This window comes from Struthio camelus, chromosome 1 (assembly GCF_040807025.1).
Source record: "Struthio camelus isolate bStrCam1 chromosome 1, bStrCam1.hap1, whole genome shotgun sequence".
Taxonomy (NCBI): Eukaryota; Metazoa; Chordata; class Aves; order Struthioniformes; family Struthionidae; genus Struthio; species Struthio camelus.
The window spans coordinates 97,702,826-97,755,049 of NC_090942.1; the positions used below are offsets into that span (position 1 = coordinate 97,702,826).

The 52,224-nt window shown below is 42.4% G+C and overlaps 1 protein-coding gene across 23 annotated transcripts; it reads left to right on the forward strand.

Moving 5' to 3' along the window:
• Positions 1 to 5,816: 5,816 nt before the first annotated feature.
• ST3GAL6 (ST3 beta-galactoside alpha-2,3-sialyltransferase 6) lies at positions 5,817 to 50,816 on the forward strand. 23 transcript variants are annotated; one of them, XR_011144003.1, is made up of 14 exons: positions 6,492 to 6,534; positions 6,660 to 6,710; positions 23,971 to 24,070; positions 24,834 to 24,902; positions 26,196 to 26,273; positions 29,149 to 29,252; positions 30,628 to 30,691; positions 37,253 to 37,348; positions 38,943 to 39,129; positions 40,170 to 40,307; positions 43,960 to 44,112; positions 46,006 to 46,808; positions 49,560 to 49,650; positions 49,997 to 50,816. XR_011144003.1 is itself a non-coding variant. In XM_068959958.1 (13 exons), the coding sequence occupies exons 4-13, from the start codon at positions 23,982 to 23,984 to the stop codon at positions 46,084 to 46,086; spliced, it is 1,059 nt and encodes a 352-aa protein (XP_068816059.1). In that variant the 5' UTR covers positions 5,866 to 6,100; positions 9,525 to 9,638; positions 9,776 to 9,940; positions 23,971 to 23,981; the 3' UTR covers positions 46,087 to 50,816. The 23 variants fall into 23 exon arrangements, 18 of the variants coding, with proteins under 18 accessions (XP_068816050.1, XP_068816159.1, XP_068816059.1 ...); XR_011144001.1 differs by lacking the exons at positions 6,492 to 6,534; positions 6,660 to 6,710 and adding an exon at positions 5,866 to 6,100; XM_068959958.1 differs by lacking the exons at positions 6,492 to 6,534; positions 6,660 to 6,710 and adding exons at positions 5,866 to 6,100; positions 9,525 to 9,638; positions 9,776 to 9,940 and having other exon boundaries at positions 46,006 to 50,816.
• The last annotated feature ends 1,408 nt before the right edge of the window (positions 50,817 to 52,224 follow it).

The window sequence follows — 52,224 nt, forward strand, 5'->3', positions numbered from 1 at the left end:
CTGGATGACGGAATGATAGGCTGTGCAATAGGAAATCTGAGGGAAAAGAGGGAGCTTTTTTTCATAAAACACACTGAAGAAGGAACTGGGCATTGAGCTATGCTTAAAATGGAAAAGGCTTCTCACATGCTATCTTCTCCTTAAAGCAGCCAAGAGTACACCAGCAGATAAGGAGCAGAGAGTGCTGGCAAGGTACTGTAGGAATTACAGAACTCTCTTAAAAAAGCATATATTTCATCTTCGCAAAAGCAGCTTATGTCAGCTAGCTGGGCACAAGAGGCCAAGTGGGTAGGGACCCAGAGCCACAGGCACAAGCACTTCTTGTTCCCTCTGAGCTCAGAGCCCTGCTGCATTTGGCACCAGGGCTGTGACGCAGCAATGGACTGTGAGCCAGGACCTTGCATAGCACTGCAACCGGGCAAATTATTCGCTCCTGCGCACCACCTCACCTCTTGCCTTCTCTCAGTCATCTGCTTGCCAGATGTCACAGCTGGCTTTCTGCGTGACCACCAGCCCACTCTGTGCCTCTGAATTACAGGGAAGGAAGGTGTCTGCCATGACCCCTGGTCACATGCACGGGACAGACAGATCTTGAGAGGCTGGTCTCCTGCCTCAGGCCAGGGGAGGAGGCTTCAGCGCTTGCCCTATTCTGACTGCTTTCAGTGCTGTGAAGCTTCAGTTTGGGTTAGCCTTGGAAAGACATAAAGGGAGAGTCATGTCAGTGTATTGGCAAGAAGGAAGAATGGGCGGTGAGGTGGGAAGCTTATCTTGAGCATCATATGACAACGGAGTTTAATGGAAACATGTAAACAAATTGAGACGAGAAACCTGCAGTTTAACATTGCTCTTGAGCTGGTGAAAACCACTAGCTGCCCAGAATGCATTTGCCGTAACTTTGCAAGGCATTTGCCTTTCTCCTTCTTGTTGTTTTCAGTGGGTGTATTTTGACCTACTTCTTCCTCTGCCTACACCTATTGAATCAGAAGGATGTTTACTGCCTATTGGATGGTACATTTCTTGAGGAGTTTTGCAGATGCTCTTCTGCATGGCTTGAGGGCTTCATTTTGCTTGGGAGATAGTGCGTCATAACATGCTCACTTCTTTAGATTGCATTGAATTGGCTGTCCCAGCCTACCGGGGTTACCTCCGTAACGCTTCTTGCCATCATATGTCTTGTTTGCTTGTATCCTATCTTGCAGATGCAGCACAGCAGTGCTGCAGAGCCCAGTGCAGCTACAGTGGGACAGGAGAAAGCACTCTGTGCCTTTCCAGATAAAAGCATTCACTACGTACCACAAGAGCAGTCATAGCCTAAGATAGTTCTTTGGTTGGCCAGGTCTTGAAAAAGTGACGTCGAACTAGGTGGGGGTCAAGTGTTGTGAACCCACGACTAATGCTCTGCATTCTGATAGTATGTCCTACAACAACTAATTGGATTTTTTTAAATTCCTGGGGCAGGCTTTAGCAAGCTGTCTCCTGGCAGACGGTCTCTGGCCGAAATACCATGCGACCACAAATCAGTGGCTGAACAAGTCACTTGAGGACTGGCACTTACTACAGCTCATGCCGTTGGGTGCAGTGGATAGCAGTCCCCTACCACTTGAGGCGAGGGGACTGACAGGAACTCTAAGGACCAGAATTGTGCTGAGATGGGTTTGGAGCATAGCTCCATAGCACAGATTTGGGCATGTTCTCTTGTTGTAGTGCAATGGAGATCGGAATCAGACTGATGGTAGGTAGTAAAGCTAGGAGAGGAATGGAGTATGGCTGTTGTGATAGCTGGTATTTCTATAAATGCATTAATCTCCTAAAATCACTGATAAAGGGGTCAGTTCTACTGTCATTTAATTGCAGGACCTGAAGTGTATAATAGACTGCATGGTACAATGCATACATAGAGCCAGATTAGCAAAGTCATCTTGCTTATCGGATTGCAGGGGAGGAAATCACTTTCATGATGCTGCAACTTTCCATTCTGTTTATTCCATGTTCTCCACAATTTTGCTTTTCCTGCATTCAACATTTTTTCCTTCCGTTTCCTGTAATTTTTCTCATTGTTTTTCTCCTCTTTCGCAAGTCAAGGTGGAGTCTGGATGTAACTTGTTCTCAGTTTAGTAGTGACTGGAAGTGACTCAGGGCTTCTGGAAAATAAATATGACTCCACTGTATTTGAATTTATTTTAGTTATTGCTTTGTATTTAAAGGTTTCTGTGGCATTTATGTTTGGTTTTGGGAGAGGTTCTTGACTCAGGAGAGTTGATTTTGAACTGAAATAGCAAAAAAAATCTGTTGACTTTATGGTCACATGCATTGTCTCTGCTTGCAGGAGCATTCATTTGACTTCCTGCTAGCCATCCTTTTCCAAAGCATTTCTAAGGCTGGTCATTGTTGTCAAATCGTTACTGATTCTGTTTGTGTACAGTAGAATATATTCCAGAGAAGTGACTACTTACACTTGCTGCCAAATAAAATCATCAGCGATGCAGGTTAGTTACTAACTTCTTGCTTGCAAGATCATTTTGAAAGAGGCTAGGAACGGAATTATATGCTTTTGCGCTACACTAGTTGTTCAAATTGCCGTTTGCTTTCTTGAACTTAGTCAGGCATGTTTAGATGACAACGAACACCCACTTCCTCCAGTGCTCATCACGGATCGTTACAGCTGCCAGAAGAAACTGAACTGAAAGAACTGTAGAGGAACTAGATTATTTTGTTATTTGACCAATATAGTTAGAATTGGGGATTTTGGAGTTTATTCCAGGTTGAGGTGGATTCAGGTGTCTTAGATCCAATTCTTTGTATTTATAGTAATACATACAGACATATCAAACCAGCAGCAACTGGTCATTTGTTCACAGCATTGTATCTCCCCAGGACAGTGGTTGCAAATATGTGCTCTGCTCTTCCTAGAGTTAGATGCCTTGTGCAAGACTCCCAGAAAATTGATAAGCACATAACTTACTGCCCCTGTGAAGTCAAATGACTTGCTTTAAGTAGTCACATAGTATCACATAGGAACTGGCTTCAGAGGTGCGTCAATAATTTAGGCTGGCCTCTCTGAGCTAGCGGTTTGGTAACAATAACGTGTATATGTTCTTTACCTCTTTGTTTTTGAGCTTGCCCGGAAGATCATGTGATCATGTTGTCAATAACCAAGTTAGCTAGTGTGAAGTTAATCCATGCTCATGAACTCATGCATGAAAGATGCAGCTGCAGCGTACACATCCTGTCTGAAACACAGACAGGAATAGAATCCATTTCCTCAGGGTTTCCTCCAATCCTCTGCAGTGAATAAAGCAGAGTCCCAGTGTCTTATACTACAAAAATCTGCTGCATCTCCAAAGTCCATCCTGTATCCTAAACAAAGGAGAAGCCTCTCAAATAAAGCAGGCCAAAACAAAATAATACTGGACTACATAATTTAAGACTGTCATGAAATGTATGTGCAAGGGGATTGAAGCAAAGTTGCGTAACGAATCTTCTGGTGTTTCCAAACTTCTGATTGTTTCATTGTGCAACCTTAACGATTTTTAGAACTGCTTTTGTGCATACACAGAAGAGATAGGAGGTAACAGGAAAGAGATATAGCAGCATTAAATAGACTAACTTTAGAAGGCAGGTATTTCAGTTGTATACTGAGAAGCAGCTTGGCTTTGTGAAGACCAGTGTGCAAAAGGTGAAGACCTGAGCAACCCCTTGGGAAAAGGGAGACTAAGGATGATGGTATTTTCTGGTCATAACAAGGCAAATTACAAAGGACTGAACTTTGGTTCCCTCCACTGAAAGCCTTCTAGGCTGGCTACAAAGTGGGATATTCCCTTAAGAACTGACAACACTTCCCTGCTTTTAATCTGTGATTTTATTACTCTTACATATAGGCCATACAAAACTGCTGCTGCTGAGAACAGACTCTACCTCTGGTCGCTCCCTGTACTTTTTGAGGCTGACTACAGTAGTGGCAGTGGTACCACCAAAGGGAGAAAAAAAAAAAAAACCCACAGGAGCTGCACTTGCAATAAAGGACCTTAGGAAAAGGGAGGAGAGATTCTTGCTGTAGTATAAGGTGAAAACCCTACTGTAAGCTCCCTGAAGCACTACATGGTAAAGTTTAGGATTATAAGTAGTTAGAATCGTAATGTTTGTAACAGGAAAAGCCCATTAAATTATTAACACCCCTCTGATTTCTTCTAGCATGAGATAGCCCGCTGGACAAAATATAACATTGATGCAGCACATGATTTTAGACAAATTGCTTTTTTGCATTATCAGTGGCAGAATTATTTAATAATTTTCTTGTCAAATGTGAATTCTCTGTGCCATGCAGTTAGGTGTTGTAGTGTGAGAGGAGGTTTTCCAGGAACCCCATGGATCTCTCCTGGGTTGTTAGTACAAGGTGGAGCTTCACTTTGCCCCTGGCAGCTGCTCTTCAAAGGGGTATTTCCTCACCTGATGGCTTGTTCACTCTCACTGAAGCTTGCTGCAGGGGAGGAGGGAAATCACCTTTGGAGGGATTCAGAAAAGGGAGAAACCTGCACCTGTAATTGCTGCAGTGGCTTTCAGCTGGCTAGGCTTTTTCCCACCTCCCTAATGGTGACAGTGAGGTTTTTTTCAACGGCTGGTTGCCAGAGTCTGAGGTTGCTGCAGGGTGTGTGGAAGTGGAGGAGAAGGGGTGGCTGCTGCGGTGGGATGTGGGGCTGGGCACCCTACAGCCTTGAGGAGGGGAAGGAGGGACAGTCCCTAGGGCTCAGCTGAAGTCAGGGAGAGCCGATCCGTTCGGTAGCTGGGTGCAGGGAGAGAGCAGCATTTTAGCTTTCTTCGCTTGAGTGAGAGCTAAAAGCTCTCCTCCCCCTGGGAAGTCTTTGATATAAATGAAGAAGGAATTGTGATCAACTAAGATCACATCTATATCTAAATACACAGCATGCTTCTTTATGTTTTTTCTTGCAGGTGGGGCACAGCTGAAACAAGCCCCTCTTTCTCAGCCCTGTCGTAAGCAAAACAGTACTGTAATAAGAGGCTTGAACTAACAAGAGCCCAGCTGTAACAGCCTGAACAGTTCTGGTATGAAGCGCTAGGTACCCTTATGCTCTCTTTTTTTTTTTTTTTTGTCTCTGCAGTTTTGTTTGTGAGATGATTTAAAGCTAAATATCTGTGCTATAGACAACTGGTAAGTGAATGCCTCTACTGTATAAAGCATAGCTAGCTCCTGTAAACTGTTGTGTAGACTGAAGGGGTCTTAAGGATGGTGCCAGAACCTATAGGAGTTGGTACACAGAAAATGCTTGTTCCGGAGTTTGCCAGTATTTCTGCTGTGAGACATCTTCTCACTGCCCTCTTGCATTATTTCAAATGGAGGGACTTCCAGCTAACTCCATGCAGGGCCTGTGTGCATTTCCAACTTTAAAACCTACTTTGGGTAAGTACTGAGGGGAGCAGTTGCTGACAGCATTGCTGTTCCATGTAAATGGCCATACATGCTCCAAGGTAGAGCTAGCTATTGCAATACATCAGCATGCTGTTCCCTGAAAGCATTCGAGGAGTTGATAAAACTTCCACAGGGTTGGAACCTGCCTCTACAAGCCTTCTTTAAGACGAATAAAATTATAATTGGTTTGAGCTGATGAGATGGGATGGCCCTGGGCTTTCTCAGAGGTCCTTATGAACTGCCTGGTAAAATTAACATTGCTGTGCAACATATATTTGATTACCACTGAAGATGCGTGGCAGCAATTAGTGCTCTCTCCCTTCTAGCTCTGTGTGGTGCTGAGCAGACGTGAGTGAAGTCGAAGCCGCTGCTGCTGACGTTTGGCCTATGTGTAGCATTTTAGTGCACTTCAAAAACACTGCCAATACTTAGAACTTCCTGTGCTGGAGGAAAGGAGAGATTAAGAGATTTGCCAGAGACTGCGGGCAGGCAATGCCAGGACGAGAGCCTGAATTCCGACAGGTCTCAGCACTGACTGCAGAGTAGCCTCCCTCTCCCGCCCCCCCGGTGGCGTTTCCTAGAAGGATGGAAATAGCAGCCTTGCAGCGCCTCCGGAGCACGGCCCGCTCGGCAGCGAGGCGCGCAGCCCCCCGCGGGCGGAGCGCAGCGGCCGCGGTGAGGGCGCGCCCGGGCCGCAGCGCCGCGCCGCGCCGTCGGGGACAGCGGGAGCGGGGCGGGGGGGGCCCGCGCCTGGCCCGGCCCGGCCCGGGGCCGCCGGCCGCCTGCTGCACACCGCTGCCCGGCAGAGCCGGCCCCGGGTCGGCGAGTGAGTTACCGGGGGAGGCGGCGGCGGCGGCGAGGTGGGTGCTAGCGGGGCGGGCGGGTAACGGGACGGGGCGGCGCGGCGGGGAGCCCGCTTCCTCGGCGGCGGCGGCGGCGGCGGGCCGCGCTGGCCCCCGGCCCCGGCTCGGTGGCGCGGGCGGGAGCCCCGGGGGCGGCGGGAGCCCCCGGAGCGGCCGCGAGGGCGAGCGGAGAGGCGGCCGCTGCCGGCAGCACAGCCCGCGCGGAGGGAGCCGCGCAGCCCCGCCGGCGGCTGCCGGGAGCGGTCCGTAAGTAAAATTTGAAGGAAGATCTGTTTTGTTTGTTTTTGGTTTTGTTTTTTTTTTTGTTTTTGTTTTTCTTCCTGCTAAACCGCTTCGATCTGACAATCTCGCGGTGTTTCTATGGTTACCAGTTAAACCGGCTCCGACAGAAGATCACTTTTAGTGGGACTATCAGAAGGAAGGTACTGTCTCTTTTGAAAAACCGAAGGCCTAGTGAAAGCAACAATGGCTTGGGGGGTGGACTGCCTCTGTGCAAATCCATTGTCCGTAGTTAGGGGCAAAAACAAACAAGCCCTGGGAGTTTCATGTTCTCTGCTTTTTGAAGATTATTATTTGGCAGTGGAGTTGGGGTTTCTGTTTCAGTTATTTAAAACTGTGAGCGCAATCCTGCCGTCCTTTTTCAAGTTGAAACTTCCAGTGAGGTGAACAGGAATTTTTCCCAATTCAGGGCTTGAGTCAGAGCTTAGTAAAGCCGAGAGTCGATCCATGTTTTTGTGGAAGTTACGTTACTGTTGCCCCGTTGAAACTTTCTGTCTAGGTTTCTTCATTTTTGTTTCCCTGTTTTTTGCCCACTCTGTGTCAAGCTATTTATACGTACAACATGAGTGCAAAGCAATTTAGAAAGGGTGAACTTTGCAATGGAATGGCATTATTTTCTGCAGTGTGACAATGCTGTTGTAGCTGAACAGCATAAAAGTTGCATTACTGTATTATGCTATACATAAAAAAATATATATAACTTTGAATGTGGAGAATGTCACTGTGCCAGACTGATCAAAAATTAAAAAAAAAAAAAACTTTAAGGAGAGATTAAAGGAAACAGGTGTGAGGCTTTTTGCCCTCCTTTTGCTTTCTAGCAGGAAATATTCCCATCTGATTTGGTCACAGATGTGGTATTTCTATAACTAAAGTACTTTTCCTTCTGTACATAAGATTGCAGCATCAATATTCTTGTTTTTCTTCTCACCTACGTGAAATAAGTCTATGAAACTTGCTTTCCGGCTTGATGCAAGTACCTGCTTCTTCAGCATATTTGTCTCTGCTCAGAACCTGAAGTAGAATCTGTGAAGTTACTGTTTAAGCCTAACATTAGGCTTACATTGCTCCTTAAAACAACACTGTTAAAGGCAGAGAAGTCCCCTGGCCTTCCTGAGGTTCTTCCTAGCTGCAGGAGACCTCTTTTGCCCGTGGGGTGTAGAAATCACCCCCTGAGACCCATGAAACCCCCAGTGTCCAAATTCCCCCAGTCCCCATCAAAAGCAGAAGGGAAACTTCTCTGTGGGATCGATTGCCTGCAAGCAGGTACCCAAGGGTGCAGGCAGGACAGCAAAACCTGAACGGTGGCTCAAAGCCCAGAAATATGTGAGTGTTATCAGTTTGTGGGGAAAGAGGTGAATTACAGTGTTAGGTAGAGGAGGTGTTTGGCAAGATGTTATTTTGATACATGTCATGTGTTCTGCTAAGATAATAGCTTTAGAAATTATGCAAGGGTGTTGCCTCGCTGAGGAGGGGAAGGCAGCAACTGAGATAGTGAGGGGTCTCGTTCACGGTGTGGCAAGTGCTTGAGGGGCTTCTCAGACTTTGAAAACTCATAAGCAGCGATAGTTTGGGAGGATTTTGGATGGTTGCTTGATTCTTTGGTCATTTTTGGATGGAAGAGCAGACAGATTCTTTCTTCTGATCTTGTTTTCTTTGTTAGTACCTGGGCACGGTATGATTAGTGTCCTTCAGTGAAGGTTTGATTTGTCCTCCTGAGACAGAACGGTGAGAGTTCTCATAACCTGCTCTGGCTGATTTCTGGTTTTCTGCTTCTTGTGCGTTGCTTTACGTGTTGCTATGGCTTTTGGTTTAAGTATTTCGGCCTGGAAGAGAACCAAGTCAGATGGGCAATCTAAAGATACAGCTTGAGGACCACCATGTGTCTGCATGGGGTAATTTGTATCATTGCCTCAAAGGGGGCCTGTAAGGAAAAGCTCTACCTTTTTCACATTTGTAGACTGAGCTGTAGCACAGGTTCTGTTTGTGCCTTAAGAATAAGGTTATTTTACTTATAAATGTTAAAGGTTGTTTTTACTGCATATGTATGTGTAGTAGGATACTGTGCTGTGGCTTCCTAGTCAAGTACATATTCGGAATGGTTTTGAGATACCCCTATTTATGGAAATCTATCCTTATAGATGCTTGGCAGTGTTTTAGCTAGATCAGCTAAAAAGTGCACTGTACATTTTAAAAGAGTTAAATTTATAAAGCTTGTAACCTCTTGCTTGTCACCCATTTGAAAAATTTGCTCATCAATCACACTAGCTTTCTGAAGAAGCTAGTAAAGAACATGGGGAAGTTAATTTATGAAGTAACTGACTGTAGAGGGTTTTTTTCTCTTTCTGAGTTTGGTTCCTACCATCAATTTACTCAGAAAAGCAAAAGCTTGGTAGCAAAATAAAATATTCCTCAACTTCCCCTTTAATCCTGTTTCTTCTATTTCCATGTTTGCAATGTTACACGTGACTAGTTCTGTACCCATTCATAATCTTCAGGGGAAATTGGAGTAGACCTTCTGATTTTGCTTATTTTTGCAGATTTCTTTGTGTGTTAAGTTTTTCTTTCATCCTGCTACAGAAGAACCTAAAAGCTCAGCTTTTCTTGATGTGCGTTGAGGTGGGGAGGAAAGTATGATGTGCAAGCTGTTTCCTTTGCAAGTCACTGTTCAGTACTGCATTGAAAGTAATCTGCTTTCACTTAGTGGTTAAGTGTTTTAATCGCTGATATCAGTAGCTGGTATTTGTGCAGAGAGCTTGAAAAGCTGAAAAGAGATGGGCAGCGTTGGTGGTGTGTACTGTGCAGTGAGAATAGGGGACAGGTAGCTTGAATGCAATATCACTACCATTTGAAAGTTGCTTTGAATGCACGCGGGCACAGAATGTGGTAGAATACATCTGCAGTAATGCTTCTTGCTCTGTTCTGTATCTATCATCTTAAATTATCACATTCTTTCAAAGGTCATTTCGCTAGGGTAGCTCTTCAGTGTTTAGAAGATGGTCATTCTTCTGTCTTGAAGGCAAGCTGAAGCCCTGGTATCTCAGCTAGAAGACCCTTTACACCATTGTAACAGAGTAAGTGAATTTTTAAGTGTCGCCTTGATAATACCCTATGTTTGCATGTGACTGTTCTGTGCTGCCTCTGCTCCCACGGCCTAGCAGCAGCAGTGTAACTGGAGTACATTGTACTGGAGCTATTCTTTATGTTCCAGCATCCACGGGGAGCCAGGAGGAACAAGGCAAAAGCTTGAATAGCCCCTACTCGCCATAGCTGGGGAGAGAAGGCTGAAAATTTTGAAAAGACACAAAACTGATTATCCCCTCCGTTACGAATGCAGGAACGGGATAACGAAGGAAGGAACTGGTTTTAAGAACAGGTAGCAACGAAATGAAGTTCGGACTTAATAAGTTAAGCTCTCTTTTGAATCTGTTGATTTACAGTGTAGGTTTCCATTCCCGTAACAACAAAGAAATTGCCTTCTTTTCAGCCGTTAGCCAACAGAAAACTTTGTAAGTAAAGTGGGTGGCTAGCAATCTTAGATTTCCACAGACTCTTCAACTTACTTTTGAAAGAACTGTTTCTAGCCCTCGTGAGTACAAGATGGAAACACTAAAAAGATCAGCTGCTGCAGAGTTCAGAAAACCTCTTTGTTAGCCCAGATCTGCAGGCTGACACTTTCCTAATACAGTAGTAACCAGGTGCTGCTTTCTTTACTGCTGCTTCTTAGAGTCTTGTGGCCAGCTGTGAGGGGAATGTCATCAGCTTAACTGGCAGTGGAGCGGGGCAGTGAACTATGCATACGATAATGGGAATACAGATACAAAATGCACGTGGGTTAGCGTAAAAACCTTGAGTGTGGAGCAGGGGAGGAAGAATTTCTTTCTCAGTGTGCTTCTGCTGCTATCTTTTTTTCTTTTTTTGTTTTTTCTGCTGTAAGTTTTGGCTTACGTAGTTCCTTCTTGGGCAGCTAATTATTGCTGCTCTGTGTGCTGAGCTGGTACAGTTTTTGTACCATGACATGACAGCCTGTGGGGGGCAACTGGTCTGTTAAAGGGAAGGAGGAAGGACAGGAGTGTACAAGCCCTCTTCTGACACAACAGGAAGGGAGAGGAGCTTAGGAGAGTTTTTTTCCTCGCGGTGAGGAGAGGGGAAGGTGCTTGGCTGCCTCTAAAGTGCTGTTGCTGGATGAAATCACAGCCTTATTCATCTTTTGGCAGCCAAAATAGGTATTTCCTGTTTCTTTGAAGTTCTTCAACCTCCCTGTCTACAACCTCCGCCAGTGTCATGTCTGAGCACCCTGGAAACACTATCACCCCAATCATCACAGCACTTCAAATAGCCTGAAGTTGATGTGCAGGATTGAGAATAGGAGCAGAGTTAGGGATGGAGATGGGAGAGACCCTGTAGGGCCTGTTTGAACAGAAAATTTGCACAAGATTAAGTGGAGGCATAATATTAAATCCACCTGATGAAGTGCCAAGGCAAGTTAGGATTTGTCCATATTGGTGAATGTGTCCAAGGCTTGCTAGCATGTGGTAGCTAGTCTTGATTGTGTCCCTCGTGTAGACAAGTTACTGTCTTTTCATTCAGTTAGCTGGGAAAAGCCTCTATTTCAAAGGAAACGGTTACGATGAGGGAAAGCTACTAACTCCGCTTGCCTAAAAGTTTTGCAATATTTAATGAAATAGGGTGACAGTTACTTGCCTCACTTGAGGATTTTGAATGCTATATAGGCCTCTCCTTCCCCACCCCCCCCCAACCTGCTTTTATAACCACCCATGACAGTTTCTGATTCTCAGAAAGTCAGGGGCCTCTGAGCTATGTTTGTAGTGGCGCACCCCATGGTTCAGCAGCACTGCTAAAACACTACCACTGGAGCAATTTACACGGAATAGCTGTTTTCCTTCCTTCGTTCTTCTGCGCTTGTGGTGTGCCGTAGTTTGTTTACAACTTGGGAATCCATCCTTAGATGGCTTAGCCCCAAACCTTAGTTTTTGTATTAGTTTGAAGATTTTTTTCAAATCTAAATGCGGAATGTCATTTTGAGTTTTGCTGGAAAGAATGATGAGGTGAAATAGAACGTGCATCTCAATTCTTCAGATTTCACAGAGATCATTTCCTATAGTAAACCCACTGCTTTGGATGATGTCAGAGTCTGATTTTCACAGTTGGGCAACTGAAGTCAGAAAGTGTTTTTTAGCTGTTAAGTGACTGAAAAGTATATTTAAAATGTTTAACTTAAGGCAACTCTGTTTTGGAAATGTGGAAACTTATATGTTTGTGCCAGGCTCTTCAAAGGGGTGTGTGTGTGGGGGGGGTGGGGTGGAGTGGGTATGTTTGTTTGTTTTCAATCCGGAATTTCTTATATCATCCCTGGAACACAGAATTATCTGACAAACAGAAATAATGAAACCCAGTTTCTGATGTCTTTCTTCCATGTAGATTTTCTGATGTTCAATGGAAGATGAGCTTATAGGGCTTCTTTGTTCTGCACAGCTGCCTATTTATTTTGACAGAACTTGTGGAGATCTCAAATATATTAAAATCCTAATCTCCTGGCAAATTTAACTGAAATTAGCCAAAGGGATTCAAGAGGTCTACAGGGAAGGAAGGGGCATGCCTATGCATGTACAGGATATGACTACCTAAATCTCGTTCCATGCAAAGCATATGCAGTGGAATAGAACAAAAAGCCTTTTACTTTACTGCATTTCATGCTTTAATGGAGTTCTATGACTTCTGCAGAATGAGTCGCCATCTGATAGGACCTGGTGTTTCTGGAGATAGAACTGCGTTTGGTGTGGACAGGGTAGCAAGGAAAAGACGTCGGTATCAGGATTTGTGGTTTTATCCCAAAGCAGTATCAAACCTCATGTGATATCCCTGTGGCCATTTTGGACAGTTTGGTTATAGGGGCAGCAGATCTGTGCTGCTAAGGAATTCGTCACCCTGTCATGACTCAGAGCAAGGTGGGCCCGGTGGTGTCCTGGGGCTTACCTGCTGCTCTGTTGTGAGTAATCCTCAATAAGAGAAGCAACATGCGCGTACAGCCCTGGGCAAAGGCTGGCACTTAGCAAAGCCTCAGTTAGGGGAGGACAGCTAATCTGTTTAGGAATACTACAGTCCTTCTGTAAAATCAGCGACCCTTGTTCACGTGTTGTAGCATGTAATGACTGTTGAGACTGAGAATCGAACAGCAGAAGCAGACACTGTGTTTCACCTGGAGCAAATCAAGCTTAGCTTGGAAAGTAACAAGTGAAGGTGATACCAGTAACTGCTGATTTGCGGCGCAAGTGGCTGTATGAAACCGTGACTGCATTGCTGAGTCCCTTGCCGGGAACACCGAAGTCCCTGACCTTGAGCTGTGCTCTCTCCTCGCTCTCAGCTGGGCCAGTAGGTATTTTAGTCAGTGCAGAACAACCTCAGCGGAAGGGCTGTCGGGACATTCGACTCCAGATTGCCTGGACAGGGTCAAATGTAGCTTTTGAGTCCCCTCAATCTTATGAGTGACTGTCCTCTTCAAAAACAACAACAAAAATGGTGACACATTCATTTTCCGTTTGAGAAGAACTGGATTGTGTTAACTTTCAGCGAGGGTTAAAAATAAAGAGGGCATCTCTGTGTAGCACTGTGAAAAGCACACAAGCTTTCCCAGCATTCCCCACTGACTTTAGGCAGCTTTCCTCTCAGACAGATGGCAATTGAAGATTACAATCAGAGATAATTAGCTTTCCTTGTGTATAGGTACGGAAACCGTGGTGCATAACTCAGGGCTGTGAATTCCTCTGTAGGAGGCATGCCTCTAAAAGTGAGCATGCCCATGTAGACTATCGTACCATCATTTTATAGTTCTAGATCTTTGCAGTTGTAACGCAGAAACGTGTAAGTGAATTTGTGCAGGCTTTTCCATAGGAAGGAGCACAGTTCTGAGTTCCCTTGTAACAACCAGAACAGTCGCATTGTAAAGATTTCTGGTTTGGTTTTATGTCTTTTAGCCAGTGCCTTTGTCCTGGGGTTTTATTGTTTATTTGATTTGAGGTTTTCATCTAAGGAAATACAATCAATGTTACTCCTCATGTCCAAATCAGATACGTTTATGTCTTTGTTCCCCTGAGGAAGTCCATTACTTTACAAATCCCTCAGTTTTTTGAAAACAGTAATGAATGTGGTTAAGGATGAATGGATTTTATTCTGAAAGGTGTAAACTGATTGGCACCCCTTCCTGTTCAGAAAAGAAGGTATCAATTAGGAGGACTTGGCATATTGCTTCAGATGTTCTTCAGAATTACATTTGCAACTATGCTGTGTTTCTAGTAGCTTCTGATATCTTCAGGATAAGTGCTGTTTTGAATACTGTGTGATAATTTTTCCTATATTCACATGTTAAAAATGAAACAAAGTACTAAAAGCCTTTGGAGGATCAGATACAGGCTCTACTGCTACCTGTACAACAGTTCTTTGTTAGCTCAGAAATACTTTGTGTGCACAGTGCGTTCTTGGTTACAAAGCTGCTCATTAGGGTTGTTCTTATGTATTTTTTGCTATAAATAGTTTGGATTTTTTTGAGCTTTAGCGCTAAGATAGTGAAGCTATAGATAAAGGTTTTTTGAAAACAGCTGTGATATTTACAATATCTGAGCTTTTCCAATTTGACACTGTCACTTTGAATTTAGCTTTCTACTGGTAGTTAGTAGTAAAGATATGTATTCTGGTTAATTTTCAAAATCCAGAAGCAATATGAATGTATTTGTTGCAATGCTGAGTTGAGAGCGCTGGAACCTGAAGGCATTAACGTTATCAGAGAAACTGCTCAAACTTCTGTTCGTGTCCTGCAATCTTGCTTCTGAGCTGGCAGCACCAGTACACTGGAAAACTTTCAAGACTTAGTAGTACTGTGGGGTAAGTGTTGCCACTTACCTCAGTTTTCTTTCCTTCCCCCCCCCCCTTTCTTCCCCTCCCTCAATTAATTTAGCTTTATGCTTTTCCTTGTCTTGTTTTGCTACGTTCCTGAGAATCTCAGAGCTCTCTACTGGCATGCACGCAGCACAGCAGACTGACTCGCAGAATCTGCTTTTGGGAGTAAATTCTATCTCAAGTAGCTTGTTTTTGTGGGTTTTTAGGGGAAAAAAAACCCAAAAAACTCCACAATGTCATTTATTGAGAAAAAAATAGGGGGCAACACAGCAAAAATTAGCATTTCACTGTATAGTGAGCATACACATGCAAAGCACGTCTGTAGTCAGAGCCCCAAACACTATTTAAATAAAAATCAAACTGTTCAGTGTTGCATGCTGGTAGGAGCATGTTCACAGCTACTTGCTGGCCCATTTATTCCACACAAATCTGCACAACATAACTTTTTTTTTTTTTAAACTATAGGGACTAAAATGTCAAGAATAGGATCTGTGGCATCAAATAACCACAGTCCCTTTGTATTTGGACCTAATCCTGACTGGGGCTTGCAGATGCTAGTGGGAGGGGGGAAGGACCTATATCTGTTTAGGGTCAAATTCTGGATTTGTGCTGTTATGACTGAGCAAGCGATTAGTCTGTCTGATTTATTTCAGACTTACTGCTGATGTAGATGAGGAGTGTTTCACTCTCCAGGTGCAGGTATTGAAGCAGGTAAATTAGTACTCTCAGCTGCCTCTTTAAAAAGAAAAAAAAATCCAGCAGGATTTTTGCCCCTCTGAGATTTTGCTCTTGTGCTTCTTTTTGTTCTTTTTTAATGTGGTTTATTTTAGCCTCGGACTTATTATGTGTACTACTTTACTTTTCCCTAAGATAACTAGCAGACTTAGTTGCATAATTCCCAGTCATTTTTGTGAGATCTGAGGTTAAATCAGCAGCTCCGAATCTGCCAGAGCTGAATGTTTTGATAGCCTAGGCATTATTAAAAGGCATGAAGTATGCCCTGTTTAAGGTGACCTTGTTAGGGCTATAGTGAATATTCAGATACAATTAATACAGATACAATTCTCTGGTTGATCTTTCTTAATTTATTTTGCTTGATCATAAGTTCTGCGAAAAATCCAGTGAGCTGATATGATTTATGACCGAACACAGTTGAATTCTGACTGATTTGGCTATTTCTAGCTTTTGTTTCCTTCCATCTTTTTCCATCTTTTCTCTTTGGGAGACCTTGGAGGGGTTGTTCGTTTAACCTTGAACTGTGAACAAAGAACAATAAATGATCCTGTAGTGGGATGTATATCTTTCTATATTAATCGCTTCCTGTTTTCTCGAGCACGGCGTAGCATGTCTCTCGGAAGAAGGGCGGAACAAATCAACTCAAACCCAGGTTGCTATATTCCTTCAGGAAAAGCAGCTGTCTGAGGTTGACAGAAACTTTTTCAGTTGTGCATGCCAATGCATGGAGAGCAAATGACTTGAACTCTGATTTCCAGAACATGTCGCATGGCCTGTTTATATTCCAGTCTTTCTGGAAGAAGAGCTGAAGGGAGAGGGGAAAACACGGGCTGAGAAGTTATACTGTTGACACCACACAGTGTGTGGGAGGAGACTAATCCTATGGATTTATCTATTCTCTGCTTATTTTGTCCTAGCGTGTATTCTCCTGGCACCTACGATGTGTAATATATAAATAGCAGTGTAGCTTAGGCTGGTTAAAGCTTTAAAGGTTAATCTAGGAGAGTACAACACGGCTGGAGGAAACCTTTCTGTTAAGGTTGCGTTACTGGTGGGTTTTTTTGTTCTTGTTTTGGGGATTTGGGAGTTAGCTTTTTTTTTTTTCTTTTTTTTTTTAGTTTGCCTTTGCTCTGACTGAAGCTTTACCAGCTGAGGAAGCAAAGCTATATACACTCAGCTCGTATGCGCTTTGGACTTTGCATGCACAGGTTAGCTTTTGACCAAAGCTGAAGTAGTTGCTTTTGTACCACACTGCAGTTGGGTTGCTTCGGGCACGGCAGTAACTGCTGGGCTGTGTTCAAGTGCGGGGCAGGGGGAAGGGGGGGAAGTGAAGCGTGTCTGCGGGAGGCCTGGGGAGGGACAGGACAGGGAAAGCATTTAAAACTGCCTGTTCCTGACTTCTGTGCTCCTTTGCGGAAATTGGTCACTTTCTGCTCCTCTCAAAGCATAAACACAGGCAAGAAGCTGAGACCGTGGACTCGCTCCTATTCTTGTTCCTAATTATAGGCAAGGTTTCTGCAGATCTGCCCCAGTTAGCTCTTATTTTTCCTTCTTCCTTCCAAGCCACTGGATTTGAATCTACAGAGGTCTGCCTTTTAAATTCAAGTTAGCAGTGTTTTAACTGTACTACAAAAAAAAAAAAAAGTGTCATTTGTTGGAAAGAGCCCCAAGCCTCTCTGGAATGTTAGGGAATAGTATTTCCTTTCTTGGAGAGGAAACAATAATTAAAAACAACGTTTGCTAGCTGGAAAATATCAAGCCAGCTATCTTTACTCTTGCAGTTGTAATTGTGTGTTTATACCATGCGACAGGGCCTGCTGTCACCTCGAGCTGGTGCCAGGGATCCGTGCTGTGCTGTGTTGCGCTGAGCCAAAATATTAGCTCAGATCTCAAGGGTGGCATAGCAATCCTACTGTAGCCCCCCCCCCCCCCCGATGGAGATAACATCTTCTGCCCCTCAGCAGGACTAATGAACTCAGCATCACACCATTGCACCCAATACTGTTTCTATTTGAGGGTTGTTTCAACGATACCTAAAGCCAATGCTCATTTTGCTCATCAGTGCTTTCAGGCAGGATACACTGACTAACACTTTGCACCGTTGTTTTTCATCCGTGTAACGAGTATTTGGTGTCAGTAAATGTGACATTGAATTTTTCGTTAGTAAATCCAGAAGTGAGATCTCTGTGAAACGGAGCACGTGGTTATTTCTGGTACCTCTGAGCACAGGATGGCAGCAGTTTTTGTGGCCAAAAGGAGGTTCTGTTTTAATAAATACAAGATACAAAAAGCTTGTAGTAGCTGACACAGGTTTGCATGCCTGTGTCGTCTTGCTATCCAAATAAGTCTGCAGAGCGCATACAAAGTTGTGTGTGGTTTTTTTTTTTCCCTTCTGGCCTGCTCCTTTTTATTGTTTCTGTTTCTGCCCCCACTACGGGGCACATGTAAAAGCTGCTGGGTGCCCAGACCGAGGGAAGAGAAGTAAAAAAGGCATTACATCACTGGACAGGTTGCATTGGACTAGATAAATAGGAGGAAAGCACAAGGGAGCCTGATACATTGAAGAGCTTAGCTGAGTAAAGGTTGGGCTAGAACAAGAAGCGGCTGTGCCGGATTTGACGTGTTCAGCAGTGCTAATGGAAATGAGGCAGAAGAGCAGGACTGAAGATTACAGTTTGAAGGTGCTGGCGTTGTCTGTTATGCTGTAGGCACAGAGATAAACTGCTGGTTTCTGGGCCTGCCTGAAGCCTTTGGGAAGCAAGCTGACTTTCTTCTTCCACCAGCTGTCCTGTTTAGGTGAAATAAGATTGCAGGTGGCGAGATGACGAAGCGTTTGTTGGTTGGACTTGAATTCTTTATCACTACCTTTTAGGCAAAGGATATGCCTGCCTGGGAAGACTTTCTGGCCTTGTAAGTAGCTTTGGTTTGGAGAATCACACAAGAGGAAAAGTGAATTGATGCAGAAATATCCTTGAAGGCTTTGGAAAGAAGCAAAGCGAGATGGCAGTTGGCTATGAGAAAGACTGCTGAAGCTGCTTTTCCTCCTTACTTGACCCAGCTGGCAGGCATGTTCCAGCAGGGAACAAAATGTTAGTGTTCAAAAGGCAAAAACAGAGCAAAGTAACAATGAATTCCCCACAAAATGATAAATTTGCTGCTGAACCTTATATGATACAGAATGGGTTTCACCATTAGCAGGGTAATGAAAGAGGGACTGGCAAGCACTTGGACCCTAAAGCCAATCTATTAACTCTTGAAGTCTGTTCTGAATGAACTGTGCAGCCATGCAAAAGGTTGGAGGTGGATACACCTCTAGCCCAGCCCTCTCCCCAATAAGTTAATGGCACTGGAGGCCCTAAATTTCTGTCCGTAGCGGCCGATAAGGAGAAGAGGCATTGGAGGGGGGGGAAGGGAAGCAAAGGGGTGACGAGGGTCTACATCTGCTACTGGATCTACAGAACATCATTGCCTGCTGTTGAGTACTTCTAGAAAAGACCACCTTGCCGCTTCTTTTCAAATCTTCTGTAAATTGTTAAAGGAAGGGGAAATATTGTTGGGGAAACTTCGGAAACCTTCTTTAACAACAGAAGGTTTCTCTGGAGGAAGGCCATCTCTTTTTCAAAGTAATCAGGGTGTGAGGGAAGTAAGCGGCTAGTTCGGTGTGCTGACAGACGGGAAAGAGGTTCCAGCTTTCAGAGTCGACAAGTTCTTCTCTATATCCATCTCTTTCCCCCTTGTCCTTTCATCATTTACACATATTAGGGCAGAAAGCCTAGAAATGACTTATCTTCAAATGTAGAAGTCGTCTTTAACTGTTGGTAAAGACATGTTGTATCTTTGACATCGCATCGTGATGTCCAAGCTACGTGTTGTGTGATGGTGGAAGTCCCTGATGCCATTTTGACAAAGTAAAACCTTAGTTTTTTGGTGCCATGGTTTGTGCGGAACTTCAAGAACAGGAACAGCTACGTTATCTGTGTGTGGCGTAAGGGCAGGTTGTAAAGAAATCTTTTCCGTTTAAGAAGCTGTTAAATCATCACTTCCCAAGCAAATCACTGTTGCCAGAATCTTAGAGACATAGTTCTAATTCAGGGCCACTTCACTAGAATAATCCAATATATCTACCTTCCTCATTTTATTTTAATATTTCTGAGGACTTCTGTTTCTTAATAAACGAATGTTGAAAGTAGCATAGCAGCACTGGAAATGATGAAAAACTTCATTAAAAAGTATACGAGGGGAAGGCACTGGAATGGATTGATCGCTTTAATATAGTTAAGACTCTAATGCAGTGCTATTGTATTGTCTGATACAGCATTTTCTTCCTGAAAAAGAAGAGAGTTAATGAACTATGCTGCACATACTTAGGATAGTTAGCAAGAACTGGGAAAATTAATGACAGACTGTGTATAGATTTAGCAGAAGAAATTTGTGTACGTGTGTCATGCTGTGCCCATGTTTTGGCAGCTTAACTTAGAAGAACCGTAACATTGAAACTCACTTCTACTCATCATCCTGCTCCGTAGCTGTTCCAAAAGATATATACTACATCCTGATCAAAAGGAAGCAATATCGCAGGATAGGCAATCACAAATCCAGTCCTACAAAATAGTAAATATGTCTTAAAAATCACATGATTTAAAAAAAAAAAATCTTTTTACAGGGTTTTTATGTTGCCTTTATCCCTGGTCCTTTACACTTCAACGTCCACTCAAAGCACATTTTCAAGCTCTCTTCCTCTCCTCCCCCACAACTATAAGGGCTAGGAACTTGAGGTCTGAATGTGAGGAAATTTTCATGCTGTCAGTTAATTGCAGCAGCAAGAGGTTAAAGAAAACTGCCACAAGACTAGGTGTGGAGCTGAGATTGTTTTAAGATGAGTAGTATTTAATTTAGTAATGACCTCTTTTTAGTTAAATATTTACTTTAGTAATAGTCAAAGGTGCTTTACAAAATAAATGGGACAGATGGCAAAGCCTCCTACATTGTATTATTAACAATCAAATTTTAAGCTTGAGAAGAAAAGGAAGGCTAGCAAGCATTAAGAGAAGAAAAAAAGTGATTATAGTGCAGTCATGTGATTGTCCAATCCATCAACTGGAGTTTCAAGCATGACTTTTATTCTATAACTGGGCTACTTCCATCCTATATGCAAGTCCAAAGATAAACAGAAGCTATGAGGTATTTGTTCTCATCAGACGTAGCGCTTCCTGAAGTAGAAGAATAAAGACTAATTGTAAGTAAAGCTGCAACTCTGGCAAGGGTGTTTGTTCCCCAGCTTGACCGGGGAGAGCAGAGAGGAGCCTGTGTGCATCGTATGCCCAGTGAATCCCTGCAGTGGGTTGGTGGGAGAGGGGAGACCTCCTGCCCGGAGGAGACGCTGGCTGTTCTCGGAGATCTCCTAATACCGTCCCCGAGTCTGGCTTGCCTAATTCTTAATCTGCCTGGGCTAGTGTGGGAAGCTAAACAGCCGAAGTTAGTTTAGGTTCATATTAAAGAATGATCATGATTCTTTTCAAAAGTTAGGCGTCCAGCTGCTTGCTTGCTTTCAGAACATGAACCGGAACATACGAAGAATGCCAAGTGTAGGCATAATTTGATTTCTTTTTGGTTTTTCTCCTATGTGTCACTGTAGGCTTTTTGGAAAGAGAAGGGAATTCAGTAGTTGAGTTCCAGCTTTGTATTTCTTGTTTTGCTTAACCCTGATTGACCATGACCTCTGTCAGTGAGGTTGAAGAGGTTTAATCAAGATGCTGAGGTTTGTGTTGTGATAAATAGACTGGAGTGTGACTGTTGTTTTACATCTGAACCTTCTCTTCTTAATTGCTTCTTTTCTTGCATCTCTAAGTATGGTAATTTTCCAGTGCAATAGCTGCATCGCAGGAGTTTTTATTTTCATTTGATCAGCTTTCTACGCCTTTCAGCTATTTTGGAGAGAGGAAGGGAGAACTGGAAAATGCTGTCACTGGTAAAAATACACCCATAATTTCTTCAGTAAACAAGCAATAGATCTGTTTATTAAAACAGGTTTAAAAAAGCCTTTACTAAAAAGAATATCTTGCATGACTGCAAAATTCTCTCTTTGAAGCACTAAATGTAGTCAGGCGGTGAGGGGTTGGGACAGGGAGAAGGCACTGAAATCATTAGAGACCATTTTGTGTACAACACAGCCAAGTTAGGTCCACCATTCATGATACGTGTGCTAAATTGAGTGTCCTGGGTAAGGTATTGACAATCATTAACGATTATGATTGTTTTTGCCGGTGCAATGTATAGTTTTGTAAATATCTTACAACAGCAGAAATTAGAAAAAATTTTTCTTTTTCTTTTTTTTTTGAAAAGAAAGTTTCCCCCCCCCCCCTTTTTTGGACTACTTTGGACTTTTATGGGCTACTTTGCCTTCTCTTTGCTCTGTAGGTTTTTTTTTTTTTTTTGGTTATTTAACTTACTCTGACTCTTCAGCAGGATTCTCTTACTGGAGCTTTGGCAACTGATTAAATTGCTGATTTTGCTGACTTTAATGTAAATTGGTAATTTAGCAACTTTATCTGAAGAGCTGGTTCATTGTCTTCTGTTGATTTAACTGAAATTTACATTGAATTAGGGAGTAAAGTGTAGATTCTCTGTTCTACACTTCACTTCCTAATTCAATCAATGTAAATTTTTACTTTTCTACATTTTCACTTCAGCATTGTATTTTAGCAATCTTCTGCAAAGTAGAGGTTAAAAACACTGACAATGAAATGAAAAACGTAAGGAAAACGATGTCTTTCTCAAGTGAATCAGCCAACCGCTGACACTTGACTAGAGCTTATAGGTGGGGTTTTTTGCAATATTCTTGAGGTTTTAGGGAAAGACATTTACAAAATTATTGCAGAAACTCATGGCTTGCTCTGAAAGTAGAGAATGGCTATCAAAAAATTGCAGTGAGGAATCAAGGGAGTTCAAGCTGTAAGGGAGATGGTGTCATTTCTCAATGAGGGATGAAAGGTTGAAGCTGGAATCGTTGCCCCCTGTGGGTATGTCACCCAAACAGAGCAGGGCAGTATGCTGGATTGGTATGCTTAAAATCAACAGATATCTCTTGTTCGTTGTGTGGCTTCATTACTGGTAGAAGATGTTATAAAATCCCAGCTCTGAGTCTACAGTTAAATTTGTGTGAAGGATATTGAAATAAAAAAAACTATGGAAGTGGTTGGCTGGTTGCACACAACTCATTATGGCAAATGGGTATTGTTAGATATGCTGTTAGATATTTCTTCAGGATGGAAGCATGTGTGAGCTGCAGTAGTTTGCTTCATAACATTTAATAACAAAATGCAGCTCTCCGTGGTTGTTTCTTGATCTTTAATACAAGGTATGATGTTAAGATGCTACTGGTATAAAGCATATTGTTGTAAATCACTTGTTATATGTACCTTGAGGACTGAATTTTGGTGTCTGAAGACCATCTGTTTTTCTGCAGGTTTAAAATAGCAGCAACTCTAAAAAGCCACATGGAATTTAAAAAAAAAAAAAAGAAAAAGAAAAGAAAAGGGAGAGACATAAAGCCAAAGGCCTTTATCTTGGAAAACTGAGCAGTACGTTTGTTCTCATATGGGTTTGTTTCTGCTGGAGAACTGTTTGTTACCTTCTCTTTAAAATATGTATGCACAAGTAGGTAAACATGCATTTGTGCTGCTAATGGAGCCTGCTTACCACCACAGGGTGAGAAATGAAAATAATAGGAGGATGTAACTCTCTAGTAAATTTCCACAGTAATTTGTGGCCAGAATGGCTATTTTGGACTTTCAGAAGGCTAAGTAACAACAGGTTATTCAGAGCCACTGAAAGAGTGGCTCAGTGTGTTAGACGTGAGCAATGCAAAACTGTTGCTTTTCCTCCAGCAAGTTGTGCCAGATGCAGCAGCTTGATATTTCTCTGGTTTTGTTTCATTACACTGTGCAATGGGGTGACAATTCTGTTTGAAAAGCAAACACTCTCTCTGCTCTTTCTCCAGAAGTTAGTAAATTCTTAAGTGCTTTCCACAGGCTGGGTCGTGACTTCTCTTCCTCACTTTGCAAAGCTTGAGAATAACACGCTTCTCTCAACAGAGCCGTGAGGTCTGTGTCAGGAGTTGGAGGCTGGGTGGGACATCAGGGCATAAGCAGACCGCTTCGGTACAGCTTTGAATGACCAAAACCCGACTCTTCAGAATATTCAGTAGTCCTGAAAAAGCCAGTAGCAATTTGTGGCAGACCATACCCTATTCTGCTGCAGTGGCATCAGCCTATCTTCCTACCCTAAAATGCGCATGCTTGTTTAACCATGTAATTATGGAAATTGATAGGGGGTAGAGAAAGACGGAAGAGAAGAGCAGGTATCCGTAAAGGCCAACCTCTGACCCAAGAGGCTGGTTTCTTTCGGCCGTCAGTGGGCAGAAATTGTTTCCTACTCTGTTGCTTTGTAAGAGCCTGTATTTCTCTAGTTGCTTCAGAGAGAACCTAAAGCAACCCCTCGTCAGTATTTCTCTGTTATCATGCAGAATATGCGTGTGCATGAGGTGCAGAGGGGTGCACTGTTCAGCTCCTGTCACAGGGACTTCGCGTGACCCGGTGTAAGAAATCAAACTGGAATGATCCCCAGTCAAATTTCTGGTGATGGAGAGTGGCTATAGTAATGGCGACTTCCTTTCCTAGGTCAAAAGATGTCTTATGAAAGCTCCCTTTAAAATTGTAACTTATATTTATATTTCTTGTTTTATTTCTTATATTTCAGGTCTACCAGTCATGAAACGAATCCTTCTGATTTTTATCCTGGCTGCTGCTGTTATGTATGGTATACTTCATGGAAATCTGTGGAGGAATAACCCCTACTGGTATGGTGACGTTCCATTCATTTATAGAGCTAATGCCCCCATGACTGTGTGATATCTGTGTCCCCTAGTCACCGTGTTACCAAACGTGTTTACTAGTGGTCAGTAGAACTGCGTACTACGGTGAGGTTTATTTTGCACCATGAGGAATGAATGCGATTGTTCTGTCCTGACATCCCTTCTCCCCTTCTCTTGTTTAAGTTTTAAACCTAGCAGCCAATTTGAGTTAGGTGTATTGAGAAGTCAGGACCTCAGAGATAGAACGCTCCTTTGAATTTCCTGAAAATAGGTGTTCAGGTGAGGAGAGAGATCTTATCTGTGTGTATCCCTGCTCCCCACCCGCTCTGGTGCCATGGTGTATGTAGTGTGAGCTCGCTCCCTCAGAGGTGTGATAATCAACAGATCTGCCCCATGCATGGGAATAGCTGTAGCTGGGGCTGGCACCTTCTGAAATGCTGAAATTCACTGAGGCAAATTGCTGAGAGGTGAGACGTGGCTGTCTCCAGTGCTCACAGGATAGGTGATTTGGGACCTAAAAATTTGGGGTGCTTATCTAAGAAGTTGAGACTCCAGTGACCTTTGCCCAGCTGTGACCGGGGCTGACCAGTGTGTTTGCATTATGAAGCTGATAGTGGTAGCTTTTAAAAGGGCGTGATTGATTTGCCTTTATTTGTCTCACGTATAGTGTACAACTGATGTTAATGGCTCTCCATTTTGGCTTCTGTTCATAGCAAAACTCAGTGTTACCACATTTCCCCTTTTGCAGGATTAGCTTTTATGGACAGACTTCTTCTGTGAGGGCTTCCTCTTCCTATGAGGCTAGTGGAATAACTCAGTAAGTTCAGCAGTTGAGTGTTTTTGTGGGTTTTGTTGGCTGGTTGTTTTTTTGGGCAGGGGGGAGGGATTAAGACTAAAATCCATAGTCTTTATCCCTAGGTTCCCTATTCAACTGGTCATTGTGCAGCCATGTCCATTGACTGTTTCTGTTATGAACACAACTGTAGCATGTTTAGCAGAACTGAATTTGTCCATGTCATGTTTCCAGTGTTTGGCTAATATTCATGGCCACTTGCAGTGACTGTCTGTAACAAGCAGTAAATTGTTGGAAGGGCATTTGTTTACACTCTCCAAAAGTCTGCGATTCTGAGGTATACCCGAACAGAATTAGCAGAGCTGCAAAGACAATGTTTGTGCTTAAAATTGAATAAATCAGAGGTGCATTTCACTCGTATGTAATGTGCAAATGCTTCTATAAGCAGATCTGGTCCTAGTAAATTTCCGCAATTAGGCTTGCTGGACTAATGAGCATCTATGCTAAAACTTATACGCAGGCCTCCATTCTCTCTGAAGCAGTTCTGAAAAATGCTGTTTGTGCGACTGATGCTAGAAAACAATTAGCTGGCCAGCTGATGCATTTCACAGAGTGCTTGCTCAGTGTCAATATTCACATGACAAGTTAAGGTTACCAAAATCAATTAACCTTAATGGTCTGTTTAGCTTGTGGCTTTTATGTGGTGGCTTCATCCTTCTGTTCTTAATGCAGCCCAGATGCAAGCATTGCTTAAACTGAACTTTACTCTCCCTCCCAGGCTTCATGTTTGTTCTTAAATAAGCTAAAGCGCTAAGGCGGGAATGTGCTTAGAAGCATAAGTCTTAGCCCTCTGGCCTTATTATGAGAGGAGTGACTTATCCCCAAAGAATCTCGCTTTCTTCAAGTATGCTGTGTGGTGCTCTCTGCTCTCCTCTCCCAAAGGGTCCTCATTCGTCTCTGAGAAGTGCTAGTGACATCTATCTAATAGGGCTGCAGGGGTGAGTCAGCAGAAGGCTTCTGCTTCCCTGGAGGTGGCCCTCGCATCTAACCTCTGGTTATATCTGCTGTGATAGTTGCGCAGCGAGGGCAATTACAGACCTCTTGGAGCAGCAGTATGAAATAAAAGCCTTACTAGTAAAAGGAATCAAACTTCAACCAGAAAGATCTGTCTTTGTAATACAGACAAAGGCAATAATGACAACTTGGCATGGTGCTAACTCAGTAATCAACTTGCTAATTTTTTTTTGTCGAAGTTCCCACCTTGTTGATGCTCCATATTTCTGTTCTTGCTATTTCTTTGAAATTCTTCTCTTGCAGGCTGCCACCCACAGCTGTGGAAAGGAAGAATGCACTAGATACTTGTCTCCTGAAACCAACGTTTGAATCTTTGTTGGGGTGAGTCCTGTGTGAGAAGGTGGGAGGAAGGGAAAGCTTGTGCCGATTTAAGGAGAACTATTGATTATTTACATGTTCTGGACTATTTCACGCTTTGATTCACCTCAGGAAGTACAGATTTTGGGTCTGGGTTTATCGCTGCTTTTCCTGGTTCTGGCAACACAAATTGTTCAGCTTGCCGTTCTTGAGCACCTGGGCAATATAACGCAACCAGCTTGACAGGCTTGTCTATGTAGTGAATAAATAAATAGTTTGTCTTCAGGTATTGTAACTAGGAACAGTGAAACTATTTTCTCAATTAAAATACAAGCCTTAATTACACCACCCCCCCAATTCTTTTCCTGTAAAAGAAGCCTTAGTGTCAAAGACTGAAACTCAGTCATTCTGTGACTGAGCCTAGAATTAAGAGCTTAAGATTTTTGACAGCTAAGCATTTCTGTAGCAGCCAGAAACCAGAGAAGGTTCAATTTGTCTGGAAAAGAGCATGACTACATCCAAATTCACCCAATCTTTAATGAAATAAGATTCTCTTCTCCCCATCCCCCTGTTTTTAATTAATCGACATTAGAGATTGTTCATGGTTGGCTTTTCTGATAGTGTGTGTAGGTGTCCTCTGCTTTAAGATACTTACAGGAAGCATCCTTTTTAAAGAAGCAGGAAGCTGGAAAAAAAACAAGAGCTTCCACCCAAAATGCAGGAGATGCCTGGTCACAGAAGCGCATCCAAGATGTGTGTGGGGAAATACTGGGAGTTTTTCTTATTAGAAACATGTGTATTAGATGAGAGAGATCAAGGAACTGCCGCAGGAACACAAGCAGGCAGGCTTTGTTGGCTTTGTGTTTTATCTGAGCAAACACTGAGAATGGCCCTCAGGAAAGCTTGGGAAGATGTTTAGACCAAGTCCTGGCTAAAGGAGGCTTACAGTTCTAAGAAATGGCACCATTTCTTCTTTGTTTAGTCCTTTCTGTGTACAAGATAGCAAGGCTTTGATTCAGTCTTGTTACTATTTCAACAAACGCACAAGGATCTCTTGTTTCTCCTTCTCTCTGAAGCAGTCCTCTACTGCTCTAGTCTCCAGGTTTTGCTTAGCTGCTTAGCTCAGAAAGGGGATACTGGGTCTCCTGTTCACAAAGCAGGCCCACTCTAAGTCTTTGTCAGGCATAGCAGGGTAGCCCTGCTCCTGTGCAAGGGAGCAGAAACGGTCTCAGAGATGAACAGCAAGAGGAAGGTAGGTGCAGAAAACACACCATGAGGCTGAGGCTCGTGCCTATTTCCATAGCTCCTTTACGGTTTGGATAGTTTGCCTAAGCTGAAAATCTGGTCTGTGCACTTTGGTAATAGCTGGGGATGGTTGAAACGATTTCTAACCTGGCAGAATTATTTATTGGAAAGGAACCAGAGCTATAATTAAGAATCCCTTTGCAGTAGGTAAGTTATTTACTATGGCTAAGCTTACTAGCTGCTTCTGAACGGCAAGGCAAGTTATTAAATTTAATAAGGATGTTTAGTGCATGATGTTTCAGCAGGTTAGCAGGTCTCGCTTTGTTAACCCGTAGCCCAGTTGTTGATTCATTTTTGCTGTTTGTATCTTTGAGTATACAGAGCTTCATGAGTGAGACATTCGATTTGTGAAACTGTGAGAGGGAGGTTATTTCTTTTGCAGCTGTTAGTATTCTTAATGGAGCAACAAGTCATGTGCTGGCTCTGTGTGTGTTTATGGTCAACGCTCTAGGTTTTCTCCTTGTGACTGTGCACTTTTATGTTAGCATTTTAATACAAGTCCTGGTACACACGATCAGTGCAAAGTCAGCCAGTTCAGTGAGTGCCTATGGCCTTAAGTATGAGGTGAAGCCAAGGGCATAGTAGCATGTGACAGGATTGGGCATGCCATTTGTTCATTCAGCTTGACTCGGCAGATGTGGCAATGGAGTCCCTTCCTGGTGTGAAATAACCCTGGGTTGTGGTTGCTGCCTTTGCAAGAGGCAAGTGACCTGTTCTGTATTGATGTCTACAAGGTGTGACACGGGAGGGTTTCGGTTTGCAGGAGGAACACGCTTTTGAGGCACATGCTCTCATAATCCCCACGTGCCACACTGCTGATCGCAGAGCGGTGCACATGGACTGGGTTTTTTTTCAGACAAAGCTAAACCAGGAGGTGCACGGCAGCAGCACACCTAATGTGCTGCAGCTGCTAACGAGTGTTTAGTCTGTGGGATCATACTAGAGTTAGTCCAAAGTAAAACCCCTGAAGTGTGTATAATGTGGACATGGGACCTTCATATTGCTTTGCTATATGGAGCTGCTCCTGTCGTCCCAACCTATTTACTAATGTTAACACAGCTGTAAAGGGCCACTCGTTTGGAATGGGAGCGCTTCTCAAATGTTCTGAAATGCTCAGGAGATGCTATTTTCAAATTAAAACAGCTTGTTTCAAATCTTTCTTATTGGTGTAATTACCATATAGAATAATTTTAAAATTTCCTTGCTGCCCCTATTTTTTTTTTCCTCAGCATGAATATTTACTTCTCAAATCAGAAGTTATTAGTTATCTTACTGGATCACAGCTTCTTTCAAATATTCTATCTTGTGGTGTAAACTTCTTCAATGCATGTAACTTCAGTGAATCCATATAACGTACGCTATCAGAAAATCAGTCCTTCCATCTTTTACTTGCTACTGGAATTTTACATTATAAAGTCTTCTCCTTTTCTGTGACCTGATTTCCTTCCCTGTGTTCGTGAGTTTTATCCTACTTAAAATAACCAAATATTATCGATTTTTAAAAGAAGAAAACTAAGTGATTGCATGAATTACATGGTTTATTCAAATATGTCATGTGGATTTTTGAAATTTATGGCTTTTTCCCTTTTATTAGCGTTGACAAAATATACCCGTTCCTGTGTGCTAATGATTTTATCAAAGTGGCAGAGTTCCATGGAAGTGATAAGTTTGAACTACCTTATGGAATAAAGAGAGCAGGTTTGTGTTCTGTATGTACCTGTTTTTTAAATGTAAATACATAAATTATATTTAGGCCATCTGAATCCATAGGCCTGGTGTTTTGTTTTCACAGATGACAATCCTTTAGGGGCACCTAGCAGCAACTTAATAGTTTTACTTAGTCCCTCAGCAACTTAATAGTTTTATTTAGTCCCTCTGGTCTTTGTTTTTAACAATCAGAACGCTGCTTAGGGATTGCCCCTCTGAGCAGAGGAGCTTCAAAAGGGCAGGAGGTGGGGGGGAATGGAGTTTAAATTCAGCTTGTGTTCATTTGTATAGGGGCTGGAGTATTAAAGCTATTTAGCCAGTGCTCTGTTCAGTGGAGCATTAGCTGTGTCAGTGCTATGGGATTTGGTCAACGTACCTGAGCTGATCGGGGTCCAGAGTCCTAACGAGGACTGTGGTAGGTGTCCCCAGGTTGAGGCAGTTACAGCAGCAACGTTTCCCCTTTATAAGGCTAGCCTCTTTAGTCCGGGGAGGTGTTACTGTGGCTGCAGAGGGTAGTCCTACCATTACATGGCTACGCTCGTGCAAAGTGTCTGCCTAGTGTGCCTGCTGCTGGCATTGGTCAGGCAGAGTTCAGACTGGGCCAGAGACCCTAAGTGCCTTAGTCAGCCTTTTGAAAAAAGTTGTAAAGTCCGACTGACTTCAGTTTTTAACACTGCACCGTTTTATTGCCCTTGCAAATCTGGGCTTCAGCCCTCTATCTGTGTAACAAGAAAACAAGTGTGTTTTCTGGCACCTCTGGGGTTGCAGGCAGGAAAAACACATTAGAGACTGAGTCACTCAGGTCCTGTTGCAAAGAGAGGTATAGAAGCGTCAGACAGGCACACGTTTACTGAGGGAGGGCTGAGAAGATGCCTCTGCTGAACTTTGCCAGTTAGCACAGACTGGTTTGATGAGTTATCTCAAAACAGGTAACACGGTTACTGTCCCCTGGCTGTGCAGCCCTTCCCCTTGGATCAAGGCTGCATCTCTTCCAGCTGTAGGTGGGTTGAAAGCAAAACCGAAGCCAGTTAGGGCATGAGTCTTGGAAACTCTATTGTTTGTTTACCTATAATTGTGAGTTTTTTAGATGCAAACCTCATTCTGTTTTCTAACAAGGGAGTATGAGAGCAGGAAAAGCTCCCCAGAGAGGAGCTATGATAAACCTGGATTCCTTTGGCATCACTGATTCATATATGGCCCTAAATTACAAGTGTTGTTGACGTTTTTGAGCACAGTGTGTTTAAAAAAAACAAAACAAAAAACTGTTGTGACTGAAAATGCTGTAGTCCGAGTGGCATGCTTATTTTTAAACTGGGAACTGCTGAGTATTTTCATTAAAATCTTCTCTCTCCTGTTTGCTTTCTAGAGCAATTCTTTCATTTAGCCCTTTCAAGACTGCAGAATTGTGGCCTGTCCAGTGAAGACGACAGGTGAGATGGTTTGTTTGCTACTGTTTTTTTTCCTGCATTTGAGTGCTGAGTGTTTACCTGAAACACAATGTCAGTGATGTTATCCTGGAGTTGGACAAGTTACCTGAGGTGAGAGTCTGACCTATAGTGTCAAAGCAACATGCAACTGATTCCAAGGTTTAAATTAGTTTGGTTTTAAACGCATGTAGCACCAACATTCAAGAATAATCTTTCTGTGGGATAACTTAAACTTAATGGATTTTTTTCTAAGTGCCCTAGCAGCTTGCTGACTAAACACAGTGTCATCTTCCTTTAATGTCATTTTATGCTCAAGGAAAATGAAACCACCCCTGAAAGTGAAAGTGATCTCCTCTTTCAAAATCGTTATTCGTGTAAACTAGCTTACTTTAGCTGTCTCTTCAGAAAATGTTTGAGGTGAACAGTCACCAGTTTGTGGCTATATCTGTGCAAAAGAAGTGTTATGCATGTGCCTTTGCCACTGCATCCCGTATCTTGCTGCACGTGCTCGTTCATATATACGTTCAGCTTCGTTCTCCTGTGAATGATTGAATCCTGTTTCTGAAAGGTGTTTATGGAACTAGGAAAGACTGTTCCTGGCATCTCTGGAAGAACCGGACTGTAGCGCAGAATGAAGCACGCCCTAGATAACTCACTTTTCACATATTAAATCATGCTGTTTAAATCTCTTGGAGAGAAGCCACTTCTGTCAGGCTTCTGATGTATTTATTTTTGTAGGTAGGGTAGTAGAGTAGGCAAATACACTGAAATGATATGTTTACCAAGTGATGCAAATGACTTGTTAGATTTGCAGTCAAGCACGTGGGTTGAGAACCTACCATATATGATGTTAATATGCAGGATACCTAAGAGCTGGATGTAAATAATGGTGAGGCCGGCTGTACTTGACTGTTTTAATCAAAGAGATCAAATAGAACATTATTGCTTCAAGTCAAATGCAAAGGTCATATTTTAATTAAACTTAGTTGGAATATGAAGAAAATAATTTGTGTTCAAACCTAAGACCTATCTTGTTTTTAATATCTAGCTTTCCTGTCCAACTGAAGTGGGGTTTTTTTTGCTTGCTATTTTCTTCACCTCCTCTACACCTTCCTTTCCCTGTGTTTAGTAGCTAATTCTAGGATGTTCAGGTTTACTCTTACTAAGTTAAAACAACAACAAAAAAACTACTCTACTGCTAGTCTGGAGCTTGAAGGAGGAGAATGCCAAATGTGCTAGAAATTCACTGACATCACAAGTTCAGTGCTATATTCGGTTTGATTGTAAAGTGAAGAACCTTGTAGTACAACCTAAAATCTTTTAAATAAAAGTGTCCTTTCTTTAGGTCAAAAGCAAGTTCTTCATTCAAGATGCAGACATGTAGTGGTTCTGAGAGGTGTGCTTCATTTTAATGAAACTAGTATACCTTAGTAGTGTAAAAGCAAAATGAGAACTATTACTACTTAATAGGTAATAGTTTAAATGAATCAAATGTACAATGACTTCATATGATATATTCTTTCTTAATCTATCAGTATACGTGTACAGCCCTGATAGGGCATGAATCACTGTAGTAAGGAAGAGCTTTTTTTTATATATATATGTGTAACTGAGATAGAGGTTTAACAATAGAAGCACTTTGGGAAAGAAGCCCAGCAAAATTCTCCTGTAGTTCTGTTGCTGTATTATTAGGCAGTTCTCTGTTGCTGCAGCCTAATCTCGTTGGCAGAATAGAAATAGAAATTGAATTTCCCTGTAAACTTTTAGTGAGGGGTGTGGGGAACTGCATTTCATGAATGCTAGGCTCTATTAGTGTCAAGTACCTATGTACGTGAGCTGTATTTATTTGCAACATCCATAAAACTGTACACAGTGAGCTACAAAGTATATTTTTTCCAAATAGTGCAGGTTTCCAAAGTAAGGTGGAATTCTTACTGTGTGAAGTCCAGCTTCGCAAAACTTTTCTGAAGTGAATGGTGTCATTGACTTCAGTGGAGTTGCTCGTAGGAGAAGGCTAGGGGTGTATCCACAGAATACCCGTTGAACGCCCAGTCCACCTATTTACTTACAAGTACTCGGCAGGGGCTTTTAGGACTCTGAGCTTATCAGCAGTAAATTCTCCCAAATGCATTTACACAGCAGTGAGTCAACAAAATGTGACCTCTGCATCCTCCTTTTACCAAGTAACCTCAAAGGAAATAATTTGCATTCCTCAGAAGATTGCTGGAGCGTGGGGGTGTTGAAAGAGTTGACGTCCAGATTTTTTTTTGTTGTTTTTTCTCCAGAGAAACAGTATTTTGGTGGAATGTGGAAGATATAAGCTTTTTAACCTTTAAACGCTACATTTCCACTTAACAGTATTTTTCTTTTATGAGTGGGAAAATGTTTCTTTTAGTATTTCACCATAAACAAAATATGTAAAATAATGTTTGACCTTTTAATTAAGAGGCTCTTTCACACAGTGTGACCTAGGGCAATGGTTTGAGTGAGTGGCTAAGGGATTACATTTAGGCTCTGGAGATATATTTAGGTATATATGGGTCCTGATTTAAATTGCCTGAAAACAGCAGAGTAGTCTTATAGTTTCTATGCATGTTTCTTCCCTCGCTATACTAAAGCCATGATGATTTTTTTCCCTTCTTCTATATTGTGCTGGTGGTTGTAAGCTGGACCTTCTGTCTCTTCTGTTTCACTTAGAGCACGCTTAATGTTGTTCAAAGCCTCTGAATTTATTTCTCTTCCTACCAATTTGTTGATTTGGAGAAGGGGTGAGGGTTGTTTGTTTTTCAAATATGAAAACGTTGTGAAAAAGGAAACGTGGAGAAGTGGGGTTGATGAAATACTCTGGGAGTAGCAGTCTCCTGAAAACCAGTATGTTGATTTCTGCGATCTACTGTAAGTACGTGTCAGTTGAACTTATCTTTGTATGTAGTCCGGTCTTGCCACATATCCTTTATCTTCATTTCATACCTAGGTTTCCTTGAGATTATGTTCTGTTTTTGGTGTGGTTACACCTAACCCACAGGTGTAAATGTTATCCGTTCTCCAGCGTAACCAATTTCCCTTGCTGCTTATCATCATCAGTGGGACCTATGCTGTTATGGGTGTAGGCCTACTATCATAACTAGAGACAGCTGAAAACTGGGTGGGGAGGGGAAATAATTCAGAAATAGTGCATTAATGGGAGTTTTCCTGTTTGAGCTGGCATTATTTGACTTCCTGAGCTTGACAGAGATTAAAAGGTGGTCTTTCTAATTTTTTTGACAAAGTTCAACATCAAGTATATTTGATCTGCTTGTTGACTTTGATATTATTTCAAAAGTTCACATACCAATCTTAGATGCTTTATTGGTTATTCGAAAGCAGCTGATAACCTTTTTTCGAGTAGGCTTGTTATTAAGGGGGCTGGAAATTGAAAGCTTTGTCAGACTGCACTGTCTTTTCCCTCCAAGTAGTATTAGTCAACTTTTAAAAGTTGTGAACAAGATCTGGACTATATCAGTCAATAAGGGGGAAGAGGCATTGTATTTGATTTGATACGATGGCGGCTATCCAGCTTCTGGAGCTGCATTAACCTTGGTTGCCCAGCTCTCATGTAACTTTTTCTTTCACCCACTCGTGCCCTGCGTTTGTCCTGCTACTTTCCAGCTGCACAGTACAAAGAGGAGAAAATGTGCTGTTCGGTTTTACACCAGAATTGAAGGCATCATTGCAGTAGATAGGGATTGCTGTAGGGAAGAGGCTTCCTAAATGTAGCTCCTGCCAAAAGTTGGGAGGTACGCAGCATAAGGAATCCCATAAAACTTTGCTGCAAAGGACAGATGCAGCAGTGCTTCCTCAAAGTCACTTTTTGGCTGCTTATTATGGTTAGAATAATATAAATCAACTGTAAAGGAGTCAATGCCGTTTCTGTAATTTCGTGCCAAGTGGTCAGAGATATAAAACAAAGTGTTCAGCAAAATTAGGAGCAATTTTTCTTGCGGTTTGAGAGCAGAAGATGAGTTCCTACGTGATGTGTTAGTCAGACTGTGCCAGGCCAGGTTCTCTGCAGCGCACTGGGGAGGGCTGCTCTAGCCAGGAGGTACTGCAGTGGGTTAGGTGCCAGTAGCAGTTCATTGTTTATATCTCATGGTAACTCGGTTGCAGCCATGTGGCTTTTGGTGACACTGAATTAAGAGGTTTAAGATTATTGAAACTTGTAGTGGTTTACAGAAGCATGCTGTAAATTGACAGGAAAAAATGATAGATCCATAAACTAGTGTTGTTCGTTTGTGTCTCTCCCTCATTCTGCCTTCATCACTTAGTGATTACCCTTTTTGTCCAACTTTCCTTTTTTCTTTCCAGTTTCTCTTTGCTGTTGTTTCGTCATAGGCTGGGGTCTTGCTTTGAGCTCTGTGGTATAGCTGTGGGTAATGAAGCGTAACTCAGAAAAAGGGATGTTTCTGTTCTCTTCCTCCCACCATAAATGTTCTAGGAAGTATATATTCATCTGTGTACTTGCTCAGGAGATCTTAAAACTAGACTGAAAAACTGATTGGAAAATGAATGGGCTGGAGCAATCCTGGAGTAAAGAGAAAAGGTTTTTGGGGACAAGAGGGACTAACAGGTTTTTAGCACCCTAATTTCCGAGGCACCAAATCACATGGAATTTTGGCTTTAGCCCAAATTCTTTTTATGGATGCTTGCCTTTTCCTAAGTTGTTTGAGAAACACTAGAGAAAGGTATGCTAGCTTTTTTCGTGTCACTCCATCCCAAGAACTGTATTTAGCAGTGCTGGATTTTGTTGGACATGTGTATTTTAATTGAGAGAGGCTTAACAGGTGGATCAGAAATTCGTTATGAAATGCGAGCAACTCCCTCTGCGGATGTGGCCCGAGAGCAGCAGATGAGAAGCTGACATCTCAGCTCTTCTTTTGAAATCGCTGTTGGTTGTTACAAGAGTAGGAGTGAGCCACTTGTTCACATTTCACCTTTTCTGTAAGCTTTAGTTTGTCAGCAATGGCTTTGGGCATAGGTCCTTTTCCCTAGCCTGCATGCAGTAGTGCATGACTACGTTAACAATTCTGCTGGTAATATAGGGGATTACTTTGTATGTTGAGCTGTCAGTTAGTCTGGCCTGGAGCAGGCTATTTTCATTCGTGGTGAGTAATACTTGCTTCAGCTGAAGCAAGTAGGATTATATGAGGAGGAAGTACTGGGCCTTTAATCCTTGTTCTAGTGTTCTTTGTTACTTGGTCTCTTGGTCCCTTACAGTAAGAAATGGCATTGAGCCTTTTTCTTGTTTGAAGAACCCTGTGAGCGGGATGTTGGGAGAAGATTAATCCTCAGTATGCTGTGAATGTGTCTGAACAGAATACCAACATTTTTCTTTTGCCAGTGTTCCCGCTGCAACCAAGCTGCTGAACAGCTTTTGCTCTAAATTTAAAAGAAGCATTTTACAACCAAAATGCTCGTGCTCTGAAGGAGGAGTTTGCAGTTGCACGTGTTGGATGTGAAACTTCCCTAAAGAGGCAAAATTTCTGGAGTAAACACAACAGCCAGCCTGTTTGCTCTGTTTTATAAAGCAAAGCACACATTTTACTAGCTTTCAAATAAAGCAGTGTAGAGCAAAAGAGACGATTAGAAGACCTGGGACAGCTCTTTGGAGAATTTTACCATTAGAATCTCGTTGCACAAGTTTAGCAATTGCGTTTATAGAGTACCTTTTTTGCCTGTGCATTTTGACTGTGAATATATTCTAAATTCAAAAGGATTAGTTTTTTTGATTGGATGTATTATAAGATGTGATTTATAGCTTCCTGTAAGTGTTCTGGATGCTTAGTAATGCTGTATAGTTTGTATCTAGTTTATAAGAGAATGCAACTGTTTATCAAGCATATCGCTTGCTATGTCACGATAATGTGCACTTCTGTCATAGTGACATGTTTAAACGGCACTTTCTGAGTAGAAGGAGAAAATTTAATATGAATATATTTGCGTGAAGCGGCATCGCATTTGTCATTGGGCCGAAGTTCCTTATGCGCGTGATTCAGAGGCCTGTAAGGTAAATTATCTTGCCACAGTAGCTTGCTGTAGAGTTCTACAATACTGCAGAGTCATCTGAATTTAATTAGTTTTCTGCTACCCAGACGAGTGCAAGTTTGAAGCATTGTGGAAGATAATTTATCTAATGGCACCCATATCACCATCTGCTCAGACGACCTGAAACTGCAAAGCACTATGCAAAAGACGTGTGAAACAATATTTGTACTGGAGAAGCCTTTCCCTGCCTTTGGCAGTCTCTGAAATAATGCAGCCGCATTTTGAAACGTTTAGAGTGCAATGTAGGATTGGGACTGTGGCTTAGGTGCCAAGAACTGTCAAGGATACAAATAGACAAATTACTCTAAGGAGAAATTCAACCATTGTTAACTCAGCAGTGAATTGCATCCTAACCCCTGTTCTTGTTCCTTGTTTTTTCTAGTCTTATCAAATCAGCTAAATGCCCATAAGGCGGATGTTTCAACATTGGTGTTAATGATGTAAGTGAAATGATGGGTATTAATAGTTCTGCTTGTTCCACAGTGTTGCCTGTCGAAGGTGCGTTGTGGTTGGTAATGGAGGAGTACTTCGAAATAAGACATTAGGAGAGAAAATTGACTCGTACGACGTGATAATAAGGTAATAATATAGTAACTCCTTTTCATTTTCTTTACGTGCAGAGAATCACAAAAAAAATTTGTTTTCAGAGAGTAGCTTTGGAGTTCAGTTCTTGTATAAAAGAAAATGGATGAAAATTCCTGTTTTATCAATTAATCTATCGTGTTCGTTTAAAAATTATTTTTAAAAAATCAGTGTTTTAAATTGCATAGACTGATTGATAAGGGGGAGGAAAGAACCCTGGGTGTGCAGCCTGCCTGGCCTACAGATACGCACGTGCACATGGAGGGTGCTGTTATCGGAGATGAATGAGTCTGAGCATGTGATAGCCTCGAGCCCTCTGTTTGCCCCTTGATGTGAACCAGCATCCCAGACAAGTTTCGTGCGTAATAAGAAAAAACAGTACAACCACTTTCTCTCTGGCATAAACTGAGATGGCAAGTGATTAAACAGCCATCAGGCCTGTAGGTATCCTGTCAGGTAGCATACCTGACACCCCAAACTCTCTTTTCATTGCAAGTCCTCAGCTGCCGTTACAGTTTGTCCATTTCAAGGTTGCGTCAGCCTCATTTTTGTTACTTGCCATCAGTTGTAATGCTCCTTTGTAATACTGAAACAGCATTACAAAACAATAGCATAAAAAGCCTTATCTAAAACCTGGAATACTGATAACCTGAAATTAGACACATGAAATTCTTTAGTCGTAGCTCTTCTTACGAACTTAAAACTACAGAAGGTGATCCAGCTAAAAATCTTCTTCTTTAGGAAATTTTACTTGCATGAAAGCTTTATGCTTTATGGGGTGGGGGGGGGAATACATTTCTTTTCACTGTAGTGTAATGATGCAAACAAGATCTGTGAATTATTTTTAAAGTCTTGTATGTATTTGAATATAATCTTTGAATTCAAAAGCTCCTTAGCTCCTTGCAGATCTATTTACTCTTCATGAAATGGAAATCCTTGCATAGATTAGTGTCACGCATTTAAATACAGTTAGCTATAAATTAAAAACTTTCATAAATATAGTACACGTTTGCTTTTTTAATGTGTGTGTATATACATAAGTGTATGTGTGCGCATATATATATGTGTGTGTGTGCATGTGTGTATATATCCACACACATACATGCATGCACACACACAGATGTATCAGCATCAGGTAGACAGTCGTAATCCCTGTCCCATATGCTGCATACAGCGAAGAATATAAAAACATTATTGAATGGCCTCTTGAACGATTTGGATCATCTGGCGGCATGAATAGAACAATCAGTAGTTCTCTAAGCCAGATATTCTTCAGTCTTCTCTGGTTTCTGCATTTGAGCCAAAATCGGAAGGCCTTCTGCTTGATACATGATAAGCAGTCACATAATTGTATTCTAAACCGTCTTGGCCACGTTCCCATATGTGCTCAATGTCTCTGGGTTAGAGGGCGAGTGCAGGAAGCATCTCGTAATTGCTCATCTGCCATGTAACGTGATAAACGCTGTGCCACCAAATCCTTGTGTGCCTGGATGTGCTATCTGCCCTGCAGACTTCTGCGCGTGCTGACCACTGCACAGCAAGAATGGATGTGTGAGTTAGTCATTGCCATCTCTGTGTCTGTCCTCTGCAGAATGAATAATGGTCCTGTTATAGGGTACGAAGAGGATGTTGGGAGGAGGACAACTTTCCGCCTTTCTTATCCAGAATCCATCTTCTCGGATCCAGTCCACTATGACCCTAATACGACTGTTGTTCTCATTGTCTTCAAACCACGTGATTTAAAATGGCTTTGGGAGATATTAGGTGGTCAGAAAATAGTGAGTTTAATTATTTATGCACTTTGGCTTGGCTTGCCACCCCTCTCTCACATGTAATATATCTGTTCAGCATCTAACCTCAGTTATCCCAATTGGGAGGAGCAGCAGCAGATCTCCCAGTTAGTCTGTTCTTCCCCATCATATGCTTCTGTATTCTTTCTCACCCCAAGAGCTGATCAGTTCTTCAATCCAAAGCAGTTTTCCTCTTGGAAATATTTTTTTATTCTCTGATGCATGTGCTCTAGCCCTTCCATTCAGTGGAATTGTAGAATAATTTTGAAAGGGATCTTCCTCTGGAGGTTTTTAGCCCAACCCCCTGCTCAAAGCAGAGCCAACTTCAAAGTCAGAAAAGGTTGCTCAGGACTTCATCCAGGAAAGTTTTGAATATCACCAGGGATATTTCCACAGCCTCTCTGGGCACCTGTTTCACTGCTGCACTGCCCTCGTGGGGTAGAATTTCTCCTTATCTTCTCACTGTGCACCTCTGAGAAGACCCTGACTGTCTTTTGTGTACCCCCCACCCCCAAGTTAGTTGAAGACAGGTTGAACAAATACAGCCTCCTCAGACCCATCTTGCATGCCACGTGCTCCAGCCCACAAGGTGTTTTAGTGGCCCTCTGCTGAACTGGCCCCGGTTTGGCTCTCCCTCTGGTACAGGGTAGCCCCAAGCAGTACTCATGAGACCACAGCTGGACACAGTACAGAAAACTTAGGAATGATCCCTTCTCTCTACCTGCTTGCTATGCTCTTATTAGTGTGGCCATCTTTACAATTAGTCTGTGTTGCCTTGAGGGCGTGCTGCTGGTGCTTGTTGTCCATCAAGGCCCCCCTGTTTTTCAGCCTGTGCAGTTGCGTGGGATTTTTCTACTGCAGGAGCACAATTTGGCATATGCATTTATTGAACTTCAGGAGGCTCAACCTTCCTTTTCTTCCTCAACCTCCTGCCCCTGGATTTCACTTTGGTTAGATCTAGAGAAACTACAAAAGCAAAAACAACGGATTATAAAGTTTAAAAATGTGTATTTACTTGACCATTGCAGAGTGCTAAAGGCTTTTGGAAGAAACCAGCATTGAACATGATATACAAATCTAGTCAAATCAGGATACTTGATCCCAGCATCACCAGGAAAACAGCGTATGAATGGCTTCATTTCCCAACAAGGTTTCCCAAAAAGGAGGTAGGCTTTTTTTCTTAAACTTTGAGTTATGTACAACCAAACGTGTAGTCAGAAATCATTCTCTCTCCATTATAATGGACTGTGTTAGAACATCTTTTAGGTTCATGTTCTGTGAGTTTGGGTTTAGGTGGTGCTCAAAGAGGGTGGGAAAACGGAGCCCAGAAAGAGAGAGGGTATAGCCTTGTTTGCCAGAATCTCTATTTATGGGTTCTATAATCAATATTAAATGAGACAGCATTTGTAGGCTGGGATAATCCCTTTTAACAAAAATTGAAAAAGTGGACAAGCTTTGGAGCATAGTAGCATCTGAAGAGCCTCTATATAAATATAAAAAGTCTTGTATTATTAAATGTAGCTTAAAAGACAACAAAAAACCACCACCACCACCAACAAGGAAAAACCCTGAAAGCCACTAATTCTACATTGCTTTGGGGAGTAGGGAATAGAGAACATACAGGATATTCCAGCCTTGCAATAATGATGCGTCTAACATGATTCTTGTGCTTACTGGTTTGATGCCAAGCATTATAATGCGCTAACCAACTGTTTGGACACAAAAATACATTTCAACTGTCAGTTTCTGACTAAAGACTGTTTTTGATGGAAGGTAAGGCTTCAAGGCGGAGACCTCTGTGTAGTCAGGCCTGACCATGCACCATTTAGTATAAGCACTTGTGCGAATACAGTTCTGTTCCCTGTTCTGGTCATCACGATCAGATGACTGACACGCATGGAAACTTCTGACAAGCTGTTGCTGTGGAGTGTCTACCACAACTTTTTTCTGGTTTAACCTTTGTAATTGTGGGAGTTGTTTTGTGCTTTTTGTTGGGGGGGGGGGAGGAGAGAGTGGAGGGTGGATTATTTCTTGCTGTGGGGGTTTTTTGGTTTTAGTTTAGCTTTTTTTTCTTCGTTTGGAGCCTACTAGTGGCTTTATCTCCCTTATTGACTCAGACTGGAATTCCCAGTTCAGCTGCATGCTTGCAAAAGCTCTGTGGCATTTCAGCTCTTCAAGTCAGGGTGGGGAAAAAACAGGGTAGTTGGGAGCGTAATGATCTGCTAAAGGGCCACTGAATGTCCAAGGCTTTCATGACTCTGGAATTCACTTTTCTTTTTTTTTTTTTTTTTCTCTTTGTTGCTCCTTCCTCAATGGGAGTAAAAGTAAAATCAGTGCTGTGAGTGAGCCAAACAGAAATGTGTGATGTCCTGGTGGTTACGCAGAGGCATAGGCTGCTCCATCGCTTTGGATAGCATGCGCTCTCTGCTCCTCTCCAGCTCACAGATCACCCCTGCCCAGAGCCAGATTGAAGTATCGCAGCGCTTGGAGAAGCTTTCCGTGCCCACCATGTGCCATTCACCCCATCCTAGGGGCTCTGCAGCCCCACAACACAGGTGGCAGCCGTAGCAGCTGATGAAGCGCAGGCATACTTGCCCTCGTTTTACTCCCCATCTCATAGATGGTGGGCCGTGGCTAAGAGCCTGCACGTTTGCAGGTGCTGGGGCACAGCCCGCTGGCAGGGCAGCCTTTTTGCCGGATCCGCTCTGGAGCGATCTGCTGCTACAGCGTGTTCCCGGTGAGAGCTGGTTCCTGCCTCCCTTGTTCTGGGCTTCAGTCCCCTCGCCTGGAAGAAAGGCTGAACGCTGCCAGTGCTTTCCCTCCTGTCTCAGCCTTTTCCATTAAGCCAGCGCTATGTTCCGTGGGTGCGTTTGTGTGCAGTCCAGCAAGTGTTTTTGTTTCTTTATTAGCAACTATGATTGTGTTAACAGATCCGAGAAGAACAATTGTAAAATCAGATGTGCTGCCTCAGAATGGGCAATGCCAAAAGGTGTTGCAGACTCATTCCAAAGCTCTGCCTATTCCCATGAAATATGCCCGGCAGAATAAACTTCGTTGTAAGTCTAGATTCTCTACTTCTTGTTAGGCCGTTTCTGATTCTGAGCATTTCACTGACAAGTTTTGCTCAGCAGAGTCCACAGAAAATCCTTTTGCTTGTTAGAGGCTCTTCCTTCATCATGTTAAATGCTGGTTTCCCTGAAGATTTTGTGGAGAAAAGACCATGCTTAAAGCGTGAGAATTTCTTCTTTTAAAAGTAGTTTTGCTTTTCTCATATATTCTTTTGAGGTGGACTTAATGCCTGTGAAGGCCAAAGTTAAACAGAGCTCGTTGTAACCTGTGATATTCCTGAGTTTCCAAATCGCACTAATCCTGACAGGTAACATTCCTATTGTAATTGTTTGAGACCTGTCTAGTATGGACACTGTGACAGGCGCTTGACTAAATTTATGATCTTGGTCCCCAGAGGCAGAAAGTTATTTTACTCATCAGCCGGGCCTTCAGGCAACTGTGTATGTTTTGTTAGTGGTGTTTTTGGAGTATTCTGGAAGTTGTATAAAGGTAAAGAAAATTCCACCTAAAAAGTGATAGATCAATTCTGTGATTTAATTAGGCTTACAGAGCTGCTATTAATAACTTTTTCCTCAGGGGTTGTTCATTTGTCGTATGATACAAACAAACTATTTATTTGTAGTATTAAGTACGTCTTCCTGCCTATGCAGAATTGTCTAGTGCTGTTTTGCCCGTTTTATTTTCAGGGGCAAGTGAACTGAGCACTTGGGTAAGAATTCAAAAAAGCACATGATTTTCATGCCCGGTTTTGAGGTTTGACTCCAACTACTAGAAATGTTTGGCTCCTTCGAGCTCTGATAAAATGATTATTTGAGCAAGGAAGGGTGTATGTGCCTGGAAATTTTGCCTGTTTCTGGGAAGATTTTTTTTTTTTCCCCTCAACTTAATCAGCTGATCTGATGAAACGGATCATATCTTGGTACACACCTTGCCTCATTTACTTCCTTAGATCATTTTAGCTACTGCTAAAACAACCATGTGCTCGATCACAAGATAGGACAGATGATTGCAATTGTTGCAGTTATTCTTTATTCTTGTAAGAAATGCTAATTCTCACTTAGGTGCTCTCAGTTTTGCACAGTTAAAAACTGTTTGTGACCTGCTCTCGATATCTTCCTTTGTATTTACTTCTGAACTAACTTGCTATATGGAGAAATAAGTAGTTTTATCTACAGTTTCATTTCTTCTAGTGGAAATAGCGAGGGGAAGTTTATTCTTTTGAAATTTCCCTGCTCTGAAAAAGCTCAAATTCAGCCAAGTTAATGCAGCAGTAGCATTCATGGTTTTTCAGTCTAGTTTTGTAAATAAATGAGATATGTCCTATTATTCTGTTTATTTGTCTCCGTCACCTAGAAACTGTTGAGCCCATCTGCTAATTCAGTCAAATCTGTCAGAGGAGAAATGGTCTCCAGTGTACTGAAGTCTGACCAGTTTCATGAAAGCAGGTTGCTAAGCAGAGAGGTGGGGAGGCCTTACTGATGCCTCAGGTGATGGAAGGGCTACGGTGTGGGCTCAGCTCCTATTAAAACCAGAGAATCCCAGGGAAGGCTGACGCTGCAGGTGCCCTGGTGCTGGAATAGCCATAGGCAGTGTTTTACTCCTTATGAGCCCTGAGGAGATCCAGCCACAGAGCCATACATTGTAGGAGAGCTAGGCTGTATGAGCGCCCCTGCCCTTGCTCTTAGATTTGCTGTTCCTGCCAAGGTGAGGGTTATTTATGCGTGTGTGTTTTTTGTGCTTTCGTTGTAGAAACCCAAGCATCCGACAACAGGTCTAATTGCCATTACGCTAGCGTTTCACATCTGCCATGAAGTTCACCTGGCGGGCTTCAAGTACGACTTCACTGACAGAAATGGTTCTTTGCACTATTATGGCAATGACACAATGTCTCAGATGATGCAGGTAATGTACGTTTGTTTATGTTGAGAAGCATACTTAGGGAAATATAACTGATAGTTATAAGTGGGGAAGGCAATGCAATCAGAAGGAAAAACGTGGACTGAAGGTTAGAAAGGTCTGCAGTCTTCTCCTGGGGTCTGCTGCTCATGGGTTAATATTGCTCGAGTTTCTTCTTCTCTTTATTTGTTTTTGAAAAATGTGGATAGTGATGTTTGTCAGTTATGGAGGGGCTACAGAGTTATTTTTTACATTAAGTGCTACATCATATTCTACAGTATCTGCATTACATTTGTCCATGTATACATTCTGTTTTGCTTTACCAACATTGTTTTTAAGCTATGTGGTTCTTGTTCATGTAAGCCTATCTGCTAGCGTTGTCAGAACATGAATAAGCAGTGTTCATATTTGCATTCTCTTTGGCAGCTACTTGCAAAATTTTTCATGGTTGCCAAGTTTCTTTTAAAAAAAAAAAAAAAAGGAACAAAGAAGAGTGAAGGGGAAAGGAAGGAGTAGAAGACCCACAAACTTGCAGTTAGGACAAGAGCTGAAGTTCAGAAATGCAAAGGAGAAAAGAAAAGCAGGTCTTTGAGGGTGGCTGTGGTAGAAAGAGAGAAAAAAAGTTGGTTCCAGGAGGAAGAAGCCACAGCTCACCTGGGGAGGGAACAGCAGAAGACTGGCCAGCAGCAGGAACATCTTCTCCCATCCCTGAGGGAAGGGCTCTTGCTTCCCTACAGTTTTTCCCCTGTTTTCTTTTATGTCTCTGCTCTTGTCTTCAGTTTTGTACTCCCAGCATCTCCATCTCGGCCCTTTGCTTCAGTGTGAACATAATTTTCTCTTCCATGTGCCGAGACTTGCAGTGCGGTGTGTTGGTCCTATATGGGACTTTTTTCCTCCCTCCCTTTCCCACAAAGGAGAGGTAGAGGCAATGTCCATAGGAGCCTCTCATGTCTTCCTGATGAATCCTAAATGTCTTCTGCTCTGAGACAGTTTTCCTCTGGCACTAAACAAATATTCCTGTTGAGATTCCTCTCTGCAGGTGCTTTTTTACAGTATATCCAAAGCTTGGTAAGGTTGATCACTGGTTGACTAGACATCTGTTACATCTTCCTAAAAGATATAACATCTTAAAACTTAACCCACCCCCACCCCTCAAAAAGGTAATAAATTCATTAGTGGTATTGAGTTTTAAATATTGTTCAGGGTATGTGTAATCTTTTAGGCAGTATTTGCATTGCGTTCATTTTAATTTGTTGGATTCTGTGTATTAAGATTTTCAGCAAACTTGCTTGAGGCACGACGTTTTACGTGGGTTTTCTTGGCAGGCAGGTTCTTTGAACTCCCTGCAGTCCTCAGTGAGTGTCTTGGAGGACAGCACAGAGAAATCCATTTACCTCAGTGATCTCTTGCATCCAGGATCTTATGTGAGGCAACATGGAAGACGGGTTGGTTTTGACTTACTGTGTAGAAACTGACTGGCAAGGCACATCTGTCTTACAACTGCCTGATGTGTGCTCTTCAGGAACCTGAAGTGAGCTTTGAGGATTAGTCATTATCTGACTCCTGCTGTTGTAAACGTGGTTATGCAGCTGCTTCCTGTCAGCAGAGTTAGGAGCTGGGAGATTTACTGATAAAGGCACTTCTGTGACAGCATGTCTCATCTGTTCCTGCCCCTTAGGGATTGTCTCCTTTATTACAGAGCCTAGTCTAGTTTTGAGCAATAGTGTCACCGTTTTCTTGGAAGACTGTACTGTAGCCCTGCTTAACAAGTCCCTTTCTCAGAGCCTTCCTGCCCTTACATCCTCCAAGTAGCACAGGTAATTGGAAGGAAAGCAATGAAGTGATGCCTCTGGTAATAATTTGAATTTAAATTTTTTTTATTCTCTTGCGTTTCTTCAGAATGAATACCACAACATCAACGCTGAACAGAAATTTTTGAAGAAGCTTATAGACAAGAACTTTGTGGTCAACTTGACATGAAAGTTGAATGGAAGATATGAAGAAGAATCACTACTTTCAAGATTTCAATAAATTTTATTTTTTGTATGTTATTTTTATTTTTTAAGTGCAGTGTAACTGTTTACTGTTTAAAAGGAGCACAGAAACCTCACCAGGGAGAAGCTCCTTCTAAGGCTGAGGATAATGGGCTGTTGCAAACAGTTACCTGAATTTCTGTGAAACTATTTAATAATGGAAAAAACATGAAACTTTCAGCTAAAAGTATCAGGGATGTATAAAAATGTGATGCGCATCATTTATTTATCAGTAAGAACTTTTTCCACATGATTACTCCTCTGGAATATCTTCCTTTCTGAGGTCGTCCTCCAAAAGAGTTACACTGTCCAAAGACTAAGACCACCGATGTTTAATTAGTAGATGGGTATAAAGTCTTGAATCTCTTTCTGGTAGCATGAAAGTGTCTTTAAAAGCAATGTCTATAAACTGTTATTGTGTGGGGGAGAGTAGGGGGGCATGCAGAGCGTCCGGGTTTCAGTCTGCCCTACCCCTGAGGAGAGGACTGCCATCTTCAGCAAAGAAGCCACAGCCTGAACTGGTCATCCTCTCTGAACTGCTGTCTGCATCAGCCAGAGCTGAAGACCCCGTGGTCTCACGTGTGAAGATGTTGGTGTTGATGATGTTCATGTACCAGCCTATGGACAACCATATTCCCCCTGTTGTGCGTCCAGTAAATTTTACAGCTGGTGAGTTGACTTAGAGAATGAAGACTGAAGATTTATCTTAATACCATCTGTGGATCTGTCACTTCCCTCAAACCGCAACAGGAACGTGAGCTGGAGCTGAGAAGTTTACACTTGAACTTAAATTAAGAGATCGCATTTGTCAGATTCCTAGGTCTCCGTGACAGGATCCACTGTATCTTTCTGCTCTCTCCCCAAGAATCGAGATATATTTTTCCAAACCAGCATAATCTCATTTTTTGGATGCTGTAATGCCTTTCCAGCTTTGAAACGCATCAATATGAGCAATGAACGTTCCCATTTTTTGCAGTAGTGTATGCTAGGGAATGTCAAAGATGTACAACAGCTTGAATTATGGTTTGGCTGCTGTTTACCTCTCCTTTGTATTGACGTTTAGGTTTAAAGGATGTGGCTGAACTAAATCACTTAGCGGAGGGAATTTACTCGGGATTTTAACTGAGATATTTAATGGGACAGTTATGTTTCCTGTATAGATTTGTCTCGGGCAAACTTACTGAATATCTAAGTTTAAATCAGCCTGGGAATGTCCTTGACAGCTATCAAAGATGCAGTGAACAAGTAACATGCTGTTCTAATACTCTCATAAGGTGTATATGTTTGTTTTTTTCTTTTTCCTTTTTTTGGTGGCAGGTTTGTTTGAAGATCTTGTGGTTATTTTGATCAATCATCTAAAGAAAGCACAAAGTTCAAAAAAGTCTTTAAAGTTGGTAGAATAACCTTTGTTACTTTATTATAAATGATGCAGAGAGCTTTAGTACGCTTAGGAGCAGTGTAAAGAACTTAAAAACATGAATACAAGCCTCTAGCAGGTCAGGAGCACAGTGCTGGGTTTTTGAGAAGCTGACGATTACGAGAGTGCTGAACACAACTCCCCTGCTGCAGCAGTGTAAAGGAATAAGCACTGATGTGACCTCATCTTACATTTCCCTATTTCTGTCTTGCAGAGTGAGACGGGTATTTAGAAACTTCCTGTAGTTCTTTTAATCTCTCTCTTAGTTACTTGGCTCTGCTGTTTGGGAGTTACCTGAGTGCAGTGTGACTTGGAGGGGAGTCACAGCTGAAACAGAGGAGGCTTGCGCGGTCATATAATGTTTTCACCTAATGACTCCTGAACTTTGGCCAGTTTCAAGTGAATTTGACATATTTGAAATTATGCCAGATGTCATAATCGGAGGTAGGGGAGGGGACCCAAACGGGTCCCCAATGTGGGGCTGTGCCACGAGTGCAGCAGTTCTGAGCATCCTGCCAGCTGGACGCATGCCTTGGGCACGACCACGTGTACCTTGGGCACAGCCCCTGACGCTGTCACCACACCGGGGTTGCTTCTCGTTGAGCAGAGGGAAGGCTGTGCAGGAGGTGTTGGGGGGCAGCTGGGGCAGGAGACTACAGCGGTGGAAGTGGAGGAAAGCGGCATTTCTTCACAAGATGGGCAGAAGGGCTCTTGTTCAATTTTTCATGTTTCCTACCCCCGCCCCCTCCCCTCAAAAATACATGTTCTGTGGCTTTGAGGAGGTCTTCCCTTGCAAATTTGAATATAAATAGGTGCGTCTTCACCAGAAAATATACATCACTGTCATGAGCTTTACCAGCGTTTGTTTATGGTGATTACTTCAGTTAATTAAAAAGGTTCCTATGTGATTATACAGGACCAGAACTGCAGTGCTTTAGACTGCTGACGATAGTAATTGTATATGAAAGGAACGCCAAGGTAAGGTTTTTCACAAAGGTCACGGTGCTGGTGGAGCTCTCTTTACACAGAGGTCCCTGGTAGATCTCCCACTGTCCTGAGAGCAGAGCCAGGCTGAATGGAGGACTCTAGCTTCCCCCTAGAAATGCGTGGCCTCTTGCAGAGCCAGGCTTCCCAGTCCTCCCCAGTGCTGCAGAGCTCTCCACTGCCTGCCCCTGCATCAGAGGGTATGGCTGGACCCATGTAACATCACCCAGTAGGTTAATTGGGAGTTTTTTTTTTTTTTTTTTTTCTTGGAGAGCTCTTTAACTTGCCCTGTCCTCACAGTGGCTGGTTCTCGGGATGGTGCTTCCCTTTGTTTCTCAAGTCCATGTCCTTTGCAGAAGGAGATGGGGAGCAAGCTCTTCTCTTGAAGATGTGATTAATTCTTCTGCTTTATTTCCTCTCCAGAGATATTTTTTCCCCGTTAACCTACTGATTCATTCTCCTGTTGTTTTCCTAGGGAAGTTTTCTGCAATTTCATTTGGTTACGTTCTGTTACAGTTAGAACCCTCACCAAGTAATTGAGGAAAAAAGACTTTGACAAACAAGTTGTGCCCCTAAACTCTTCTTACTTATGTTAGCCTCCTTAGTCTTATTTTTACTGCATCAGCTTTTTTTGGTGTGTAAGGGTCGGGTTTTTTTGTTTTGTTTTTTATATTTTTCCCCAATGTATTTAGTATGTTGTCTTCAGGCATTTATCCCTCTTGGCTGCTCCTTTATATTTCTTAATAAACGTACCTATTTTTGTTGGAGATATCTATGTATCTTCTCTTCCCACCCGTTCTATTGCCCCTGCAAGAATGCTCAGTCTGCGCGCACTGAGGTCAGTGTCATGTAGTGACTTTTTGAGAAATGTTTAGACAGACCTGTTCACTTGAGACTGAGCCAAGAGTTGGTTATAAACTGAAGGGTAGTGTCTTTTGAACACTGTATGGTTTACAGGCTAGTAGGTTTTTTATTTTTGGTAATAAGCGGTGAGCTAACTGATTTTTTTCCTCTGTAAGATGTTTTGATAGGCTTCTGTATACACCAGTCCTGCTTCATCAGCATCCTCCACTTCATGTGGTCGTTTCTGCTGCTCTGCCCGGAGAAAAGGTATCTTTTTACACCCATTTTGCATAGGGAAAAATAGCTAACTATACATAGTGTGTTTATCAATAATGTCTGCAGTTCATGGTGTCTGTTTTACCTGAGTACACGTTTTTCAAAGTAATTTGCAAAACCAAAGATTTGCCTTGGGACTGTTACTGAAAAAGCAATAAGGCTAACTCCAAATACTCTGGTCTTTTCTGAGAGTTAGTTGCTATTAAAAGACTTTCTGTTTTTCCATTTTCATGGTCCTGAAGGTAAAATCTCTGCACTGAAATTTGCCTTTTAAAAGCTGCTCATTGTTTTGATTATTACAACATCAGTAGTGAAGCTGTCAAATTTTGATTTCCAGGATGCTGTGAACTTTATTTTCTCATCTGGTAACAGCCAACTGTGTTAGGTACCAGGTATCTCCTATGGATCTTTCTGTATCAGCTGTGGAGTCAGATGGACTCACGCCTTCTTCCTCTTTTCCTGTTCTCCAGTGGTCTGCTAAATGTCAAGTCGGTAGCATCTTACAGTCAAAGATGCTCCTGTATTTTATCCACCACTCTCTTCCTCCCAAGACGCAGCACCGTCACGAAGACTCAGCTCTCAGTTACCAAAATAGACTTAACATCAACAGGAAAACGTGTATTGACTAAAAGTGCTGTTGATTCAAGTTTTTAGGGTGTTTCCCTTTTTGTGCTGTCAGGAAAGTATTTTATTTCTCTGCCATAGTAATTAAGGGAAGTACTGAGATATGACTTAAGAAAGAAGGTCACAGGTTATTGCACTAAATGTGAATCTGAGAGTGCCTAAAAGATCTTAGTAAATCACATTTCTAGTGACTCTGTGTTGATGCTAATACAGGCTCACGGCTTCGGTGTTTAATAATCAGTGAGTCGTATCTCTTGTTTGCTACATTGTTTTTCTTTTAAAAATACCCTGAGAGGCAGTATAATTATCTTAACTTTTAAGCAGAATCTGATTTTTAAGAACACATGAGGCTCAACATCTGTTTTCAGTAAAAATAAATACTTCATTATTTTATTTACCATTTGTCTTAAGTTTTATATGCCTTTAAAGTGCCAACTGTATTTTGAAGACATTCTTAAAAGTTGTTTCAAGTGAAACTTTGAATGTTACAGATGGAAAGAGATTATTTTCCTTTGAATAAATTGTCTTAAAGATGTTGCCCTCAGGCTTATTCTTGCAAGGTCAGTTGTGTGTGTGTGTCCAGGCCCGTTATTAGTGCTGTGTGAAGTAAATATACTGTTGTTAGATGTGTTATCAAGTTTCAGAACAAACTTTTGCAGTGGGTAGGGCAAACAGGACTGAAAATCTTGCAGTCCGGATAGGTCACGCTGCACTAGGAGTGGAAACATCACTCCAGGCTGAGGAAAAGCAAAGCTGGGATGTGTATTTGTGGGTAAAATCAAGAGCATCCTCTTGATAGTGATGTCTTGACAGTAATGGGCTTTTTAACCTTACCTGTCATACTGGAAACGCTAAAAGACTTTTAAAAGAGGAGATGACGTGTGATGCAAGCCTTCAGATGGGGGTCAAGCAGAAGACACTGATTGGGATACTTTGCTGATCTTTTGTTTTCTTTCCCCTTGCCATGTGAAAATGAGATAGAGAGGAGAGAGGAGATGCTTAGCCACTGGCTTCAGAGAGCCTGAGGGTGACTGAAAAAAATTGCCTGCCTCAAGTGGATATTTAATGCATTCATTCTGGGAGTTCAACAGCTTGGAGGAAATGCCTGTCTTTGAGGTGAGATCAGGCAGAGGTGCACTGTGGCTTATAGTCTGCAGGTGAGTAGCAGCCTAGATCAGTGACAGATTGGTTGTCTCTTTCACACCAGCTTCTTGCTTTGGGTGAAAAAACAGAGGAAAAACAGGAAAAGTTGTCTTCAAATCATGGAGAAAGCTGGGAACACAGTGTGCAGCTCCTGGCATGTGCAGCCAGAAGCTGCCTTTGGTCAGTGAGGTGAGTACAAACGCTTCAGGCACCTCCGCAGGCCTCTGACTTCTCAGCTCCCCCCACCCCATCCCATGCTCCTTTTTGAGCCGGCCTGCTCCGTGCTGGTGCGCCAGAAGGGCTGCGTGCCGTGCCGGCACCTGTGGGCTGCCTGCAGGGAGCCCCTTGCTCTGTGCGGTCCCCCAGCTCCCCAGCCGCCACCTGCTGCTAAATGCAGTGCCAGCGCAATATCTTCCTCCCGCAGCATTGGGGTAAGTTTTGCCAGCAGAGTCGGGGGTAATGAGGGTGTCGTAATTTTTTTCTTATCGGTTTGTTTAATGGATTCAAAGGGTCCTTGTGGTCTGATTGTATGAATTCAGTGGGTCGAATGTTCCTTTTAACCGTTCTGTTTAATGAAGAGAGAATTTTTTTTTTTTAAAGATATTTAATAAGATATTTTCTTCAAATCAGTACAAAAATTTTAAATACAAAATTATTTGCTTTCGACATATCTCATATATTCTGGAAGCACACTGAAGTCACCAATGTCTGGTAAACTGTCCGTTCCTGCCAACGTTCCATGAAATTTCTGAGATCAAGCACCACATTATATCACTGGAGTCCTTAGTCAATGTTAAG

Bases quoted from the DNA above. Each gene is read 5' to 3' on its own strand.
- ST3GAL6 (XM_068959949.1), top strand. From the start codon at position 23,982: ATGAAACGAATCCTTCTGATTTTTATCCTGGCTGCTGCTGTTATGTAT. The intron at 24,071-24,833 runs GTATGGTGACGT...CCCCTTTTGCAG, and splicing joins TGGAGGAATAACCCCTACTG to GATTAGCTTTTATGGACAGA. The intron at 24,903-26,195 runs GTAAGTTCAGCA...CTTCTCTTGCAG, and splicing joins GAGGCTAGTGGAATAACTCA to GCTGCCACCCACAGCTGTGG.